Source organism: Schistocerca piceifrons, chromosome 11 (assembly GCF_021461385.2).
Source record: "Schistocerca piceifrons isolate TAMUIC-IGC-003096 chromosome 11, iqSchPice1.1, whole genome shotgun sequence".
Lineage (NCBI taxonomy): Eukaryota > Metazoa > Arthropoda > Insecta > Orthoptera > Acrididae > Schistocerca > Schistocerca piceifrons.
The window spans coordinates 172,833,284-172,905,372 of NC_060148.1; positions in this window are offsets into that span (position 1 = coordinate 172,833,284).

Sequence of the window (72,089 nt, forward strand, 5' to 3'; positions counted from 1 at the left end):
CTTTTGTTACAAGTTGAGATGCCATGATGGCAGGATGATGTCTTCATGTCTCTATACTGGTAGCCATTGTTAATGCACTCCTCTGTGCATTTCTACACTGTTAAACATTGGTCAGGAGCATGCCAATTTACCATCAGTTCAGTCAGACATTCCTGAAATTCAACTATTTACATAACTGAGACAGTTTTTCCTATGATCCAACCCAGCTATCTTCAGTCTTGACACCACTAACATTTAAATAAGTGCTATAGAGACCATTACACAGAATGGCTCTCTCTTGTGTTCACACATGTGCATCTACCACAACAACTCTCCAATGTCTGACCACTGACCAATCCCTACCTTTGTTTGTGCATTTTGCACCACTCAACCATAATGCTTGTACCTGTTTGCATCCACACTGGATGCAACAGCAACACAAATGCAAACTCCTCTCCCTCCCCCTCCCATTTTTCTCCTGTGTTGGGATTTAAGTGCTCCCCCCCCCCCCTCCACACCACCACCACCACCACCACCACCACCACCACCACCTCTCCCCTCATAGTGAAGTACCATGTTGTCTGGTAGGGACCTTCTAATTGAATAGCTCTAGTCCAGACTTCTCCCCCAATCTCATGGGTTCACTGCAGTGGTCACTACACAATGATTTTTATGGTAGTGACCACTTTCCAATGTTCCTGATACTTCTTTGTCAGTGTAACAGATCATGTACCATTTTGAGCTCTTCGAACGGTCAACTGGCACTTGTATACTTCTGCTACCACTTCATGCCCTCTCTGTCAGATAACATCAATGATGTTCTGTGTGACGTGTCCTAACCAATCGTCTGCTTTCCAAGAACTGTTATTCCCATTTCCACAGGCCATTACTGCCAACGGGCAGTGCAGTGGTTGACCAAAGACACTGCAGCAACAATTCAGGATCATTTAAGGGCACTGCGTGTCTGAAGTGACATCATTCAGAGACCACACTCATCATAATTTTAAAATGCGCCAACGTTTCGGCCAGCGTTGCAGCTAGCCTTCCTCAGGGCCTTACGTTAACTGCTAAATGAACACACTTGGATTCCTTAAATAGCTGCACGAGAAAACCGTGTCGTTACTTGATTGGCTGTACTAGGAGGAGGAGGAGGGGTGAAAGGTATGCTTTATTGGTGTTTCCTTTATTATCTGTTATTGGCTGAAATAGATGTTTTCTATTGGTCTTTATATTAATCCACCCCATTGGAGGAGACGGACGAATAGCGAACAGGTGATGGCTGTGACGTCACACTGTTTCCATGCTGTCCAGAAGCCGGCTGCAGCGTGCCATTGCTTTGTGTGCTCGCGACCACTACTGTGGCTCTCCGCGTGTCCGCATGGGCCGCCTCGGCTCTGCCGCCGCTCTGTAGCCCTGCTATTGCAGGCAGCCAAGACCTCGGAAGCTTGTACCTGTCCTCTCTATTCATGTTGGCGGGTCTTTTGGCTATTTCTATCGCCTCTCTAATCTTTCTTTTGAAAGTGAGAGGCTGTTTCGCCAGGACGCGGGCTTCTTGAAAAAATATTGGTTTCCCGCACTCGTCTCGGTGTTCCGCCACTGCTGACTTAGTGTGTTGTTTCAGGCGGATATATCTTTCATGTTCCGAGAGCCTAGTGCTGATCGGACGTCCCGTCTCACCTATGTAAACTAATCCACACGCACAACCAATTTCATACACGCCAGCTGTGTGTAGTTTGTCAACTGCATCCTTGGTAGAACCGAGCATGTCTGATATTTTGTTTCTGCTTCGGAAAATTGGTCTGATGTCGGCTTTTCGTAGTATTTTGCCAATACGTTCGGTGACCCCTTGTACATATGGTAACACAGCAATGCTCTGTGCCTCCTTCTCCTCTTCCCTATTAGTCTTCTCCCTTGTCGACATGGTGCTGTCTATCATCTGCTTCCCATAGCCATTAGTTCCGAAGATGGACCTGAGGTGTTCAAGTTCTGTCTTCAGATGTTCTTCGTCGCTTATCCTGTACGCTCTCTTCGTTAGCGTGTGCAGGGCGGACTTCTTCTGCGTGGGGTGATGGTGGGAGGAGGCGTGAAGGTACCTGTCCGTATTGGTTGGTTTCCTGTACACTTTGTGGCCAAGTTTACCATCAGGTTTTCGATAAACTTCCACGTCGAGAAAAGGCAGCACCCCATTCTTCTCTGTTTCCATTGTAAACTGGATTTTTCTATGCTGTTGGTTAAGGTGCTTGTGGAAGTTCTGTAACTCCTCTTCTCCGTGGGGCCAGATGACGAAAGTATCATCAACATAGCGAAGCCAACAATTTGGACGTAATGGTGCGGACTGGAGAGCTGTTTCCTCAAATGCCTCCATGAAAATTTCTGCTGCGATAGGCGATAGTGGTGAGCCCATAGCTACACCATCAGTTTGTTCATAAAATTGACCTCTCCACCTGAAATAGGTGGTCGTCAGACAGTGGCGCACAAGCTCACATACATCAGGTGCCACGCGTTCTTCTAGGATGTTCACAGTATCTGACACTGGGACATTCATGAACAGGGATTTGACGTCGAAGCTAACCATCAGATCTTGGTCCGTAACACGCATTTCCTTTAGGAGAGACACGAAGTGAGTGGAATCCTTAACGTAGGACTCTGTTTGATGCACTAGGTGTCGGAGCCTAGGTGCCAGTTCTTTCGCTAGGTAGTTGGCGCATTTTAAAATTATGACGATGCGGTCTGATACCCTGAAGAATTTTATTGAAGAAGACAACGGCCGCGGAAGCCTACGCTTACACACTCATCAGTTTGAAGTGACTGCACACAAGCCTCACAGTCTAATTAAGGACAGTAAGGAGGAATGCTGGGAGCACCATGTCTGCACCTTGGGAATGTATATCTAAATTGTGTGTACAGACCAAGCGCCATAGTCTTCTGGGCCTCCAATGATTAACAACTGGTGTCAGTTCTTGCTGAACACCTTGCAACCCATTCTGTATCAGCATCTGTGATCTCTTCTTACCCAACTACCTTAACTACATAATGGGAAAGTTGAAGATATATCCCTATTGTTCACCCTCACCACTCTGAATTATATAACAACCTTTCACTGACTGAGAACTTCCCAATTCTAACCAAATAAAACCCCACATCCATCAACATCTACTGGCCAGTTAGCCTCACCAACATGCTCTGCAAATAGGTTGAAAAGATTGTAGCATGATGGTTAAGTTGGGTTTTCCGTTGTGGGGCTGTCAGTTTAGTTTCTGGAAAGGACAATCCACAAATGACCATTTGATTAGATGGGAAACATCAGTCTGAAAGGCTTTTCTTTTTTTTAAAGCCAACACCTCATTGCAATCTTCTTTTTACATACATAATTTGTATGACACCACTTGAAACCATCACATTTTACTTACTGTCCATAACTGGGGGTTTTGGTGCTCCATATTGACTTTTTGTGGGTTTGTTCCTGTCAGGGTCCGTATATCACTCAGCAGCCCACAGGTTTAAGAGAACAGTGTCCTTCAGGGCTCCATGCTGAGTGTGACACTCTTCCTCATTTCTGTCATTAGGCTAGTTACATCTGTCAGTCCAGTGGTGTGCACTGTATGTTGACAGTTTTTGCATTTGGTATAATTTCCAATGTGTAGCCTTGGCTGATCACCAGCTCCAAGTGGCTCTGCTTTGAACTTTTCCTGTACCTTCCAGTTCTCTCCCGAGGAAACACTGTTCGTACACTCAGGTGGAATTACCAGTTGGAATATGCCTGGAGTGAGGCTCTCTGATGGGAATTCCTAACCCTGTAAGAATGTGTATTCCATATTTTCCTGCATCCCTGTTGATGTTGAACCTCAGATGCACACATTTTTCCCTCCCTATCAAAAAAACAGTAGTAAGAATTTTGTCTGGACGAAAATGCTTTAACATCTTTGGCTAAATGACTACTTTAACTATAACCCATATTGTCAGACTGTTGTAGCTGAATATTCTGTTGATAATTATGTTCTCACTTATGTTTATCTATGTTATCATGTTCAAAAAGAACGTTTCAAGAATGCTACAAACATAAATTCTATTCTGATCCAAATTAATTAATCACATATTATGTTAACTGTAAGGTTACTGTTTTACTAAACAGAAAGTATCTGCAACATGCGTCAGCCCAAAACTTCACAAATTGTTAACGTATTATCTACTTTTGATCTAGAAAGAGAGAGTGTGGACATGAAGTCTTGTATTGTAAATATACAGCATTTCGGAGCTACCGTAAAGAACACCCAGTTAAAATATTATTCAGTCCCACCCAGTAAACACTCAAATTATGTAGTCACAAAGAAACTTAAAATTATGTCAGGTGAAGCAGGAAACTATAGGTAAACTAATGAAGCGACAACAATGTAGCAGTCGGGGGAAACATGAACACTCACAGATTGTTTTTATATATTATGAATAAAATAAAGCTTTGAATCAAGAAAATGATCCCTGGAAGGAGAAGCATGTCGTTGGCTGACAATCATAACAAAATGTGGACATGCACAAAATTTTTTACTCTTGTAATGGAATACATGTTGCATAGTACATTAATTAGCAAAATAACATGGAGTTTGATGACAAGAAGTCCTAAAATAATAAAAGTAGCTTGAAATGAGAATTACACTCTGCACCAACTTGTTAGGATATGAATGCGACAAAATGGATGTATTGGATGTAGTGGAGTAGTGGTTATTAATTCACCATGATACTCTCCCACCTCTTCATTCCTCTTTCATCTCTCAAATAACCGATGACATTTCTACTGGATGAATAGCCTGCCACATCACTGTGCCTTCACATTTTGTTTCATTTATCTAGTGCATCAGTTTATCAAATGACTGAATGATCTTACAGTTTTTTAAAGTGATCTTCCAGGTCTCTGTGAATATTTGTAATCATGCAAAGGGCAGGTAATACATGATCTTATGCATGACTGCTACATGCTTGGTGCAAGAGTGTGGACATGCACAGTGTGGAGAAATGTATTTCCTATTTATACACATGTAAAAGGTCTGAATGTATCTTCCAACTAGAATATCAATGGGATCTGATAGGATAAATGAGCAAAAAGTGAATGGAACAAGAGGGTAGAAGCAGGCAGAGAACCTTACTAACAGAAATTGGGGCTGTGTGTGATGGTCGGTCATCATTTTTGATTGCTCCAGCATTAGTAATGTCTGTAGCTATTATGTATCTGTATGCTGCTGAACACCCCATCTGTGTGATAGTAGATTGTCATCACCCATAGTGATTAAAAATTATTGAACTAAAAGCTTTTCTCATCTGTATTTTTTATTTATTTTAAAATGTTTTATACGTGTCATTATTTGTGGTGATGTAATGTAGGCGACTGATATACGTTTGAATTCAATTCATTTGCATTTTTTAATTATTTAATTATTTTTACAGGCTATGAAAAGCAACAGATTACAAAGTGCAGGTCACAAGAAAAAATGTGAGATGTTGAACAATCCAGAGGTAGTACCACCAAAAAGGATAAGAAATGCAGTCAACTCAAAACAAAAGAAAGAATTAGTTGACAGAAATGTAAAGAAAACTAAAAAAGAATGACAGCCATCTGTACCTGGCTCAGACAAAGATGTGAATAGTGATTTTTCAGATGGCAATAACTGTCTTCTAATGACATAATGTATGAGAACAAGAATGATGTTGTTGATAAGAATGAAGTTTCTCGTAGTATCCAATCAAGTAATAAAATAAGTTATGGAAAATTAAAGCCAAATACTGCAGTCCCAGTACTAGGCAAAATTAGTAAAGAATCCACCAATGATGAAAATAGTAATTGCACCACCAAGAAAACTGAAAATATGAAAACAAGTGATATGAGCAATGAGTTTACAGGTAAGATGATTGTTTCAGTATCCCAACTTAAAGAATGTAAGACATACACTGGTGTCAAAAGTTAAAGCAACAAACTGTTATTTCCCCAACCTGTGTCCAGTTCTCAATATAATCATACAAACTGCCAAACAAATGTCCGTACGATCGTGTTCTGCATATAAGATGGCATTCCGATCAACTGACAAACATGCCAACGGTGATGTCAGGGCACCTATGAAAAAAGGTAGTTTCTGCCAGGTAGCCCAACAGCCACAATCGCTTTGTACACAGTCACAGATGGTGCAGAGAAGATGTTTACCAGACACTCTGCAGTGATGGGCCATAGAAAGAACAGAAACAGGACAGCAGCTAACTGATTTGGACCAATGGTGTAATGTGAATCGTTCTGTCATTTCTCGGATTTGCTGACAGTTTATAGAAACCAAAACTGTATCCCAAAGACCAGGGCAGAGCCGACCATGTGTGACTTCAGGAGAGAGGACTGTGATTTGGCTGTAAGAGCACAATAGTAGCGCCTTAGTATGTTTATGTTGTTGTTGTTGTTGTTGTTGTTGTTGTTGTTGTTGTCTTCAGTCCTGAGACTGGTTTGATGCAGCTCTCCATGCTACTGTGTCCCGTGCAAGCTTCTTCATCTCCCAGTACTTACTGCAACCTACATCCTTCTGAATCTGCTTAGTGTATTACTCTCTTGGTCTCCCACTACGATTTTTACCCTCCACGCTGCCCTCCAACGCTAAATTTGTGGTCCCTCGATGCCTCAGAACAAGTCCTACTAAGCGATCCCTTCTTCTAGTCAAGTTGTGCCACAAACTCCTCTTCTCCCCAATTCTATTCAATACCTCCTCATTAGTTATGTGATCTACCCATCTAATCTTCAGCATTCTTCTGTAGCACCACATTTCAAAAGCTTCTATTCTCTTCTTGTCCAAACTATTTATCGTCCATGTTTCACTACCATACATGGCTACACTCCATATAAATACTTTCAGAAACGACCACCTGACACTTAAATCTATACTCGATATTAACAAATTTCTCTTCTTCAGAAACGCTTTCCTTGCCATTGCCAGTCTACATTTTATATTCTCTCTACTTTGACCATCATCAGTTACTTTGCTCCCCAAATAGCAAAACTCCTTTACTGCTTTAAGTGTCTCATCTCCTAGTCTAATTCCCTCAGCATCACCCGACTTAATTCGACTACATTGCATTATCCTCCTTTTGCTTTTGTTGATGTTCATCTTACATCCTCCTTTCAAGACACTGTCAATTCCATTCAACTGCTCTTCCAAGTCCTTTGCTGTCTCTGACAGAATTACAATGTCATCGGCAAACCTCAACATTTTTATTTTTTCTCCTTGGACTTTAATACCTACTCCAAATTTTTCTTTTGTTTCCTTTACTGCTTGCTCAATATACAGCTATGACTTATTAAACTGATAGTTTGGTAATTTTCACATCTGTCAACACCTGCTTTCTTTGGGATTGGAATTATTATATTCTTCTTGAAGTCTGAGGATATTTCACGTGCCTCATACATCTTGCTCACCAGATGGTAGAGTTTTGTCAGGACTTGCTCTCCCAAGGCCTTCAGTAGGTCTAATGAAATGTTGTCTACTCCCAGGGCCTTGTTTCGACTCAGGTCTTTCAGGGCTCTGTCAAACTCTTCACACAGTATCATATCTCCCATTTCATCTTCATCTACATTGTCTTCCATTTCCATAATATTGTCCTCAAGTACATCACCCTTGTATAGACCCTCTATATACTCCTTCCACCGTTCTGCTTTCCCTTCTTTGCTTAGAACTGGGTTTCCATCTGAGCTCTTGATATTCATACAAGTGGTTCTCTTTTCTCCAAAGGTCTCTTTAATTTTCCTTTTTGCCTGCTTCATTTACTGCATTCTTATATTTTCTCCTTTCATCAATTAAATTCAATATTTCTTCTGTTACCCAAGGATTTCTACTAGCCCTCGTCTTTTTACCTACTTGATCCTCTGCTGCCTTCACTACTTCATCCCAACGCTCCAATCCGTAGAACGCCAGTTTCCTTTCTCCTGATAACCACGTCCTCCTGTGTGGTCCTCACCCAGAGATCCAAATGGGGGACTATTTTACCTCCGGAATGTTTTACCCAAGAGGACGCCATCATACGGTAAAGCTGCATGCCCTCGGGAAAACATACGGCTGTAGAATGAGATTTTCACTCTGCAGCGGAGTGTGCGCTGATATGAAACTTCCTGGCAGATTAAAACTGTGTGCCCGACCGAGACTCGAACTCGGGACCTTTGCCTTTCGCGGGCAAGTGCTCTACCATCTGAGCTACCGAAGCAACACTCACGCCCGGTACTCACAGCTTTACTTCTGCCAGTATCTCGTCTCCTACCTTCCAAACTTTACAGAAGCTCTTCTGCGAACCTTGCAGAACTAGCACTCCTGAAAGAAAGGATATAGCGGAGACATGGCTTAGCCACAGCCTGGGGGATGTTTCCAGAATGAGATTTTCACTCTGCAGCGGAGTGTGCGCTGATATGAAACTTCGTGGCAGATTAAAACTGTGTGCCCGACCGAGACTCGAACTCGGGACTGGACCAGACTCTGAATGTGGCTCTCCAGCAGGGATACGACTTCCTCAAATCCTGCCCTGAAATGAGATCCATCCTTCATGAAATCCTCCCCACTCCGCCAAGAGTGTCTTTCCGCCGTCCACCTAACCTTCGTAACCTGTTAGTTCATCCCTATGAAATCCCCAAACCACCTTCCCTACCCTCTGGCTCCTATCCTTGTAACCGCCCCCGATGCAAAACCTGTCCCATGCACCCTCCCACCACCACCTACTCCAGTCCTGTAACCCGGAAGGTGTACATGATCAGAGGCAGAGCCACGTGTGAAAGCACCCATGTGATTTACCAACTGACCTGCCTACACTGTGATGCATTCTATGTGGGAATGACCAGCAACAAACTGTCCATTCGCATGAATGGACACAGGCAGACAGTGTTTGTTGGTAATGAGGATCACCCTGTGGCTAAACATGCCTTGGTGCACAGCCAGCACATCTTGGCACAGTGTTACACCGTCCGGGTTATCTGGATACTTCCCACCAACACCAACCTATCCGAACTCCGGAGATGGGAACTTGCCCTTCAGTATATCCTCTCTTCTCGTCATCCGCCAGGCCTCAATCTCCGCTAATTTCAAGTTGCCGCCACTCATACCTCACCTGTCTTTCAACAACTTCTTTGCCTCTACACTTCTGCCTCGACTGACATCTCTGCCCAAACTCTTTGTCTTTAAATATGTCTGCTTGTGTCTGTATGTGTGGATGGATATGTGCGTGTGTGCGAGTGTATACCTGTCCTTTTTTCCCCCTAAGGTAAGTCTTTCCGCTCCCGGGATTGGAATGACTCCTTACCCTCTCCCTTAAAACCCACTTCCTTTCGTCTTCCCCTCTCCTTCCCTCTTTCCTGATGAGGCAACAGTTTGTTGCGAAAGCTTGAATTTTGTGTGTGTGTTTGTGTTTGTTTGTGTGTCTATCGACCTGCCAGCGCTTTTGTTCGGTAAGTCACCTCATCTTTGTTTTTATATATATATATAGATGATGTGACTTACCAAATGAAAGTGCTGGCAGGTCGACAGACACACAAACAAACACAAACATACACACAAAATTCAAGCTTTCGCAACAAACTGTTGCCTCATCAGGAAAGAGGGAAGGAGAGGGAAAGACGAAAGGATGTGGATTTTAAGGGAGAGGGTAAGGAGTCATTCCAATCCCGGGAGCGGAAAGACTTACCTTAGGGGGAAAAGAGGACGGGTATACACTCGCACACACACACATATCCATCCACACATATACAGACTGTATATATATATATAACGAGGTTAGAAAACAGGTTTCAAAATCTATTAGGCAAGCAAAAAGGAAGTACACAAAGGCACAACTGGATGCCATAGAAGAAAATTTCCAAAACTATAATACAAGAGACTTCTACAGAACTTTCGCAGATAAAATACGAGGATATATCCCTCAAAATTTATGTTTCAGAAAACCAGATGGTAAATTAGCCCTAACAAACCAGGAAAACTGTCAAGTATTGGCTCAATATTTTTCTAACCTACTAAATTGCCCAGAACCTAGTTTAAGGTTTCCCAAAGAAATCTGTGCCAACGCTCAACCGGATTCATTACCACCAACACAGGAAGAAATCAAATGTCACATTAAAAACTTAAAAAATAATAGAACATCTGGCGAAGATGGCATTGTTGCAGAGCTATTAAAAAACCTAGGACCAAAGACGTTGCAAGAGCTCACAAAAATAATAACAAAAATATGGGAAACAGAAAAATTACCAGAGGATTGGAAATGTGCCCTTATTCACCCGTTACATAAAAAAGGAGACAGAACAAATGTCAATAACTACAGTGGAATCTCACTTTTACAAGTCACCTACAAAATTCTCTCAACATGCCTGCTGAAAAGAACACAAGAGCAGCTGGAACGCCAAATTGGTGATTATCAAGCAGGCTTCCGCCCCGGTCGCTCATGCATAGAACAAATATTTAATTTAAAGACAATATTAAAACACAAAGCAATTAGAAATGCCCCCATAATTTGTACATTTGTAGATTTTAAGAAAGCCTATGACTCAATTGACCGGCAATCTTTGTTTAACATTTTAGAGGAACTTGGACTTGACTCCAAAACACTAAGGCTTATCAAAGAATCACTGACAGACACTGTATCTAAAGTTAAATTCAGGGGAGAAATCTCTGAACCTTTTCTCATAAAAACTGGAGTACGTCAAGGTGACGGGCTATCTCCACTTCTGTTTAATATAGTCCTGGATAAAGTCATTAAGGAATGGGAAAAAGAATTAAAAAATCAATCCTACTGGAAACCAATCCATCTTGGTAGAACCAAAGACAACGTGGAGATATCTTGTTTAGCATTCACAGACGACTTGGCCATACTTGCAGATGATGAAGAAATCGCCACCAAACAAATAGAGATCCTTAAGGAATGCGCGGATAAAGTAGGTTTACAAATTTCGTTTCAAAAGACAGAATTTTTCTGTACGAAATTCCATATACACAGCTTGAACACAAAATATGGAAAAATAAATAGAGTAAAACATTTTAAATACCTAGGTGAAATTTTGGAGCCAACCGGAGGAGAGAAAGTTGCACAGAAGATCAGACAACAGAAAATGAAGAGAGCATATGGTATGACACATGAAATATACAATAAAAAATGCATCTCCTTGAACACAAAAATCAGACACTACTGCGCAGTAATTAAGCCCGCAGCACTATATGCTAGTGAAACGCTCACACTCCACACAAAATGTGATTTAGAAAAAATACTAAAAGAAGAACGCAAAATTATGAGAAAGATTTTAGGTCCAAAATTAACAGAAGAAGGATACTGGATACAATCAAGAAGAACCACAGGAACTATATCAAACCTGGCAGCAGACATAAGAAGGCGAAGATTAAAATTTTATGGACATGTCACTAGACTTCCCCCCACACGACTCACGAACAGAATTCTCACTTACATAGAAAAAGTCAAATCAACAACACCATGGATTAGCCAAGTAAAATTAGATTGACAAAAAGCAAATATTGAACTTAAAGATGTCAAAGATAGAAAAACTTTTAGAAATAAGGTGGAAAAGTGGATTGTATTGTCGGAGAAGGAAGCACTAAAGAGACCAGGAACAAAATGGACAGAAGAAAGAAAAAGAAAACATGGAGAACGAATGAAAGAAGTATGGAAGAAACGACGTCAGAAAGTTTTGCGTGATCCTTCTGGGTCCATTCGCGATAAGTAAGTAAGTATATATATAGTTATAATAGAAGGAAACATTCCACGTAGGAAAAATATACCTAAAAACAAAGATGATGTGACTTACCAAATGAAAGTGCTGGCAGGTCGACAGACACACAAACGAACACAAACATACACACAAAATTCAAGCTTTCGCAACAAACTGTTGCCTCATCAGGAAAGAGGGAAGGAGAGGGAAAGACGAAAGGATGTGGGTTTTAAGGGAGAGGGTAAGGAGTCATTCCAGTCCCGGGAGCGGAAAGACTTGCCTTAGGGGGAAAAAAGGACGGGTATACACTCGCACACACACACATATCCATCCACACATATACAGGGAAACTATAGAGGGAAACATTCCACATGGGAAAAATATATTTAAAAACAAAGGTGCTGTAACTTACCGAACGGAAGTGTTGGTATATTGATAGAGACAATAACAAACACAAACACACACACACACACACAAATTTCAAGCTTTCGCAACCCACGGTTGCTTCATCAGGAAAGAGGGAAGGAGACGGAAAGATGAAAGGATGTGGATTTTAAGGAAGAGGGTAAGGAGTCATTCCAGTCCCAGGAGCGGAAAGACTTACCTTAGGGGGAAAAAGAGACAGGTATACGCTGGCACACACACACGCACACACACATATCCATCCGCACATATACAGACACAAGCAGACATATGTAAAGGCAAACTCTTTGCTATGTATATTAATGCTTCGCATTTAGCTTTTGTATAATTGCATTGCAACAATTGGATTTGTGAAGATTCTAGCACAGAAGATAAAAGCAGCAGTAATTTATTCACATGTTTTAATGTGTTGGGCAATTTCTAAATCGAAACAGAGTTTATTAAATACATTAGGTATACTCACAGTTCAACAGTCCTTTCACAGTATTCTCATTCAAATTTCTCAGACTTTTCTTCTTCAGTGCATTTTAATGTCATTGCTTACAATATTTGCTTAATTTATTCTCATAAAATTAATTTAAAACAGTGTGTCAGTTTACAAAAATGATTTCCTCTATTCAAAAGATCGACACAATAAAATTTTGTTGAGGTGTTACTGTCTGAGAAATGTAAGTTCATGTCAAAAACCTCTATTTTTCCAATCTGTTGTTTTCAGTCATGTACTTTTTACTGTTAGAGTGAAAGACACATTTTATGAAATAACTAGCTTCCAGTTAGTATAACTATCATTATAATATTATTGTTTTTTTCATTTCCGGGTGTGAGCTGTTTTTATAGATTCGAGTGGTGGTGGAAGTTTTAAGATTGGAGAAGAATCACCACATTCAAAGTTACTTCCTGGGAGTTGTTTCAAGACACCTGAGACTTCCCCATCACACTCCATATTCCAGATAACACCATGTAATAGGTAAGATTTCTTTACTGCAGACTGATAGTTATGCTAGCAGGTATAATGTGATCACAACTTCTGTATGATGTACAGCTGATTATGTGCAAAGGTGGATTAAAAATAAACCTATCTAATTATTCTGTTAAGGGTAGTGGTTTACAGTGAGAGTGGGACTTGTAATTTGGTAGAACAAACTGGGAGGTTCACCTCCATGAGAGCATGAATGCAAGGCTGTATTTGGTCTATAACTTCCAGTAGAAATGAGGAGGGAATGTGAATCACAGTTGTGCAGCATGCAGGTGCAATATTTATTTATAACAGAAGTATTTTGCATAATAAAAAAAATTGTGGTCATTGCTCAGACATCCAGAATCAGTGACATTGAAGTTTCAAGGGTTTTTTGTTTTTTGGAATGAAGAATTTCCTGAAGGATTAGATACTATGAAAAAAGGTCTGAATGGTGGCAGGTAATAGCCCCCACTGTGGAGAAAGTGAAAGAGCCTTGGGGAGTAAACCTAGAATGAAAATCGTGGGAACTCCAAGGCACTGAGGTGGCAGTGGTATCACTAAACTGTCCCTGCACAGCACTTTAAACAAAGCCAGGGGAAAAATGCATAACTGGTAGGAACCAGCCATGGATGTAGGTGCCCAAGGACAGGATAATTTCTGGAACAGGTTGTAAAGCCAACTCCGTGACGTAAAGATGGTGATCATAAAAAAAATGTCAGCCTCTGTACCATCCCAGAATTTCCATAAGTCCAGACAGCATTAAAGCATTGCATAATTTTACTAAAACAATCATCACCTAATGATACTGGAAATTCAGCAGGAAACATGTATTCCCATATTAGCAAATACCTAAAAATATGTAAAACCTTGCTCCCATCCACTGAAAACCATTTCATTGACAAAGACCATTATCAGTAATTAAAATGGGCACAGTCTGGATTTTTTAGTTTTTTGGTGTATGACCTTGCCATGATGGTACTGCTAATGGCTGGAACAATGTAAAAATATAACTGTTATACTTCCTAAGGAGAGGCAGCTCTAATGATGATTGCATCTTCAAGTGTAAAGTACTCCACAGATAAAGCAGTTCCCATTTGGATCTCTGAGGGGTAAATACTGTACTTAGGAGGATGTTTTCACCAGAAAAAACCAATTTGGTATTCTATGTGTCAGTGTGTATGTCATAGTAATTACAGTGGTTGCCCAGAAAGTAATGCACATTTTTTTTTCTTTTTTCACAGCCAAAAACAATGCTACAAATGCAAAACATTATGTATGTATTATTTGGAGTCTCCCAAGTGAGTGTGCCAAGTTTCCGTCACTTTTTACAGATAGTGTAGCTGCAGGACAGTTTCAAAATAGAGTCTGTAGGTAATGTACACTACAGGCAGCATACCGTCATTGAATTTCTCACTGCAGAGAAAGAAACTGTGGGAAATTTTCCCAAATGCTTGTGCAAAGTCTACAGAGCATCTGCTGTTGACGAAAGTACAATTAGTTGCTGGGCATTGATGGTGAGGTCATCAGTAGGTGATTCAGTGGAGCTCCACAATTTTCAGCAGTAGGGGAGACCATCCACAGCTGTTACACCTGACACATCTGACCTAGCCCCCTCACACTTTGTAGCGGTTCCACCTGTTTTTTATTTATTTCTTTGCTGTCCTCGGTGTCAACATACTACATTGCTACACTGGCTGAAAACTAGGGTTTGTAAGCTGGACACTGACTACTGTAAATAATGTAGCCAACAGGTGCACAGTTTCATTTCACAATACTTTAATTTCACTTTTCACAATCCCCTAATACCACACAGTTATATTTCCAGTGCACTATAGTTATAACTTTTGGTAAGCCTCATTAACAGTTAGCAGGAAAACCTCCACGTACTGCTACAATAGTTTACTGTTGAACATCTACGAGCAGTAAAAACCTAACCAAAAAGTTCATAGTTTTTGAAGAGGAGAAAGGTACATACAGAGCAGAAACTGTCATTGGTTTAACACACGCCCTATTGGTGTAAAACTTATTTCACTCTTTAGTTGAGCCATTGTTGTTGTTCTAACCAACACAGATTCCTCATCTGAAACTCAGCCGTGGACTGACTGTCTCGTGACCAAAAATTGGGCCCTTATATATCATCACAATAATAAGTGCTGAAACTACACATTGTTTTAAGTTACATTTACAGAAATTATAATTAAAACTTAACTCATTAAATTAACTGAATACATTGAAAAATTCCATCTTTTTAACAGTTTCTTCTACTGCAAGAGTTAGGCCAAATTATTTGTTTAAATCATGAAATTAACATACTATATAGTTATGTGAACAATACTTTGGACAAAACTGTTAATTACTTTGGAATTAATTAAGGGCTGGCTTTGCTAACATGTTTTCAAACATAGCCAAACAGATACTTCAAGATTACTAGTATTTCATCTTCCAAATGTTTATAACTAGTATAGAATTCATATTTGTTTATATGTCAACAATAGAATTTAAGTTACGAAACAAATACTCATCTTGCCTTATATTGAAAGATACTAACTGGGAATAGTTGAAATAAATTAGAAAGTCAATTACATACATAAAACTAAGCATAAAATTAGATCTGGTGTTATATACTGTAAAACTGATGGCCAACCTTTCTCTTCTATGGAAATGCAGATAATATGTTAATGGTAATGGTTCAAAAATGAAAAAAAAAGGAATTTAAGTGGCAGATGGCAAAACAAGAGCGGAATTTAAAATATCCCAGCTTGCTTCTTCACAGCTCCACAAGGGGAGATGAGAGAGAGCACCTCCATTTGTGTATAGTGCCATGCTGGAGCTGTTGTGCTGTCCTTTCCAGGAGCCAACAGCAGGGCCGAAAGAGTTTTTTTATCCATGATAAGGGCAAACTTGGTTCTGAATTGGTAAACATGGCATTTCTCAATAGCAAAGATGATTGCCAAAGCTTCATTTTAGATTTGGAGTAGTTCTCTTGAGTGGGTGTCAGCATATTGGTTGCATAGGCAAGTGGTTGCTCAGTACTGTCATTCCTATGCACCAGCAACCTGTTAATAACATAGGGAGAAGCATCAACAGCAAAAACAAGTGGACTTGAGGGAGAATAGGACATAAGGGAAGGCACAGAATGCAGCATATGCTTTAGCTGTGTGAAAGTGTGCGATAAACAGCTGTTCACCTGAACTGGACATCCCTCCTTTGCATTAGGAGGGAGGGATGCATAATGTGGGCCACTTGTGGAAGGAACTTAATAATAATAATAATAATAATAATTGTAATACACCTTCCAAAAAAGGCCTGTAGCTCCTGTAAGCTTTGGGGACAGGGTAGAAAGTCAGTAGAATCATACATTTGGAGGTTAATCAAAGTGATTGTAACTCCTTTGTCAACCTGGAAACAGACATCCTGGTTTGCAGCTGTGAGATTGAGAAACAACTTAGTGGCAGGAGGATTGCCCTGAGAAACAACTGTCCAAAGTTCAGGCACCATCCCTTGATGCATGTGGGGGCAAACAGTTCGAAGATGCCCATCTTTCCTACAATGACCCAGAGACCCAGACAGTCCACTCATGGGTTTTCTATGAAGCAAACATGATGGGAAATCCTGCTGCTTACACCAGTGAGACATGACAGTCTGTTCAGAGGTCCTTGATGAGTCTGATATCAACGAATCATGACACCACCTTCAGGAGAAAGACTTAAGAGAATTCCACCCCTGAGGCAGTGACTAGACCACTGCTACCTGAGGTTGAGCCATGAAGCATTCATTTTCTTCATGTGTGCTCTCGAAATAGTGTGTGATTTTCAAAATACTCTCCAGGAAAGATTTGTCTAGTTACAGGGCTGCAGTGCATACTTCAGGATTTAGAGCAAATAGGACCACTATAGCTTGAATAAAAGCCTCTTCATATGAAGTTTTGCAAGCCAGGTTTGTACAATTGAAATCACATTGTCAACTCGGTCCTTGCATATCCGTCACTCATGATCGGTGCAACTGAGCTGCTCGTTTGTGGTATTGATGGAACTCAGGACATTATGCAAGCATGTTGAATCACTATGAATAATACTTTAATGGCAACAACCACATCTCCTCAAACATGAGTGTGACAGGTTTCAAGAGTGAAGCCAAATTCTTTAATAAGATAAAAGTCTCTGGAGAATCCCAAGACATGAAGAGCATCATGCAAAACCCAAAAAGTGGAAAAGGTTTTCTCTCAGCTGCTGCAAGTATATGTCACAGTCCTCTTTGGCTTTGTTGAATGGTGGAAATGCAGGTGGGTGGCTCTCTGTCTGACAAGTGACAGCAGCCTGGATGGGGTGGGAACCCTGAATCTGTAGGTAATCCTAAATTCCCTGATGGAGTAAATTAGTTTGCTTTTGTTGCTAAAACTGCTGTTGTAACTGCTGCAGTGGGAAGAGCTATTGCTGTTCTACGAGCTGCATAAGCTTTGCATTCATGGGACGCCACTAACCTTTGACCTCATTGCCTATTATAGTGACTGGAATGAGACAAGACCTGGAATGACTCGAGAACCTGTGGAGACTGTGAGCCACCAGAGAGTAAGGTGGTGGACAACAACATCAAAAAGACAAACAATGGAGGAGGCACAGTGGAATATTAGTGCAGCGAGTAAACTAAGATCGAAAGCCTAAGATGTAGTGAATCCAGAACACCACAGTGATGTGTAGTGAGATCAGCCCAGTAGTGTAGTGAAATCACAAGTGGCAGCCACGGGTGCTGATAGGCTGGCAGAAAGGGTGTGTCTCTGCAGCCAGTGCTGTGGTGGTGTCAGCAGCAATTATAGATTAAGGCACTTCCATCTAGCAGCCAGGGTACCAGAGAAAGAAAGGAAGAGAATGTGGACTGGGGGAAAAGAATGAAATAGAAAGCCACCTGGCAGAATTTTTCACAGACTACAGTTTAATCATTGCTAGCACTTCGTTTAAGATTGATGAAAGAGGTTTCACTTGATGGAGATACCTAAAGACAATGGAAGATTTCAGGTTGATTATATAATATATATATATTTTATTTTGCAAAACATTTCCGGGGACAGATGTACAATCTGATCATACTGTATTGGCTATGAACTGTATACTAAAACTGAAAAAACTACAGAAAGACAGGAAATCAAGGAGATAGGACTAAGATAAATTGAAATAACTAATAGTTGTTGAGAGTTTCAAATGTGATGGAGAGGTGGTATGCTGAAGGCACCAGAGTATCAAATATCCAAAAAGATAAGGCCCTTAGAAAACACATGGGGCATGGAATTTAATGTGCAAGATGTGGCAATATGGAAATACACCCAGTGAATCAGGCAACCTGGAATATGGACATGAAATTGACAGAGACTTCAAAATGGCAAACCCATACCATGACAAAACTATTTTGCCTGATATGCAAGACATAAAGAGGCAGGTGAAATAACCATCAGTATGCAAGAAGAATATACCATTTCCAACGAGGTGGGTGCTGACAGAAGTGAATATTTAGTTTAATATGTCATGATTTATTGACAGAAACATGGAAAGAGTAATAGAAATCATATTCGGGAAAGATTAGTTCGAGTTTTGAAATGCAGGAACAATGGTGAACCCAAAACTTATCATTGAAGACACACTAAAGAAAAGCAAACCTACATTTACAGCATTTGTAGATTTAAAAGCAGCTTTTGGCAGTCTATACTGGAATAAAACCTTTGAAATTCTGCAAGTAGCAGGGACAAAATACAGGGATGAGAAATCTTATTTATAGCCTTTACAGAAACCAGAGTTCACTTACAAACAGTAGTTGAGAATGAGTGAGACAGAGTTGTAACCTATCCTTAACTTTATTCATTTGGTACTGTGACAAGCAGTAAAGAATCTCGAGAAGAAAAAAAAAACTTTGAAGTTCGCTTTATGACTTTGTAATTTAGCCAGAGACAACAAAGGGCTCTGAGGAGCTGTGGAAGGGAATGAACAGTGTCCTGGAAAGGACTACCAGGATGAATACCATCAAAAGCAAAACAAGGGTAATGCTACATAGACAAATTAAATCAGATGATGGTGATGGTATTAGTTTAGGAAGTGAGACAGTAATTTGGGAAGCAAAATAACTGACAATAGCTAGAGTAGAGAAAATAAATGCATTTTGGTAGTAACATGAAAGTTGTTTAAAAAAAAGACAAATTTGTTACTATTGAATTACATTTAAGTGTTAAGAAGCCATTTCTGGAGTACTTGTGTCAAGTGCAACTTAGTACAGAAGTGAAACATTAACAATAAACATTTGAGGTAAGAAGGAAATAAGTGCTTTTGATATGAGTTGCTACAGAAGACTGCTGAAGATTAGATAGATGGATCAGATAACTAATGAAAAGCTTCTGAACTGGATGCTGAGAAACATTTTTGCTACAACTTGGCTAACAGAAGGGATGGGTTTATAGGACACACCCTGGTGAATCAAGGAATAATCAATTTTTCAATTTTGGTCTTCTTGGGGGGGGGGGGGGGGGTGGAGTTAACAATAGAACAAGGAAACTAGGGGTTGAAGTTGATTCAGGGTGCTGCAGTTAAGTTAGTGAAGAAAAGGCCTGCACAGGATTGACTAGCATGGAAAGTGGCATCAAACAGGACTTCAGACTAAAGATCACAGAAACATATAGAGCTACTATATCAAATGTTGTGTCTATATGCACAGCTCATGAGAGAATTCTGCTTGCTGAACCTGGCAGTGGTAAATGTAAAGTTCCTCCTCCTGGCCTTGATGAGACAACTGGGCCCAACCAACTGCCATGTCATCCTCTGCCAATGGCATTGGATGCGGTACAGAGAAACATGTGGTCAGCACACTACTAACTTGGTCATTGATGGGTGTCTTGAGCTTGGGACCACTACTAATAAGTTGAGTAGCTCCTCAGTTGGTCTCAAGTGGCTGAGTGCACCCCCATACCAGTCCTCCCACCAAGGAAAATCCCTGGCAGTACAAGGAATTGAACAGAGGTTCTGCTGAATCACAGTCAGCCATACAAAATTGTTAAGCCTTTTGTGGCCACTTGTTGACAAACTGTCTATTGGCTTCTGTCCCAGGCTCTTCGGCCAATGTTCATCTAATGATTTTACTGACATCTCACCATCATGAGTGGCTGGCATTGTCAAAGCTTCACCCTCCATTGCCAGTGGTGAATTCCACCAGCAATGGAGGGTGAAGCTTTGACAATGCCAGCCACTCATGCTGACAAAACATCTGTAAAATCATTAGGTTGAACATTGGCCGAAGAACCCAAGACAGAAGCCAATAGGCAGTTTGTCAACAGTCAACCATGCTGACCACCCTGCTATCGAGGCAGGCGACCTAGTAGTGGAACACTTACTAAATTTCCTAACTGAAGCAGTGGTTTTTCACCTCTCATATGGCAATCACTGCTGTGAAAGTGACTCCTGAGCATAACAGTCATCTAGAAAAATAGTTTGAATGAAAACAGTATGATAGCAACTGTATAAACTGTACCTTCACGATAGCTCTACCAAAATAGATGAATCCAAAGAAGAAGCTTCAGCAGTGCTGGGCTCCCAGGAAATGAAAACATGTGCTGCATAAGTATACATTTTCATTGTTCTCTGCAGTAGATCCTGTTGACATTTCAAGCCGCAGAAGTTTAAAATCCAGACTTCTTTCCATTATTGAAACATTGTAGAACATCTGTAATAATTTGAATGTTCATATGTTTTCCAAAACATTCTGCTGTCACATGGATGGAAAGATGCCTACAAGATATATGAAATCCAATATACTTAGACATTTAACAAACAAGCAGCCATGGCTAATAAGCTGTTGTTGGTCAGTGCCACTTGATGTCACTGGTGTCACAGCAGTACCATAGATTGGAGTTTGCTAAGCAATAACCATAGTGTTTTTTCTGGCCATATACTGTGTTTCTCTCAACCGTTGTTGGAACTGGCCAAGCTAAAAGTGAGGTATAACAATAGAGCTACAGACAGGATGAGACAGGCCAGATTAGCAGAATGTTGCACAGTTGACTTTATTGTCTATAAGTTATGGATTTTTACCATTTAAAATACACTGCAGCTCCAAAGAAACTGGTATAGACATGCATATTCAAATATAGAGAGATGTAAACAGGCAGAATACAGCACTGCAGTTGGCAATGTCTATACAAGACATATAAGTGTCTGGGGCAGTTGTTAGATAATTTATTGCAGCTACAATGGCAGGTTATTAAGGTTCAAGTGAATTTGAGCATGGTGTTGTAGTTGGCACACAAACGATGGGACACAGCATCTTCAAAGTAGTGATGAAATGGGGATTTTCCCCACATGACCATTTCATGAGTGTACCGTGAATGTCAGGAATCTGGTAAAACATCAAATCTCCAACATCACTGTGACTGGAAAAAGATCCTGCAAGAACAGGACCAATGATGACTGAAGAGAATTGTTCAGCATGACAGAAGTGAAACCATTCTGCAAATTGCTGCAGATTTCAATGCTGGGCCATCAGTAAGTGTCAGCGTGTGAACATTTCAATGAATCATCATCAATATGGGTGTTCGGAGCCAAATGCCCACTCATGTACTCCTTGATGATTGCACGACACAAAGCTTTATGCTTCACCTGGGCCAGTCAACACAGGCATTGGACCGTTGATGACTGGAAACATGTTATCTGGTCCCACGAGTCTCTTTTCAAATAGTATCAAATGGAAGGATGTTTACAGATATGGAGATAACCTCATGAATCAATCCATGGACCCTGCATGTCAACAGGGGACTCTTCAAGCTGGTGGCTCTGTAATGGTGTGTGGCATGTGCAGTGAAGAGTGATGTGGGACAACTTATATGTCTAAATACAACTCTGACAGGTGACACATATGTAAGAATCCTGTCTGATCATCTCCATCCATTCATGTTCATTGTGCAGTCCAACAGACTTGGGCAATTTCAGCAGGAAAGTACGACACCCCACATGTCCAGAATTGCTACAGAGTGGATTCAGGAACACTCTTCTGAGTTTAAACACTTCCGCTAGCCATCAAACTCCCCAGATATGAATATAATTGAGCATATCTCGGATGCCTTGAAACATGATGTTCAGAAGAGATCTCCACCTGCTCGTACTCTTACAGATTTATGGACAGCCCTGCAGGATTCATGGTGTCAGCACCCTCCAGCACTACTTCAGATAATAGTTGAGTTCATGCCATGTCATTTTGTGTCACTTCTGCATGCTCACAGGGGCCCTAAACGATATTAGGCAGGTGTACCAATTTCTTTGGATCTGCAGGGTAATTGCCAGTCAACACAAATACCACTTTTACCATATTAATGTTTCATATAAGGTATATGATGCAGGTTAACAAATAACATTGATCTTACATTAAACTACATTAAGGCAGAATGTTTAATCTGTAGATACTGACTGAAACACAGGCATTTTTTCTTGACTGTCTCCCATTTAGCCTTCCATTTCAGATGCCTGAGCCAGACGAAAATCCTTATTCTTGTGTAAAAGAAAATTACATTTTATTAATTTTGTTGAACTGCAAAAGTACAATGAATTTTTCCATCACTGTTTTGTCCAACAAAATACTTTCTTCTGGAAAGCTGTGCACAAATTCTAAAGCTTTATCAGCATAGTTGGCACATAGGTATTGGAGATACGAGACCATAAGGAACCACTCTGATCCAATAATGATTTATATCTCTTCTGTGCATGCGTACTGTGGAATTAAAATGTGTATGGCCTTTAGCCATTCTAGCCCACATTAACTGTCCTGCATTTTGTCACATGGCCCACTGCTCTATTCAAATTAACATCCATATATTTTACCATCATTCATTTAGAAACAGTTTTCACACTATGCAAATACTTAAATGAAATACATTACAAAGTTCTGTTCACACTTATTCTATCACATACTGTTATATTTTCTCATTGCAGTTATTTTCATTTCAATATATTTCATTAACCAGAACGGCAGTCATTTGTCAAAATGACTACTTCTTTCTTTCTTGCCCATTTTGCATCATGTTATTCAAATCCTTCTACAATTATTAATACATAAATATAGTATTAAATAAACATAGAAAATGAAATGTCAGTACAAATTACCTATGCAAAGCCTAATAACTTTGTGTGTTTGAGGATGACTGCTTTAGGTGCACAGTTTCACCTGTTACGTTACATACCCCCACTTCACAAATTCATTACCTCAGTGATGGCTACATGAAGTAGCACCAAGACTTTCACCCTGTACTGCTACTGTGTATATAAATAAGAAACAAATGTGAGTACAAATAAAACTGATCCAAAACCTGACTAGGAACTTCATGTGGTGAAAAATTTGGCATTGAAATAAGAGATGTGTAAGCAATATACATCTAAACTGTAAGTGATCTTTATTTTTGAAACACATTCAATTAGTCTCTATGGATATCAATCAAATCAGTTTAAATGGAATTGCCTATCTTCAGTTCTTCATGTCATTACACACTACTTCACTGGTTATGCCCTCATTGCAGTCTCCAGTTGCTGCCACAGCAAGGACCTCCTCCTTGAGTCCCAGCTCCATCTTGCATCAGCAGACCACTTCTCTCACATCAAAGTGCAGCCACCAATGCAATGTACTCCTCTTCAGTGAAGCCATTGTGCTGACAAGCATCAAACAAATGACCAAAATCAAAAGTTGCCTGTAACTTAACCCTATGGCTTCCCAGTGATCATGTTATTGAAACCCTCCCTGGTTTACCATGTTTTACTGTATCAGATCACAAGTGAAAGAACTTGATGCACATACAAATATCAAATGAATGCAGATTCCTTATGGATCAATCTCAGAACCTGATCACAATCATAGACTTTATAATTCATAAACATTTTTCTTAAACAGGTAAGTTATGTACTATTCCACCCAGCAGACACAAAGTAACAGTTCATTGCATATGAATATAATTACAATTATATCACTAGTATTTTTTCAAATTACAGATATTTTCCCTTGCCGAGACCTTTTTTTGCCAGCTCACAACTGGTATCACCCCCATGCACCTGCTGCAAGCTCCAGATGCAACTTTTCTTGCCATATTCAGACACAACCTATTGTCCCCATGAGCTTTCATCCTACATCCCAATACTATTGCTCACTAACTAACCCCCAAAACAACTGTTACACTTACTCAACATAGACCTTAAATCCTACAAAATCACTTACAAGTATACACACAACAATAGGTTAGTATACACAATTTTCAATATACTTAACCAGTTTCACATATACAACTAATATACTGGAACACTAGTGTCTCCATTTATCAGTACTATATCACCTGTCAGCATACAGCCTCAACTCATTCACATTCCAGAGAACAAATAGGTTCTTTCTTCTCCCTCCTGCCTGTTTCTCCATTACTTGTCATTGTCACTATGCTCATTCCTAGTAGTTGACCATCTGTTCACATTGCCATTGAAATTATTTCCATAATTGTTACCCTTATTCTGATTTCTACCTTCCTTGTGTTCTGCCAGTTTTGGTTTAGAACATAGTGGCGTGACCATGTTCTCCACAAAATTCAAAAACTATTGCACTGAATCAGTAGGGCTGTGTGTTAGATCTCATTGCAAGTTTTCTGGCAGCCTTCTTTTTAGTGTTGATGTTTCTGTTAGTACCCCTAACACTCTATCTAAATCTACTAGTTTGCAGAGTTCCCTCCAGTGATGGATACATACACGGAGGGAGTAGGGTGGGGTGAGGGGGGGGGGGGGGAGCATGAGAGCTAATGCTAATAACCACTTTGCTTGAATTGTTGAAGAGGTGAAGGCAGTTACGGAAGAGTTAGGTGTAGAGATGAGTGTTCCTCGTCTTACAGGCAGACAACGACACTGGGAAAACTGTGATCATAATGATGCTATGAGAGCTGTTTTTATGCCAACATTGAACCATGTTATGTCTGATATGAGGGAACGTTTTGCTGAAGAAAATAATTATCATTTAAAATTCAGTATACCTTCGCCCTCACTACTACTGAAACATAATGGTAATGATCTGGCACGTAAACTGAATCAGTGCTTAACTGAACTACCATTCTTTGAAGAAGAGTCACTCTTTGTGATTAAAAAGAGAATAATGAGAGAGGTTCTTCAATACAAGCAAACGTGCATAAATTCCCTTAATGGTCATGCCTCTGTTATACAAGCATTGTCTGTCTGTCCTAACTCTGACTATCCTACTTTGCACATGCTGTGCAAAATATTTGCTTGGCTACCTGCATCTGTTGCTACAGTAGAAAGAAGGTTTTCAACATTGCGGTGTACAAAGACATGGCTGAAGTTAACAGTGAAGGACAATCAGCTTAATAGCTTAGCTCTGTTGAACATTCACCCTGACTTTGATTGTCCTATTGGCAATGGAATTAACCAGTTTGCCAGGAAGAGTAGGCGCATAGATTTCATCATCATTTAAGGAAGAGAACCACAATTGTAACTTTTTTATAGCATAAGATGGCACCATCTTGTATATGTGTATAATTAGTTTAAATAAAACTTTCTTAAACTTTGCATGTGACTTGATTATTTTTTTACTACGGTAAAGGCAGATCAAGATACCTTAAGCACCCCCTCCTTAGGTTTTTCTGTATCCACCATTGGTTCCTTCACATAGAATTCTCTCAAAGTATCTCTACCATTTCTGTGATTTGGGCCATTTAAGAAGTAATTGTTCAGCCTTAATTGCTTGGCCTACCCCCAACATTTATGCAAGAACATTGCTTCAAATTCCTTAAAGTCTACAAATTCCTCAGCATGTTGGTTAGCTCAAGTCTGAGCTGGTCCCTCCAGCTGTCCCTTTACAAACTTCACTTTTACCTCCTCACTCATCACTGTTATAAAGCTATCTTTGCACGTAGGCAAGAAATCTATTACGTGGTACTGTTTTCACCCCTGAGTAGTTCTATAATACTACCAACCTCCATGGGACACCCTATCATCATAACTGCCTGCCCAGCTGGTATATTACTTACGGTATCTCCAAGTTCAGTTTTTAAACCTCCAATTACAGGTTTTATACTTGCATCTTGTTCGGATTTTATATTTTCCAACTCTGAATCTAAACTTTCATCTAATTTCTCACTCACTGCATTCAGTAACTGAGTGAGTTCTTTTCCTCGAACCCAACCACTCTCCTTTGGGAAACTAAGGCTACTACTATCACTCCTAATATCCTCTGATCCACAATCACTTGAAAGTTTCTGCATCTCATCAGTCACAGCTGACGACTAGCAACACAAGATGTATAATGCTACTGATGCTTATACTTAAATTGTGGCTGCTACAACATTGACTATTACTGTGACATGTGAAAGCAAGCGTCGTAGGGATGGCAGGGCAATGGTGTGGAGACAGTCAAGCACATCTGTGTGTGGCACAGCAAGTGAGAACAGAAACACTTATCAGTGCTGGTATGGTCAGTGGTGTCTTGATACAACTGCCATGTGGACTGGTGGTAGCACGAACACAGCAGCTCTGCGAAATTCACATGGATCAGCAGTACCTCAAAAGGGTGAAACAGACTGTCCCATAAAAAGTTGTGGCACAAAGTAGGCACACAGTGCAGAGTCTCGTATGGTGCTGCATGCTGGTGTATTAATGTTCACATATGCTCAATGATTGCAGTGCCAAACTGTTACTGATGTGCACTGCGTGTAGGTCTGGGCCCCCACACTATCTGTTCTCAGGCCTATACACTTCCTGGGACACTCAATCCCAAAATATTTGTCAAGTGGAAAGGAAACAGTCCATTCCCTGATGAGCCTACCTAATTGCAATGATTCCTTTGGTTAGCAGTAACTACTGGTACTAGGAGTCCAGTAGAGGGTGAATGTACAACCTGTTAAATGACTCTTCTGCACAGGGGTTTCATTGCACATGGTTGCTTTATGTCCTTACATAAGTGATTAATCATTATTAATGTGACCTATGAGGTTTGACAGTGAAATACCAATATATAAGAGCAAAATGAGCAATGAAATCAGAAATTGGGGATATGCATATTTAGCACATGTTAGAATTATATTGTTGCTTTATTCAAAGAAAATTTCTTTTCTATGAATGATGGTCCTACACACAATGGTCCAGTCAAGTCTAAAATAGTTTTAGCATAGTAGTTGTGGGCAGTGAACAGTTCACTACATCACAGTCACCATAAATTGCACTATGTTGACAGCTCACAAACTTATAAACTGAAGATTAGCTTCTGAACAATCATATAGGCATGATCCTACTACGGAATTAAAATGTGTGTGGCCCCTGGCCATTGTAGCCCACATTACCTGTGCAGCTCCTAATGCACCAAATATCTCAATCTCTGGCTTGTGTCCCTGTCCTACATTTTCTCACATGGTACACTGCTCTAGTCAAAATATCATCCACATACTTGACAATATCATCCACATACTTGACCATAATTTGTTTATAAACACTTCTCACACTATACAAATATTTAACCAAAATACATTACACAGTTCTGTACACACCTATTCTATCACATATTATTTTTTCTCATTACAGTTCAGTTATTTTTATTTTAATATATTCCATGAACTGGAACAGCAATCACTTGTCAAAACATCTACTTTATTCTTTCTTGCCCATTTTGCATTATGTTATTCAGATACTTCTGCAATTATTAATACATAAATGTATTATTAAATAAACATAGAAAAAGAAATATCAGTACAAATTTCCCAAGCAGAGGCTAATAGCATCATGTATTTGTGGATGACTGTTTCAGGTGCACAATTTCACCTGTTACATTACAGCATCTAGTCAGCCACTGGATCTTCCCCACTGACATCACAGTATTCGTCTTTTGGATCTGGAGCTCTCATCCTTATATCACAGTAATTAGCCATGTTTGACACAGTTTCGCATGGTGACTGGGATTCACCCCCTATGAAACCAGTTTAGATGACCATGTTCCTTGCCATTGTTCCCAGCAGAGGACTGCAACTTCCAGTTTGATAATGTCCTGACTCACTCATACAGCTGGAAAAGTCACTGTGATCTGTATTTGCAAAACAGTAGATGGTGTTCCAATACTTCAGCATCTCTCAGTGATCTGGAAAAGTTTCTTTGCGGGAATGAAAAGAAACTCAATGACAAGTTTTACACAAATTGCAGTTTAGGGTGACAGGCTGCACTGTATTCTAAAGGTAGTCCTTCACAATATCAAACAGTTGTTACTATTTTTTGTCCAACTTGTGTATATCATTCATGGATGCAAAGAAAAACAGTGTGGTGTTACAAATTCCTACATACACAACTGTTCACTGAATTATGTTATGCATAAAAAGATCTACAGTAAAAAACAAAGATGCTGTGACTTACCAAATGAGAAGGCACTGGTAGATAGACACAATAAAAAACACACAAACACACACACAAATTTTAAGCTTTCGCAACCCACAGTTGCTTCATCAGTAAAGAGGGAAAGACGAAAGGATGTGGGTTTTAAGGGAGAGGGTACGGAGTCATTCCAGTCCCAGAAGTGGAAAGACTTACCTTAGGGGAAAAAAGGGACACACACACACACACACACACACACACACACACATCCATCCACACATATACAGGCACAAGCGGACATATGTAAAGGCAAAGAGTTTCAAGGGTGAAGACAATGTTGGTGATGTTTTCCAATTCTGCCGGTATTATGCATCATGAATTCACCCCTGGAGGACAGACAATTAACCAGGAATACTACAAATGTGTCCTTGATCATTTGCACGAGAAGGTGCAGAAGAAAAGGCCTGCATTGTGAAAAGCCAGGAGTTGGGTGCTACACCAATGACAATGCTCCAGCTCATCGTGCCTTCTCCATCATTGAATTTTTGACCAAATTCAAAATTCCTGTGCTTCCACAACTGCCAAATTACCATGATTTGGCTACTGTGGACTTCTACCTGTTTCCTAAACTGAAATTTTCACTAAAAGGGAAGGGATTTGACTCAATTGAAGACATCCAGGAAAATATGGAGGGCATCCTTAACAGACTTCAGGAAAGAAATTTCCAGGAATGTTTCCAAAAGTGGAAACACCATTGGAGTCGGTTTGTGCAGTCAAAAGGGGGCTTTGAGGGAGATGCATCACAGTAGCATGTAAGTACCACCATTGTACAATTATAAGCCCATTGTTAAAACTTTCCATTCACACCTGACATATTCATCATATTTTACTATGCTGCAGAGTAACAATGTTCCAGTAGAGATTCAGCCTTACATCAACAGCTGTATATATTTCTAACACTGTAGGAAAGACTGCACTTAGCAGAACAGGACTGGTGATGTATTGAAAAATGAATCGAGCTAATGTGGAGTTTCTTAAACTATAGTTATTTTAGAATAGTCCATTGAGAAAAAGTACAAACCTGTCAAGTACTTACTGTTAATAAAATAGCTTTCCAGGTTCCTTTACATTTACAATGTGTTTTGTGATTTTTGTGTGCTACTGAATCTTTTCTCTGTTATTTGGGAGGTATGGTCAATAAGGATCACAAAAAAATTGTTCACATAAAGTATTGTATTTTAGGAACTTTAATTTAATTTTATTTAATTTTTTTAAGCTTTATCTTTGAAATACTGCTTAAAACAAACATGAAGCGATATACATTATTATGTAACAAAAGTTTTTGTGTGGCACATAGCTATTGTTATATTCATTTTCTTACTTTTCAGTGGGGAAGTTCTGCAATATGTTCATCAACAGAAGACAAAAGATGACAAAGCTGTCAAAAAGAAAGATGCAAAGTTTATTCATACCTCGACAGAAAATCAGGCTGTAAATGATGTACATGCAGCACTTCTAAAGGGAGAACCAGTCCCAAAACATATAATATCGAAAGCAATGAATGTTGGCAGTGATGATAGTTCATCTGAATATCTTGAATGATTTAATGAGCATAGAGACATGGGCCATAGTATTTTATGTGCTATGCAGTAATGGCTTGTATGATTAGTTTCTTCTCTCTGTGCCCCAAGGTATAAAATAATAATTATTAATAATTTTACTAATGCTTTTTTCCATTTGTGGGGAATATAATGGTATTTTACATATAATAAATATAACTTTTTAAATAAAAATTAACTATGAAATGCTCTCTTCTTACTGAACTGTAGGTGTCTTATTGATCCATGATTCCCATCCCAGAATGTTGACAGATTTAAAGTCCTAATTACTCCTTTGTTTTATTTATCCACTGTAGTGTCTATTAACTTTATATCACATATTATTTATTATTTATTTATTTATTTTTACAGTGGCATTGAATAATGTGAATGAGAAAGGCAACCATTCAATGGCAGGCTGCAGTTTTATAAGATATAATGGGTCTCATTTGTTTTTTCAAATTTTTATTTGTCATTTCAATATGAACAGTAGTTTTCCTGTGTAGCCAAGTCACAGAAACTATGCCCCTCCCTCATTACTTATCCCACACAGCATTTCCTTCTTTTTTTCTGTTTTAATCTTCTCCTTCCATAGACTCTTAATTACAGACAACTCCATGACTCAAAGAAACACCAAACTACCAAACTCCTCTCTGAGCAAGCATGTTGTGGTGAAGGTGCATATGCATACATGCAAGTATGAAAACTGAGTGTAACTCCACAACCAGGTAAACAAAACCAGTTAATATCTTTTCTGTTTCATTCATACAATATGAAATATGACTAACAAAGCAAGTTATTCAGATAGAGACAGAGACAGAGACAGAGAGAGAGAGAGAGAGAGAGAGAGAGAGAGAGAGAGGAGGTGCAACCTCTCAGTAAAAATAAAAAGAAATTTCTGAGCTCTTGGAATTAATCATGCATCTAGAAAACTTGAATCATTAATTAAATTCTTTGATGACAAACTGCAGGTTACCACAAGGATTACCAGGACAGGAACATTAGACTTAAAATGCATATATATCCACTGGGTAATACTGCTTGGAAGAGTTAGGGAGGATAACAGAAAGGAGATGGCACACCTATTCACCAGTAATGTAACCACTTAAATTAAAAGTTGAAAGTGCACATGTAACTCTCGATAGTGAGGTATTAATTAAGGATATGATGGATGCAAAGGCTAATAGACTCATGTCACAGAGCTAAACCATAGAAAGAAATAAAAGGATGAACTAAGGAAATGAAGATTCCCAACAATGTGTTCTTAATTGAAACAGAATTAAGAGAGGAAAGTAACAAGCTGTCACAACATATGGGAGGGGAAAAAAAAAACAATGAGAACCCAAGAAAATAGAGGCCTGTGGGGATAATAGAAGACTTTACACTAATTCTGTCAGAAATTGCAATGAATTAGTCAATATATTATAAATGGTTGGATGAAAGAAAAACTAGATTTAAAACAGGTCCAAGAGGAAAACAGACAGTGCATCACCTGCTGGTGTAAATGATAAATTCAGAGAACAGTTAGTTACAAAAAAGAGGGTGCATGTTAGTTTTCAATCAATCACTGTGATTTGCAGTTACAGAATGTCAGAACTGTGTGTGCAATGCAAAATTTTATGAGAGAGACATTCTAGTTTGCTGTTTGCCCCTCTGTGGAGAAACAGGCCTTTTGGAGGAGGACTGCAAAAACAGCAAGTGAGTGACACTACAGACTGTGTGTAAACAGAAAGAATCTGTGCAGCTGACAGTGTAAAGACTGAAAGGTACATCAGATATTCTTGGAGGTGGAAATTCGAAGAACAAAACATGAATTCTAAACCACTGAGTAATCAGTTACCAAATTTCATATAGAACCAGAGAATAATGATAACTGGAATGAATACTGGATCAACAGTTGAAGATGAAACACCACTTGGGAATGAAATTGTAAATCATAATCTCCTTGATCAGACAGATAATACAAATACCCATTATCTTTGTAAGAAATGAAAACATCCATAAAAAGGAAAATTAGTTGCGGAAAGGCCAAAAGATCATCCAATGTGAAGGGTAGAACAATAACCACTACAGCCACACAAACAGAAAATAAGGCTGAATGTACAGATAAGGTTGATAATGAGGAGGACAGTAATATGGAGGATGGTAGAAAATAGATAGGAGCAGAATTTTGGGTAGTGGCAAAGAGGAAAGGAAGCCCAGGAACTTACAGCACATCTGCCTCTAGACGAGGAAGCATTAAACTCTCAAACTCCTAATAGCTCAAAAGTGAATTGAATACAGCTTGTGACAGCACATGGTAAATAACAGTAGATAATATTATTATAAGGTCACTAGTGAACAGGAATTCCTAAGAAATTGTAAGAAGAGGCAAACACGGCACAAAAAATGGAAGACGTTTCTGAATGGATCTGAAGCGTGGTTGCAAATTTAATGTTATTAGCCAAGTTGGAGGAAATGCATTTGTTGAACATAACAGTAAGACAGCTGGCACAACATAATTGTTCACATTAAGGCCAATATTATATTAGCAAATATCTTTGACAAAGAAAGTTGATCAAATATTTGTCATATATCTGTGACAAAAGTCTTTGATGTGGCACAAAAAGGGGTATTACACTGTCATCAAATATCATGGGCATTAGCTGCTAGTGATTCTTGCAAAAGACCTTTCAGTCTTGTCTTTGCTTCTGTGCCTTGTGTGTGCCTATTAAGATTCTTTTTCCTGGATGCAACATTTAGTCATCTAGCATGCCCCCTATGATATGCATATCTTCACCTACAGTTAACACATGTTCCACTACTTTTAGTACAAAACTCTGTTCCAATACAATTTCAGCTACAGATATCAATTTTGCATCATGAATGAATTGTATTGTGCTAAGTCCTTTCTTTGAAAAACAACATTTCTCTAATTCCCTTTTCAGTGAAAAAAACTAACATCAGTGGTGACAGTGAAATTGACATTTTCTTTCCTGGTTTTCCCTTCTTATATAAATCTGTCAGTGCAAACTATTCTAATTAACTTTGAAGAGAGTAGATTTCCATATCCCCCTCTAAAAAAGAAAAAAAAAATTTATTTCATCCAAGATTATAAAACACCTTTCTATATTTGTAGTGCCACAAAAAGCCTCCAAAACGCAACCTCTGTTGCATCTTAAATGTGCTGCTCCATTCCATGTACATAATACACAATTGTTTCATGTGGCACATTTTTACATGCCAAGCACCTGTAGTACAGAGGGGACGATGACATTGACCAATGGTCAATAAGTGAGTTATCGAATACCAAAATATCTAATAGAAATCGCTGTAATTACCAATTGCAGTGGTTTAGTAGCTTCTATTTTGTACATAATGAAGGGACCACACACCTTAGTACGTGACACAAATTTCCAGTTGATAGCTCTACCCAGATCTCAGAGAATTCACCCTATGTAATAGACGAACATTACAATAGTCAATTTACAAATGGCAAAGAAGTAACTGTATCATAACATTTTACTACAAATTAACACTTTCTTGCAAATATTTCTGGTAATCCTCATCTCTTACCAAAATTACACTCCTAGGTCAAGTGAGAAGCGCCTATAATGGCCAGTAAATGAGTTAAGTGAGTTAGCGGTTGCCAAAAGGTCTAATAGAAATCGCTGGAATTGTAAATTGCAATGACTTAGAAGCTTGTATTTTGAACACATCAAAGGGACCAGACACCTTAGTATGTGACAAATTTCCACTCAATAGCTCCACCCAGTCCTCAGAGAATATGTGCTATGTACTGGTCGAACATTACGATAGTCCATATATAAATGACAAAGGAGTAACTTTATCATATCATTCTCTTGCAAACTAACACTTTTTGCATTTTGTCATAAATATTGCGGTTAATCCTCGTCTCCTGCCAAATATTACACTCCAAGGTCAAGTGGGAAATGCCTACAACGGCCGATATGTGAGTTAAGCGAGTTATCGATTGCCAAAATGTCTAATAGAAATCACTGTAATTGTCGTGAAGCAAAATTCCAATCTATGAACAGTTTTCATATTTAAATGCAGGTAGGTATCACCACTCTTTGACATGGTCAATTACCAACATCAGAAAACAATGAAAACAACTGGAAGACACCAAAGACTGTCATCAGACAGTTTATAAGATTCTGTATTGCAGAATGTATGCTAAAGCATATTAATAGAAGAACCAAATACAAACTGCGTTGGAGATACTTTCTGACATAACTGCCCATGAAATGCATGCGAGGGCATATTATCAGGAAAGGGTTAGTCCACATGACATCAACCAGTGGTCTGGTTCTTGATACCTCAGACTTTTATAATTTTTGTATACTTATAGTAATAGTCATTTGCATGAAAAATCCCAGATTAAATTTTTTTTGGACTTTTATTTTTAGTTATTAATTTTTAAAACTTCCAAAATTATGTGATTTTTATTAAAACTTTGAAACCTTAAAATTAACATACCTCAAAAACTGTTTGATTTACACACCCAAAATTTCTACCATTTTATTCAGTTTCCATGAACCATGGACCTTGCCGTTGGTGGCGAGGCTTGCATGCCTCAGCGATACAGATAGCTGTACCGTAGGTGCAACCACAACGGAGGGGTGTCTGTTGAGAGGCCAGACAAACGTGTGGTTCCTGAAGAGGGGCAGCAGCCTTTTCAATAGTTGCAGGGGCAACAGTCTGGATGATTGACTGATCTGGCCTTGTAACAATAACCAAAACAGCCTTGCTGTGCTGGTACTGCGAACGGCTGAAAGCAAGGGGAAATTACGGCCGTAATTTTTCCCGAGGGCATGCAGCTTTACTGTATGATTGAATGATGGTGGCGTCCTCTTGGGTAAAATACTCCAGAGGTAAAATAGTCCCCCATTTGGATCTCCGGGTGGGGACTACTCAAGAGGACGTCGTTATCAGGAGAAAGAAAACTGGCATTCTACGGATCGGAGCATGGAATGTCAGATCACTTAATTGGGCAGGTAGGTTAGAAAATTTAAAAAGGGAAATGGATAGGTTAAAGTTAGATATAGTGGGAATTAGTGAAGTTCAGTGGCAGGAGGAACAAGACTTCTGGTCAGGTGACTACAGGGTTATAAACACAAAATCAATTAGGGGTAATGCAGGAGTAGGTTTAATAATGAATAGGAAAATAGGAATGCGGGTAAGCTACTACAAACAGCATAGTGAATGCATTATTGTGGCCAAGATAGATACAAAGCCCACACCTACTACAGTAGTACAAGTTTATATGCCAACTAACTCTGCAGATGACAAAGAAATTGAAGAAATGTATGATGAAATAAAAGAAATTATTCAGATAGTGAAGGGAGACGAAAATTTAATAGTCATGGGTGACTGGAATTCGGTAGTAGGAAAAGGGAGAGAAGGAAACGTAGTAGGTGAATATGGATAGGGGCTAAGAAATGAAAGAGGAAGCCGCCTGGTAGAATTTTGCACAGAGCACAACATCATCATAGCTAACACTTGGTTTAAGAATCATGAAAGAAGGTTGTATACATGGAAGAACCCTGGAGATACTAAAAGGTATCAGATAGATTATATAATGGTAAGACAGAGATTTAGGAACCAGGTTTTAAATTGTAAGACATTTCCAGGGGCAGATGTGGACTCGGACCACAATCTATTGGCTATGAACTGTAGATTAAAATTGAAGAAACTGCAAAAAGGTGGGAATTTAAGGAGATGGGACCTGGATAAACTGAAAGAACCAGAGGTTGGACAGAGTTTCAGGAAGAGCCTAAGGGAACAATTGACAGGAATGGGGGAAAGAAATACAGTGGAAGAAGAATGGTTAGCTTTGAGGGATGAAGTAGTGAAGGCAGCAGAGGATCAAGTAGGTAAAAAGACGAGGGCTAGTAGAAATCCTTGGGTAACAGAAGAAATATTGAATGTAATTGATGAAAGGAGAAAATATAAAAATGCAGTAAATGAAGCAGGCAAAAAGGAATACAAACGTCTCAAAAATGAGATCGACAGGAAGTGCAAAATGGCTAAGCAGGGATGGCTAGAGGACAAATGTAAGGATGTAGAGGCTTATCTCACTAGGGGTAAGATAGATACTGCCTACAGGAAAATTAAAGAGACCTTTGGAGATAAGAGAACCACTTGTATGAACATCAAGAGCTCAGATGGAAACCCAGTTCTAAGCAAAGAAGGGAAAGCAGAAAGGTGGAAGGAGTATATAGAGGGTCTATACGAGGGCGATGTACTTGAGGACAATATTATGGAAATGGAAGAGGATGTAGATGAAGATGAAATGGGAGATACGATACTGCGTGAAGAATTTGACAGAGCACTGAAAGACCTGAGTCGAAACAAGGCCCCCGGAGTAGACAACATTCCATTGGAACTACTGACGGCCTTGGGAGAGCCAGTCCTGACAAAACTCTACCATCTGGTGAGCAAGATGTATGAAACAGGCGAAATACCCTCAGACTTCAAGAAGAATATAATAATTCCAATCCCAAAGAAAGCAGGTGTTGACAGATGTGAAAATTACCAAACAATCAGTTTAATAAGCCACAGCTGCAAAATACTAACACGAATTCTTTACAGACGAATGGAAAAACTAGTAGAAGCCGACCTCGGGGAAGATCAGTTTGGATTCCGTAGAAATACTGGAACACGTGAGGCAATACTGATGTTACGACTAATGTTAGAAGAAAGATTAAGGAAAGGCAAACCTACGTTTCTAGCATTTGTAGACTTAGAGAAAGCTTTTGACAATGTTGAATGGAATATTCTCTTTCAAATTCTGAAGGTGGCAGGGGTAAAATACAGGGAGCGAAAGGCTATTTACAATTTGTACAGAAACCAGATGGCAGTTATAAGAAAGAGGGACATGAAAGGGAAGCAGTTGTTGGGAAGGGAGTAGCCTCTCCCCGATGTTATTCAATCTGTATATTGAGCAAGCAGTAAAGGAAACAAAAGAAAAATTCGGAGTAGGTATTAAAATCCATGGAGAAGAAATAAAAACTTTGAGGTTCACCGATGACATTGTAATACTGTCAGAGACAACAAAGGACTTGGAAGAGCAGTTGAATGGAATGGATAGCGTCTTGAAAGGAGGATACAAGATGAACATCAACAAAAGCAAAATGAGGATAATGGAATGTAGTCGAATTAAGTCGGGTGATGCTGAGGGAATTAGATTAGGAAATGAAACACTTAAAGTAGTAAAGGAGTTTTGCTATTTGGTGAGCAAAGTAACTGATGATGGTCGAAGTAGAGACGATATAAAATGTAGACTGGCAATGGGAAGGAAAGCGTTTCTGAAGAAGAGAAATTTGTTAACATCGAGTATAGATTTAAGTGTCAGGAAGTCATTTCTGAAAGTATTTGTATGGAGTGTAGCCATGTATGGAAGTGAAACATGGACGATAAATAGTTTGGACAAGAAGAGAATAGAAGCTTTCGAAATGTGGTGCTACAGAAGAATGCTGAAGATTGGATGGGTAGATCACATAACTTATGAGGAAGTATTGAGTAGGATTGGGGAGAAGAGAAGTTTGTGGCACAACTTGACCAGAAGAAGGGATCGGTTGGTAGGACATGTTCTGAGGCATCAAGGGATCACCAATTTAGTATTGGAGGGCAGCGTGGAGGGTAAAAATCGTAGAGGGAGACCAAGAGATGAATACATTAAGCAGATTCTGAAGGATATAGGTTGCAGTAGGTACTGGGAGATGAAGAAGCTTGCACAGGATAGAGTAGCATGGAGAGCTGCATCAAACTAGTCTCAGGACTGAAGACCACAACAACAACAACAACAACATTTGGCAATTAAGCTACACCCATCTTCTACATGCTCCCCTAAATCCACAAGCCCAACATTCCTGGAAACCCCATTGAGCAGGCTATCTTGCTCCCATTGAAAGAATTTTCTCTCTTGTTGAGTAACATCTCCAACCGGCTGCATAAAAACTAGCCTCCAACATCAAAGATAATAACCTTCCTTCACCAACTCCCCACCATCCCCACTCCTTTTCCTCTGGAATCCATACTCCTCACTGTTGATGCTACCTCCAGATACACCAATATATCTCATGCCCATGGCCTTGCCACTATTGAACACCGCCCGTTTATCCCACTGTCCTTTAGACTCCCAACCCACCACCTCATTTCTTACACACCTTACCAATTATATCCTGACTCACAACTACTACTAGTCCCTTGATGGGAAAACCTATGGCACAACCATGGGCACCTGCATGGTACCCTCCTGTGCCAATCTGTTATGGGCCATATAGTGGAAACCTTCCTAGCCTGCCAAAAGCCCCAATGCCTAATCTCCCCCAGATTCATGCTCTAGACTCCAGCCTATGACACCCTATCCTCATCTTTCACAACCTCAACACCTTCTCTCTCATCTGCTTCACCTGGTCCACCTCAACCCAGTGTGGTACCTTCCTTGATGGTGACCTCCTCCCCTCTGAAGGTTTCATCCACACCTCTATCCACAATAAAATCACCAGCCACCAACAGTACCTGCATTTTTATAGTTACCATCCCTTCCACATCAAAAAACTCCCCCTGTACAGCCTAACCACCCATGGATGACATGTCTGCAGTGACACAAACTCCCTTGCACAATTTGCTGAAGGCCTCATGAAGCCTTCACATTCACAGACAGGCACCACTCCCCAAACATAGTCCACATACTAATTTCCTGTGCTGTATCCCCACAATGAACCCCCCCCCCCCAAAAAAAAAGAAATCCTCCCACCACCCCCAACAATCAGCTACAAAGGATTGCTTCTCACCCAGTATCACCCCGTACTGGAATGACAGAACCATATTATTCATCAGGGCTTTGATTGTTTCCCAGCATGCCTGAAACGAGGGATTTCCTACTCAAGATTCTTGCCACCCCTCTGAAAGTAATGTTCGTTTCCCACCCAACGTACACTACACCCTAGTCCATCCCTATGCCCTCCCACTCTCAATCACTTGTGACAGGGATCATATCCTTGTGGGAGACCAAACTGCAAGACATGCCCAATCCATCCATCCATCACTTCCTACTCGTCCTGTGAGAGGCTTATCCTACCATATCAGAGGCCAGGCCACTGGAGACAGCAGCCATGTCATATATAGACTCTGTCATAACGCTACATATCTTTTTATGTAGGTATGATTGCCAAACAGTTGTCCACCAAACTTTGACCAATTGCAAAGTAGACCAGCTAGTGGCGCAACATGCGTCTGAGCACAACACACTCAATTTCAATGGTGACTTCAGAATCCAGACATTTGCATCCTTCCCTCCACAACCAGCATCTCTTAACTACGAAGGTGGGAGTTATCCCTGTAACACATCCTTTGCTCCCATCATCGTCCTGACCTCAATCTCCCACACTCTCCAACCAACAGTTTCCCACTCCTCCATCTTGCCACTCCATCCAAATACATGAACTCACATCACCTCCAGTAAGTGCTGCACCCTACAGGCTCCACCAATCACTCATCACATAGCCCACGTACCTGCCACCTCTCTCTACATCTACATCGATATTCTGCAAGCCACCATATGGTGTATGGTGGAAAGTATCATGTACCACTACTGGTCATTCCTCCCATGTTCCACTCGCAAATAGAGTGAGGAAAACCGACTGTCTGTATGACCTCGAATTTCTCGTATCTTATCTATGCAGCCCTTAGGCACAATGTATGTTGGTGGCAGTAGAATCATTCGGCAGTCAGCTTCAAATGCTGGTCCTCGAAATTTTTTCAATAGTGTTCCTCGAAAAGAATGTCACTTTCCCTACAGGGATTCCCATTTGAGTTCCTGAAGCATCTCTGTAACAATTGTGTGTTGTTCGAACCTACCAGTATCAAATCTAGCAGCCCGCCTCTGAACTGCCTTGATGTTCTCCCTCAATCCAACCTGGTACTGATACCAAATACTCAAGCAGTGCTCAAGAACAGGCCACATCAGTGTCCTGTATGTGGTCTCCTTTACATGTAAGCCACACTTTCCTAAGATTCTCCCAATAAACTGAACTCCACCATTCACCTTCCCTTCCACAGTTCTCATGCGTTTGTTCCATTTCATATTGCTTTGCAACATTATGCCCAGGCATTTAAATGACTTCATTGTGTCAAGCAGGACACTATTATTACTTTATCTGAACATTACAGGTTTGTTCTTCCTATCCATCTGCATTAACTTACATTTGCCGGCCGAAGTGGCCGTGCGGTTAAAGGCACTGCAGTCTGGAACCGCAAGACCGCTACAGTCGCAGGTTCGAATCCAGCCTCAGGCATGGATGTTTGTGATGTCCTTAGGTTAGTTAGGTTTAACTAGTTCTAAGTTCTAGGGGACTAATGACCTCAGCAGTTGAGTCCCATAGTGCTCAGAGGCATTTGAACCATTTTTTTTTAACTTACATTTTTGCACATTTAAAGCTATCTGCTATTTGTTACATCAAGTAGAAATTTTGTTTAGGTCGTCTTGTATCTTCCTACAGTCACTCAACTTTGACATCTTCCTGTACACCACAGCTCATCAGCAAAGAACAGCTGTAAATTGCTGCCCACTCTGTCCAAAAAATCATTTATGAGTGGAGAGGAACAGCAGTCCTATCACACTTCCCTGGGGCAGTCCTGACGATAACATTGTCTCCATGAACACTCGCCATCAAGGACAACATACTGGTTTCTATTACTTAAGAAGTCTTCAAACCCCTCACATATTTGTGAACTTACTCCATTTGCTTGTACCTTCATTAACAGCCTGCAACGGGGCACTGTGTCAAATGTTTTCCAGAAATCTAGAAGTATGGAATCATCCATAGTTCACAGTATATCATGTGAGCAAAGGGGAAGATGAGTTTCCCATGAGCTATGCTTTCTAAAACCTTGCCGATATGTTGACATCAGCTTCTCAGTCTCAAGAAAATTTATTATATTCAAACTGAGAATATGTTCAAGGATTCTGCAGCAAACTAAAGTTAGGGATATTGGTCTGTAATTTTGTGTGTCTGTTTGTTTACCCTTTTTATACATGGGAGTCACCTGTGGTTTTTGCCGTCGCCTGGAACTTTGTGCTGGGTTAGAGACTCATGATAAACGCCAGCTTGGTAAGGGACCAATGCTGTAGAGTAGTCTTTGTAAAACCGAACTGGGATTCCATAAGGACCTGGCGATTTATTTGCTTTCAAATCTTTCAGCTGTTTCTCTACACCAGGGATGCTTATTATTATGTTAGCCCATACGGAAGTCAGTTTGTTGGTCAAACGACAGAATGTTTATATGATTCTCCTGTGTGAATGATTTCTTGAATGTGACATTTAAAACTTCGGCTCTTGTTTTGCTACCTTCAATAGCCACACCAGACTGGTCACCAAGGGACTAAATGGAGGCCTTATACCTTCTTAGCGATTTTACATATGACCAGAATTTCCTCAGATTCTCTGACACATCCTTTTCTAGGGTATGATGATGGTAGCTGTTATATTGCCTCATGTCTGGACGTTTTCACCGTCACACGAATCTCTACAAATCTTTGCTTGTCATTATTTGTGCATTCTCTTTTGAACCATGAGTGCAACAGCCTCTGCATGCATCTTTTTGTTACAATGGCATCACATGTGAAATTGCTCGATAAACCTTCAGAGTCAAGGAGAAACTGTACAGCTTGGCCATCAAAATTCACACCTGAAAATAAATCATGAAAAAGTATTTGGTATGTTGAGTAACCACAGGAAAAAATTACATATTTCATTTCATTACACACTTTGAAGAGCTTCATAAATACTAGTCATCACCAAAGCGATGCTCCGGCTTCACAGGAATTTTAACCATTTGCAGCACAAAATTGGAATAGAACAAAACTACACTTCAAACACAAATGACAAACTTACAACGTTTTTGCGGTTGTGTAAAGTTTACATGATTCCATATTTTTATACTGATGTCCATTTATTCTACACTCCATACCACTGCTCTCAACCTGAAATCAAAGTCTCATGTGATATCGGAAAAATATATATTCCAGGCTTCAAGAATTTGTAACAAAAAGGCAAAGAAGCCATCCTTGCCTAGGGTATTGGACAGGTCACAGGTGGTGGAAGTGAATGTTCCATCAGATATGGTGGACAGCAGCGAATACAAAATAAGCAGTCCCAGACCAAGGCAAAACAAAACAAAACTACATCCACTTTGCATCTGTCTTGTAGCAAGCGGTGAAATGTTCTGTGTCTGTTAACCAGTGGTGCAGCTGAAATTCGTATTCTGGAACTAACCCTTCTAGTTCACTCAATGTGTCTAATCAACCCCACCTGATTCCAGGTACTATCATCATGGGGCATATTGATAATCACAGTATTAGCCCAGGTGGTCAATCCACCGCCAGTATTACTGGTGCAAATGATCTTTCGGATTCTGGGGCGGCCAGGTTAAAATGCAGTGTGATTCAGCAGAGGAAGTCTGAGTCTTCTGGCCAACTTAAAACAAAAACAAATACATTTATTGAAACACTTAACATACAAACACTTTTATAACCAGGTAAACTTGATAAGTTGGGAGATACATTAAAAGAACAGATGGTTCAAATTGTGACGCTTCAAGAAATACGATGTACAATAACACCATTGATTTCGGCAGTTATCATCTTTTTAAAAGTAAAACTGATAATAGAATACTTAATAATGCAACACAACTGGGAGTTGCTTTTGCAGTCTCCAAAAATATTTTAAACTCATTAGCGGAGGTAAAACCCATTAATAATACACTAACAACAAGTTCTCTTACATGTGCAAATAAAGCACCACTTTAATTAATGCCCATATGCCAGTCAGTGAGGATAACGGCAAAAAAACTGATCGAGTTAATGAAGCTTGGGAAACATTAGAAAGCATCATCTCGAAAATTCCCTCAAACCATGTTAAACTTAATGGGTGATTTTAATGCTCAGTTGGGTGAAGAGAAAAAATATAACAAGATGGTGGGTGGATTTCCTGTGCATAAATGGACAAACTAAAATGGCCAAAGCCCTGTTGAAAAATACAAAGATTTTATCCTTAAAATCATGTCAACACATATTAAAAAGAACCCTTCTAAACAAAAACCTTGTGGGCACCCAATACATTTATTGGGGAATTTCAAATAGCTCATGTAGCAATTTCATACCCTAACTACAAAGAAATATTAAATGTCCAAGTTAGGGAAGGGGCTAATATTGATTCTGACCATCATTTAACGTGAATAAAAGTAAAACTGCAGCCTCAGAAACTCTCCAAAACGAAAAATGTTATCACAAAATTTGAAGCTGCTAAGATAACCCCAAGTCTAACAAGTGAACTTGACAAAAAACGATCCAACAATTGGTAAAGTCTAAAAGAAAAGTTCATCAAAACAGCACAAAATTGAATTCCACTTCGAAAGAAACAAAAACACGCTTGGTGGAATGCAGATTGTGAAACAGCAGTTAAGTCTAAGCATGAGGCATTCAAAAATTTTAATAGTAACAAAACCGAAAAAAAAACACCACCTTTCTACCTGTGAGAAAAGAAACATGTAAATTAATCCAACAGACTAGAAGAAACTATGAAAATGCACAACTTTTGTAAACCTGAAAAGATTTCCAAAAGAACAATTCAAGAAATTTTCATGAAACATTAAAAAAAAAAAAGTAACCAGTTACCAATTTCAAAGTCTTTGCTTCAAAAATGAAAATGTCAGTTTGGCTGTTATTAACCAGGAAAATTGTAAGGTACTTCTAATTACTTTGAAAAACTGTTGAACCGTCCAGAACAAGCGAATAAATTCCAACCACAGCAAACTAATAACATCAACCCTAACTCTAAAGCACCTGACAAAATCGAAATAACTAAACAAATTAAGAGACTTAAAAACAATACAGCATCTGGAGAAGATGGTATAATCACAGAATTGCAAAAATCAGGTGGCCCTTACACTTTAAAAGAGATCACTCAACTAATACGACATATCTGGCAAACTGAGAAACCACCTGAGAACTGGAAAACTGCCCTAATTCATCCATTGCATAAAAAACTGATGTTAATATGAGTAATTAGTGAGAAATCTCTCTTCTTCCAGTCACATACAAAATTATCTCACAGTGTTTACTTGATCGCGCCCAAGAACAGCTAGAATCTAGAATTGGTGAATACCAAGCAGGTTTTAGACCAAACAGAGCCTGTCTGGAACAAATTCTTGTTTTAAAACTAATCCTCAGACACCAAAGATTTCTAGTAACAATACTGTATGTACATTTGTGGATTTTAAAATGGCTTACAACTCAGTTGAATATGAATCTCTTTTCCAAATTTTAAAAGAACATGGAATAGATAATAAAACTCTAACACTGATTAAGGAAACGATAACTGATACTAGATCTAATGTTAAGCTCATGGGAGAGATTTCTGAACCATTTGAAATAAAAACTGGTGTTAGACAGAGAGATGGACTCTCACAATTACTGTTTAACTGTGTTTTGGAACAGGTGATTACAGAATGGCGAGAGCAAAAGTCGATTCAAAACACAAACCAATCAGTCAAGTTAGGTAGAAGTGATACTAGAGTAAATTGCCTCACCTTTGCAGATGAGCTGGTAATTTTAACTAGGGATTTTACCACAGCTCAAAAACAAATTCAAATTCTTAAAGAAGTCTCAGGAAAGGTAGGACTAAAAATATCATTCGAAAAAAAATGGCGTACATGAGATGCAACAAACAAGCACCAAAGTTTTTGAACATGAAATATGGGAAAATAAAAAGGGTATCTCAGTTTAAATACTTGGGGCAAATCATACAAGAATACGGTGTGGAAAAAGCTGCAAATGAAGTTCACTGTCAAAAGATGGCAACTTCATTCAGATTAACACAAAACGTTTATAATAAAAAATCAGTTTCTAAATTCAGTAAACTTAGTCATTAGAGCACCGTAATGAAAACAATGTATTTATGGAGCAGAAACTTTTATTTTAAATAGGAAGAGGGATATTGAAGAAATTCAAAAGAAAGAAAGAAAGATATTAGGAAAATATTAGGACTCAAAATTACTGATGGAGAAACTTATAGGCTGAGAAGTAATACGGAAATAGAAGAATACACCGACATACATGGTGACATGAGAAAACGAGGACTTAAATTTTATGGGCACATTAAAAGAATGGTACCCACTAGGCTGAAAAAGCAAATAGAAGAATTCTACGGAAACAGAAGTAAGGCCAAAACTGAGCCAATGAAATGGACTGCTGCAATTAAGGAGGATCGTAAAGCAGCCGGTAAAACTCAGGCAGACCTTGCAGATAGGAAAACATTCAGACAAAAGATGTTTGATTGGAAAGTTGGTCAGAGGGAAATTAGGAAACGGACTGGAACACCATTGTCTGATGAAAGAAAGAGACTTCATTCTGAAAGGATGAAACAAATTTGGGAACAAAGAAAGGCCAACCATCAAATGTGACATTGCTGGATTGTACCTCACGTGGTCCTACTGGGCCTATACATGAATAATAATAATTTCCAGTAAGGCTAGACCCCCCCCATGAACCATGGACCTTGCCGTTGGTGGGGAGGCTTGCGTGCCTCAGCGATACAGATAGCCGTACCGTAGGTACAACCACAACGGAGGGGTATCTGTTGAGAGGCCAGACAAATGTGTGGTTCCTGAAGAGGGGCAGCAGCCTTTTCAGTAGTTGCAAGGGCAACAGTCTGGATGATTGACTGATCTGGCCTTGTAACAATAACCAAAACGGCCTTGCTATGCTGGTACTGCGAACAGCTGAAAGCAAGGGGAAATTACGGCCGTAATTTTTCCCGAGGGCATGCAGCTTTACTGTATGATTAAAAGATGATGGCGTCCACTTGGGTAAAATATTCAGGAGGTAAAATAGTCCCCCATTCGGATCTCTGGGCGGGGACTACTCAAGAGGATGTCGTTATCAGGAGAAAGAAAACTGGCGTTCTACAGATCGGAGCATGGAATGTCAGATCACTTAATCGGGCTGGTAGGTTAGAAAATTTAAAAAGGGAAATGGATAGGTTAAAGTTAGATATTGTGGGAATTAGTGAAGTTCGGTGGCAGGAGGAACAAGACTTCTGGTCAGGTGACTACAGGGTTATAAACACAAAGTCAAATAGGGGTAATGCAGGAGTAGGTTTAATAATGAATAGGAAAATAGGAATGCGGGTAAGCTACTACAAACAGCATAGTGAACGCATTATTGTGGCCAAGATAGATACGAAGCCCACACCTACTACAGTAGTACAAGTTTATATGCCAACTAGCTCTGCAGATGACGAAGAAATTGAAGAAATGTATGATGAAATAAAAGAAATTATTCAGGTAGTGAAGGGAGACGAAAATTTAATAGTCATGGGTGACTGGAATTCGAGTGTAGGAAAAGGGAGAGAAGGAAACGTAGTAGGTGAATATGGATTGGGGCTAAGAAATGAAAGAGGAAGCCGCCTTGTAGAATTTTGCACAGAGCACAACTTAATCATAGCTAACACTTGGTTTAAGAATCATGATAGAAGGTTGTATACATGGAAGAATCCTGGAGATACTAAAAGGTATCAGATAGATTATATAATGGTAAGACAGAGATTTAGGAACCAGGTTTTAAATTGTAAGACATTTCCAGGGGCAGATGTGGACTCGGACCACAATCTATTGGTTATGACCTGTAGATTAAAACTGAAGAAACTGCAAAAAGGTGGGAATTTAAGGAGATGGGACCTGGATAAACTGAAAGAACCAGAGGTTGTACAGAGTTTCAGGGAGAGCATAAGGGAACAACTGAAAGGAATGGGGGAAAGAAATACAGTAGAAGAAGAATGGGTAGCTCTGAGGGATGAAGTAGTGAAGGCAGCAGACGATCAAGTACGTAAAAAGAAGAGGGTTAGTAGAAATCCTTGGGTAACAGAAGAAATATTGAATTTAATTGATGACAGGAGAAAATATAAAAATGCAGTAGATGAAGCAGGCAAAAAGGAATACAAACGTCTCAAAAATGAGATCGACAGGAAGTGCAAAACGGCTAAGCAGGGATGGCTAGAGGACAAATGTAAGGATGTAGAGGCTTATCTCACTAGGGGTAAGATAGATACTGCCTACAGGAAAATTAAAGAGACCTTTGGAGATAAGAGAACCACTTGTATGAACATCAAGAGCTCAGATGGAAACCCAGTTCTAAGCAAAGAAGGGAAAGCAGAAAGGTGGAAGGAGTATATAGAGGGTCTATAAAAGGGCGACGCACTTGAGGACAATATTATGGAAATGGAAGAGGATGTAGATGAAGATGAAATGGGAGATACGATACTGCGTGAAGAGTTTGACAGAGCACTGAAGGACCTGAGTCGAAACAAGGCCCCTGGAGTAGACAACATTCCATTGGAACTACTGACGGCCTTGGGAGAACCAGTCCTGACAAAACTCTACCATCTGGTGAGCAAGATGTATGAAACAGGCGAAATAACCTCAGACTTCAAGAAGAATATAATAATTCCAATCCCAAAGAAAGCAGGTGTTGATAGATGTGAAAATTACCGAACAATCAGTTTAATAAGCCACAGCTGCAAAGTACTAACACGAATTCTTTACAGACGAATGGAAAAACTGGTAGAAGCAGACCTCGGGGAAGATCAGTTTGGATTCCGTAGAAACACTGGAACACGTGAGGCAATACTGACCTTACGACTTATCTTAGAAGAAAGATTAAGGAAAGGCAAACCTACGTTTCTAGCATTTGTAGACTTAGAGAAAGCTTTTGATAATGTTGACTGGAATACTCTCTTTCAAATTCTAAAGGTGGCAGGGGTAAAATACAGGGAGCGAAAGGCTATTTACAACTTGCACAGAAACCAGATGGCAGTTATAAGAGTTAAGGGACATGAACGGGAAGCAGTGGTTGGGAAGGGAGTAAGACAGGGTTGTAGCCTCTCCCCGATGTTATTCAATCTGTATATTGAGCAAGCAGTAAAGGAAACAAAAGAAAAATTTGGAGTAGGTATTAAAATCCATGGAGAAGAAATAAAAACTTTGAGGTTCGCCGATGACATTGTAATTCTGTCAGAGACAGCAAAGGACTTGGAAGAGCAGTTGAATGGAATGGATGGTGTCTTGAAGGGAGGATATAAGATGAACATCAACAAAAGCAAAACGAGGATAATGGAATGTAGTCGAGTTAAGTCGGGTGATGCTGAGGGTATTAGATTAGGAAATGAGACACTTAAAGTAGTAAAGGAGTTTTGCTATTTGGGGAGCAAAATAACTGATGATGGACGAAGTAGAGAGGATATAAAATGTAGACTGGCAATGGCAAGGAAAGCGTTTCTGAAGAAGAGAAATTTGTTAACATCGAGTATAGATTTAAGTGTCAGGAAGTTATTTCTGAAAGTATTTGTATGGAGTGTAGCCATGTATGGAAGTGAAACATGGACGGTAAATAGTTTGGACAAGAAGAGAATAGAAGCTTTTGAAATGTGGTGCTACAGAAGAATGCTGAAGATTGGATGGGTAGATCACATAACTTATGAGGAAGTATTGAATAGGACTGGGGAGAAGAGAAATTTGTGGCACAACTTGACCAGAAGAAGGGATCGGTTGGTAGGACATGTTCTGAGGCATCAAGGGATCACCAATTTAGTATTGGAGGGCAGCGTGGAGGGTAAAAATCATAGGGGGAGACCAAGAGATGAATACACTAAGCAGATTCAGAAGGATGTAGGTTGCAGTAGGTACTGGGAGATGAAGAAGCTTGCACAGGATAGAGTAGCATGGAGAGCTGCATCAAACCAGTCTCAGGACTGAAGACCACAACAACAACAACAACAAGGCTAGACCAGTCTTGTGTATGAATAAATGAGTTTTCCGACTGCAAAACATGGGAAGTGATGCATATTGGTGGATTGTAAAGTCTGTTCGTTGCTCTTTTCGTCAAATTCTAGTGTGCTTTCAGCAAAAGGCATCGAGCTATTCTAAGTTCTAAAAGGACTTTTGCACCTTCTGATTTGTCTGTGCAGACTAGATTCTCAATCACTGTCTGCGCCTTTTACAATGCATTTACACATTCCGACTGTCGGTACAGTTGTGCTCAGTGTTGAATTTATTGGGCAACAGTGCAGAGGTTATGGCCAAATTGAGTAAATCTGCTTATAAAGCAATTTTGCTGTCTATAGCTATTATTTTGGAAATTGAAAAAGACAGAGGTCACAGTGTAAAAAGTGGACAAAGCACTGGCTTCTAAACCATGTGTCACACTCTTATGTTAATCTTTTGAAGAAGCTAAATTGGAAAAAGATGACTGGTCCAACTATTTAAGAATGGATGACAAAACATTTTAATGCTTTGTAACATGTCACACCATGCATATAGAGACATTACAGCATAATGAGAAAATCAAGAAGTGCTTAGAAGAGTCTTTTAGCAACACAGATTTCTAGCTACTGCCTGGAGCTATGCTGATCTTAAATTTTCTGCTGCAGTGTCGTCACCATCATTAACTCACATAATTCCATAAACATGTCATGCGATATATGCAGTATTAATGCAGCAATATTTGAAGGCAAAAACAGAAGTTAATCACATATCCTTGTTATTTCTTTAAATTTTTTAGTGTGATTAAGTGTCTTAATGTTTTACACTGAAGGAGCACAGTCAAATTTATTTACAAATTTATACATATGGAATGTAGGCCTATTAAAATGTGAGAAACAAGGATAAAAGTTTTACATATCTCATTCCGATTGAAGGCTTAAAAAAATATGTTACAGAACTCCGATGCAGAGGATTTGTACCTTTCGTGAGTAGTATACAATTTCCATTAATATTTTGCAATTGTGCCTCATAGAAAACTTCACTGATAGGCCCTTTGGTGAAAATTCTTTGCATTGGAATCCAGCATAGTTACTTTTACATGGCACTGTGAAATATTTGCTGAAGAAAACAAAGGTTTTTTAGTGAACTACTAAATGACGTACATTAAACTCAAGATATCCCAGAGATGAGAAGACTAACCTGAAATGTGTGTGCAGAATCATTTTGAAAACCAGGTTAATATTTTAAGAAGATTATATGCTAAAAAATAAAATTTTTCAGATGTAATATCAATATCAATCCTCCTCCCCCTCCTCCTCTTCCTCCTCCTCCTCCTCCTCCTCCTCCACCACCACCACCACCGATTAAACTTACCACCAATGTCAAAGGCGTATTAGTTCTTCTCACGACAACTGATTGCTTCTTATTTCCATACTGATTATCATTGATTTTTGCCTTTTGTCAATTTGTGTCCAAGTCAACAATGCCATTATCTTCATCACTTGAGTCTTCACTATCACTAATAACATCGAAACTTCTTTCAGCTGCCAGAAAATGATTCTTTGTAGTTGTAGCTGTGTTGCTACATTCTGGTTTATTTCTTTTGGGATTACACAATTAGTTCTTTCTTCTTCTAAACATGGCTGATTTCCAGTACTTTTAGTATCACATTTTTCATTTATAGCATTATTAGAACCAAGTCCATGAACTGTATCTGTGAACTTATTGTTGGCAGGTAAGGGTGAAAATGCAGAATTCCTCTTTTGAGTTTTGTTTCTGAATTCCTCACAACTACTTTCTTGTGATGATTGTCCAGGGGCTTTTGGGAGGAGGAACAGCTGTCTAAAATAGCTGCATTGTCATTTCCCTTCCACTGAAAATCTTGTGGTTCTCCTGATTATCAGACAGAAAAAAAAAGATTAAAACTGAAGTGATTATAATGAAGTAGTCAACTTAAGGTATGAATGTAAAACAATCAAAAAGAAATAAAATAATTAATAAGTGGAATTATCATATCATTTACAATGTGATATAAATGTTTATGTACAAGAATTAAATGATAAACAAGCAAATCTGTGAAACTAAAACTCTTAACTGGTAACTAAGTCAGTTAAATGAGTTTAAAATGAACTAACACAAAATCTGGCAGAAAAAGAAAGAAAGCTTTCTCAGAATCTGCATAAAGATAACCACTAACCATATAGGTAAGGTACTGAATAGACAACATGCACATACAATGAGACTGGAAATGTTGTTGTGTTTTTGGACAATGATCTTCTTAGCTTTCAATGTTCTCCTTCTAAGCTGATGAAAAACACAGACCCATTAACTCAAACATGCACAGCTACGTTGACCCAATTGATTACACAGCCCTAAGGCAGCAGCCCAATGGTGTGAGGAGTTCTGTTGGATGGAGAGGGTGGGAGGAGTAGTGAGGGTGAAAGGCAGTAGGAGGAAAAGGCAACAATGGAAAGAGATAGGTATGCAGAAACAGAAGACCCACCCATGAGCAGACGCCACAGGTTGTGCAATAAACAAGAAGTCAAGCCTGTTGCGCTCAGCAACATGTTCTACTACTGGATAGTCAATTTTGCTGTTTGTTATAGTTTTAGATTGGTTATTATTCAAGTGTCATGTTTACATAAAAATCTGTACCAAAGTCACAGCTGAGTTGGTATACAATATGACTACTTTCACAGATGACCCTGTCACTGATAGGGTAGCATATGACTGTTGGGGTGGGATATTCTACAGCTACACTCTGCGGACCACTGTGAAGAACACTGTACTATATAAGCTTTTTCCTATTTCATTCCCACATGGAGCACAGGAAGAATGATTGTTCACAAGACTCTGTGTGTGCTGCAATAAATTTAATCTTGTCATGAAAATACCTATGGGAGCAATCTGTAGGAGTTTGTAGTATATTTGAAAGAGTCAAAATTGATAGCAGTTCTAGAAACTTTGTTAGAAGACTTTCTCAGGACTCTAAGGCTGCCAGTTCAGTTCTTTCAAAATCCATTACTCTCTTCTATGGATCAAACAAACCTGTGACCATTCATAAAACAAGCCTGTGACCGTTCATACTGCCCTTCTCTGTATGCATTCAATATCCCCTACTAGTCCTAATTGGTAAGGGTCCCACACAAGCAATATTCTAAGATGGGTCACACGATTGATTTTTAATCTATCTCCTTTGTAAACTAATTGCATTTTCCTACTATTCTACCAAAAAACTGAAGTTTGCTACCTGCTTTACCTATGACCGACCTTATGTCATTTTCCCTTTCATGTCCTATGAAGTGTTACACTCGGGTATTTGTGTGAGTTTACCAATTTCAACTATGATTCACTGATATTATGTTCATCTTATACTATGTTACTTTTTTATTTTTTATTTTGTGAAGTGCACAATTTTACATTTCTGAACATTTGAAGAAAGTTGTCAATCATTGCACCACTTTGAAATCTTATCATGGCCTCTGTGAATATTTTTGCAGTTTCCTTCAAACTGTATTTCATTGTAGATAACTGCATCATTGAAAAAAGTTGAGTTTCAATTAATATTGTCTGCAAGGTCATAAATATGCAACACGGACAGCAAGGGACCCAACACACTTCTCTGGGGTACATCCAAAGTTACTTCAGTTCTATATTTGTCAATAGTTCTCTATCCAAGATAACATGCTACATCCTTCTTACTAAGAAATCTTCAATCCAGTCACAAATTTTGCCCGGTACACCACACGATAGTACTTTTGTCGAGAAATGTAGGTGTGATATTGAATCAAATGCTTTTTGGAAATCAAGAAATACTGTACCCTTGATGGCTTTTAGAACGTTGCATGAGAAAAGCATGTGCTGATTTTCACATGATTATGTTTTCTAAATTCATTCTAATTAACATGGAGGAGGTTATTCTTTTCAACAGCTCTTATATGTGGGTTCAGAATATGTTGTAAGTTTCTGCTACAAATCAATGTTCACGATGTTGTTGTTGTTGTTGTGGTCTTCAGTCCTGAGACTGGTTTGATGCAGCTCTCCATGCTACTCTATCCTGTGCAAGCTGCTTCATCTCCAAGTAACTACTACAAACTACATCCTTCTGAATCTGTTTAGTGTATTCATCTCTTGGTCTCCCTCTACGATTTTTATCCTCCACGCTGCCCTCCAATACTAAATTGGTGATCCCTTGATGCCTCAGAACATGTCCTACCAACCGATCCCTTCTTCTAGTCAAGTTGTGCCACAAACTCCTCTTCTCCCCAATCCTATTCAATACCTACATGTGATCTACCCATCTAATTTTCAGCATTCTTCTGTAACACCACATTTCAAAAGCTTCTATTCTCTTCTTGTCCAAACTATTTATCGTCCATGTTTCACTTCCATACATGGCTACACTCCATACAAATACTTTCAGAAACGACTTCCTGACATTTAAATCTATACTCGATGTTAACAAATTTCTCTTCTTCAGAAACACTTTCCTTCCCATTGCCAGTCTACATTTTATATCCTCTCTACTTCGACCATCATCAGTTATTTTGCTCCCCAAATAGCAAAACTCCTTTACTACTTTAAGTGTCTCATTTCCTAATCTAATTCCCTCAGCATCACACAACTTAATTCGACTACATTCCATTATTCTCGTTTTACTTTTGTTGATGTTCATCTTATATCCTCCTTAGGGGCGCATTGCCTGTCACTCCAGGTATGATAACAACATGTGGTCATGTTCTATGGCAGGGGATGGCTGCTAACAGAATAAAGTACTGTTGATGGTTTGTAGTCTCAATGACAGAGATTCTCATAGAGCCATCGGAGAGATGGAGATTGTTGTCCAGTACAGTGGCACACCAAGTTAAAGAGGACCGTGTGAACGGAAGAGGAGAGAAAGTCTGGATGCTGTGGAAGAATGAGGATATAGTGTCTTGCCCAGATCAGATCAGATCAGATCAGATCATAATGATATCATCAACAAAGACAGACATGACAAGGGCATAGGATTTTTGGGTGGCTAGTAAGGCTTCCTTTAATGATCCATAAACAGACTGGTATGTTTTAGACTGGTAGCATTTTAACTTTTCTGTGGTTTCCTTAAATTACACTGACTGACCACATTAAGGGTGCTGTCAAAGAGTGGTACATGCTTCAGTAGCAGCTTCTCAACTACCAAAAGTACTGCATGTCAAAGCATGTCAACGATGATCTGAGCATTTTATAAGTAACACAGTATAGAGTGTTACCGAGTGGCAGATGTTGATTTCACAGGTATGTGCTTTTGAACAAAGGGGCTTCACACTGAAGTGACAAAAGTAATGGGATAGCAATATGCACAAATACAGATGGCAGTAGTGTTGTGTACAAAAGGTATAAACAGACAGTGCACTGGTGAAGCTGCCACTTGAACTCAGATGATTTATGTCAAAAGGTGTCCAATGAGATCAGGGCTACAGGAGATGAATTAACAGACTTTAGATGTGGAGTGGTAGTTGGAGCTAGACACACGGGATACTCCATTTTGGAAATAATTACATAATTCAATTTTCTGAAATCCACAGTGTCGAGACTGTGCTGAGAATACAGAATTTCAGGCATTACCTCTCAATGAGCACAATGCACTGGCCAACTGCCTTCACTTAACAATTGAGAGCAGTGATGTTTGAACAGAGCTGTCAGTGCCAACAGACAAGTGACACTGCGAGAAATTACCACAGAAATGAAAGTGGGATGTACGATAAACATACGCATTAGGATGGTATAGCAAAATTTGGCATTAATGGACTCTCACAGCAGATGACCAACATGAGTGCCTTTGCTAATGTCACAAAATGTGGCTTGTGAAGACACTGGTTAGACCCTAAATGACTGGAAAACTGTGGCATAATCAGACGAGGCCCAATTTCAGTTGGTACAAACTGGTGGCAGGATTCGAGTGTGGTGCAGACCCCATGAAGTTGTGGACCTGAGTCATCAATGAGGCACTGTGCAAGCTGGTAGTGGCTCCATAATGGTGTGGGCTGTGCTTACATAGAATGGACTGGGCCCTCTGGCCCAACTGAATTGATCATTGACTGGAAACGGTTATGTTTGGCTACTTGGAGAACATTTGCAGCCATTAATGGACTTCATGTTCTCAAACAAGAATGGAATTTTTATGGATGACAATTCACCATGTCAATGGGCCACAATCATTCTGTACAATTCGAGTAAACAATCTGGCCACACAGATCACCCAAAACGAATCCCATTGAACATTTATGGGACGTAATGGAGAGGTCAGTTCATGCACAAAATCCTGCACCAGCAAAATGTTCACAATTATGGATGGCTATAACAGCAGCATAATTCAATATTTCTGCAGAGGACTTCCAATGACTTCTCGAGTCTGTGCCACATTGAGCTACTGCATTACACCAGGCAAAAGGAGGTCTGACACAAGATAAGAAGGTCTCCTGAGTCTTTTGTCACCTTAGTGTATTTTGGTTATTGTGCTGTTTCTGTTCACCCTAATCTTCCATCCTACAACTCTTTATTTACACAATCCCTTCAACAACAAGTTTCATAAACAAGGCATAAAGTAATATGTACCCAACCATTTTCTCTTTTCTAATTATAAAGTTCTTCACTAGTCATATTTCTTGCTGACTCACTGCTGGACTTAGTTCCTTATTCAGTCAGTCTCCTGATTTTCAATAAACTCCCTTGGAACACCAAAATTTACAGGTTGTAATAATTTTTATCTGATTTTCCATCATACATGCTATGCTCTAAACAGACTTTCATTAATCTTTGTCTGATCTCTGCATATGGGGAGGCATTTAAATGGTGTTCCATTTTTATCTTATGGGACCAAATTGCTTAGGTCATCGGTCCCTATTATGTTCCATAATTCTACATAATTTGATCAGCAATATATATCCACAATTTGGTATGCCTGTCTAACAATCATCCTGAAACATTAAGCAAGAAGAGTTGAAAGAATTACCATCCTTTCTCATAACTGATCTTTGGACAGCTGAGTAAAGGACTCTGAAGTGACTGTGGGACAATGAATGAGACAACAATTTTAGCCATGCTTTGATTATGTCAATCTTTCAATCTGATTCAAACAGAATACTTTCCATCATATATATCACACGAAAACATCTTCAAAGATTTTTTGATATCTGTTGGGCACACTGTGAAAAAAATGGAAAATGTTTTGTCATACCAATATGCAAAAATACTAAGACAATGAAGAGTCAAGGTAAAACCACATCCTTAGGTAACAAACAAAATATCTAAAGATACAGGTCCAATTGCAGTCTGGACACTTGTTAAACATCTTGAAAGAACACTTGCTGAGTAGTTTGTAACTCGAGTCATATGACTGAAAGGTGGAAAGCTTTTCTAGAAATATTCATTTTCCTATAGCTACCCTTACAATATTCATAGACTTAAAAATATTTATACGTGAAATCGTAGTATTAACAGACAACCTGTTTCATTAATATAATCAGTATATAATATAAAAGGAAATGTGAGTTGTAACACAGTTTTATACAAAGAACAGTCAAGGGCAAGGTGCAGAATTTCACTCAATCAACTAATTGTTTAATGTTCAATTAACGAGGGTATTCGAGATACAGGACAAAGTCGATTGGGGGAAAACCAGCCAATCTCCAGAAAACACATAACAGAAAAATCTGGGTGGCTGGACGGTGATTTGCACCATCTCATTCAGCAATTCCAGTGCACAAAATACTGTGAAATGGTGAATAATGCTATCAAACAAGCTAAAACCATGCATCACATGAGAGAACAAGAAACTCACTGCATAAAATTACACCTTTAACGTATGTCAAGAAATAACTATTACAACAGAAATAGGGCATTCAGGGTATTACTATAGGGAAAGTGAAAATTTACGCAATCCAGAAAACACTTCATAACCACTATTTTTCATTACTTTGCAAGTAAAATCAAGCTTTTACTGACAAACATGTAGAACTTTTGAAATATTGTTTTCTGAGTCAGTTGCATCACATGCAGCAACAACAACCAAAGAAACAAACAGAGGAAACGGAATCAATTATTGAAACAAGTAAAGACTCATACATACAACAAAATATCATGTAAAACTATGTTGTTGTTGTGGTCTTCAGTCCTGAGACTGGTTTGATGCAGCTCTCCATGCTACTCTATCCTGTGCAAGCTGCTTCATCTCCAAGTAACTACTACAAACTACATCCTTCTGAATCTGTTTAGTGTATTCATCTCTTGGTCTCCCTCTACGATTTTTATCCTCCACGCTGCCCTCCAATACTAAATTGGTGATCCCTTGATGCCTCAGAACATGTCCTACCAACCGATCCCTTCTTCTAGTCAAGTTGTGCCACAAACTCCTCTTCTCCCCAATCCTATTCAATACCTACATGTGATCTACCCATCTAATTTTCAGCATTCTTCTGTAACACCACATTTCAAAAGCTTCTATTCTCTTCTTGTCCAAACTATTTATCATCCATGTTTCACTTCCATTCATGGCTACACTCCATACAAATACTTTCAGAAACGACTTCCTGACATTTAAATCTATACTCGATGTTAACAAATTTCTCTTCTTCAGAAACGCTTTCCTTGCCATTGCCAGTCTACATTTTATATTTTCTCTACTTCGACCATCATCAGTTATTTTGCTCCCCAAATAGCAAAACTCCTTTACTACTTTAAGTGTCTCATTTCCTAATCTAATTCCCTCAGCATCACACAACTTAATTCGATTACATTCCATTATCCTCGTTTTGCTTTTGTTGATATTAATCTTGTATCCTCCTTTCAAGACACTGTCCATTACGTTCAACTGCTCTTCCAAGTCCTTTGCTGTCTCTGATAGAATTACAATGTCATCGGCGAACCTCAAAGTTTTTATTTCTTCTCCATGGATTTTAATCCCTACTCCAGATTTTTCTTTTGTTTCCTTTACTGCTTGCTCAATATACAGATTGAATAACATTGGGGAGAGGCTACAACCATGTCTCACTCCCTTCCCAACCACTGCTTCCCTTTCATGCCCCTCGACTCATAACTGCCATCTGGTTTCTGTGCAAATTGTAAATAGCCTTTCGCTTCCTGTATTTTACCCCTGCCACCTTTAGAATTTGAAAGAGAGTATTCCAATCAACATTGTCAAAAGCTTTCTCTAAGTCTACAAATGCTAGAAATGTAGGTTTGCCTTTCCTTAATCTTTCCTCCAAGATACGTCGTAAGGTCAGTATTGCCTCACGTGCTCCAATATTTCTACGGAATCCATACTGATCTTCCCCGATGTCAGCTTCTACCAGTTTTTCCATTCGTCTGTAAAGAATTCGTGTTAGTATTTTGCAGCTGTGACTTATTAAACTGATAGTCCGGTAATTTTCACATCTGTCAACACCTGCTTTCTTTGGGATTGGAATTATTATATTCTTCTTGAAGTCTGAGGGTACTTCACCTGTCTCATATATCTTCCTCACCAGATGGTAGAGTTTTGTCAGGACTGGCTCTCCCAAGGCCGTCAGTACTTCTAATGGAATGTTGTCTACTCCCGGGGCCTTGTTTCGGCTCAGGTCTTTCAGTGCTCTGTCAAACTCTTCACGCAGTATCATATCTCCCATTTCATCTTCATCTACATTCTCTTCCATTTCTATAATATTGTCCTCAAGTACATCGCCCTTGTATAGACCCTCTATATACTCCTTCCATCTTTCTGCTTCCCCTTCTTTGGTTAGAACTGAGTTTCCATTTGAGCTCTTGATATTCATACAAGTGGTTCTCTTTTCTCCAAAGGTCTCTTTAAATTTCCTGTAGGCAGTATCTATCTTACCCCTAGTGAGATAAGCCTCTACATCCTTACATTTATCCTCTGGCCATCCCTGCTTAGCCGTTTTGCACTTCCTGTCGATCTCATTTTTGAGACGTTTGTATTCCTTTTTGCCTGCTTCAGGTACAGTGAATGTGTTGTAAGGATGCTCTTCAGAAAAGCTGGTGGAGGAGGGGAGGATCCAGATAGCTTGGGTTGTGAAGCAGCCATGAAACTCAGCTGTGTGTTGCACCACAGAGAGCTCTACTTTTCTCTCGGCCACTATTTGGCATTGGCCATTCATCCTGGCGGACAGCTGGTTGGCAACTACAACAATATAAAAAGCTCTGCAACAATTGCAGCAGAGCTGGTATAAGACGGTGGCTGCTGTCACAGCTAGGCAGCCTCTGAAGCGATATGATAAGCCTGTGACAGGACTACAATAGGAAGTGCTGGGTGAGGGACTGGGCAGCTCTTGCACCTGAGTCTCCCACAGGGATGTGATTGGGATTGAGAGTGGTACAGGAATGGACTATAATGCTGAGGAGGTTGGGTGTGTGATGGAACACTACTTTCAATGAGGTTTGAAGTATCTTGGGTTGGATGTACATCATTAATCACTAATTTTATGTATATAAATGAACTGTTTAAACATATTTACATTTTACAATTAATAGATTAACATTGTGAGGTCCTTTGATATAGCTTATGTTGATATCCCCCTCACCCATCCACCCACCCCAAAAATACAAAATATAGTAGTCCCCTTAGTGTTATTTGACAGGAATAGGCAATGTGCCATTACCAGATTTCACCATCTTCCTTCATTTTCAGACTCATCCATGATAATGAGAGGAATAGGCAATGTGACATTACCAGATTTCACCATCTTCCTTCATTTTCAGACTCATCCATGATAATGCAAGGCATAAACACAAATAATACAGCACAACAAAGAAACAAAAAGAATCCTAGACTAATGCAGGATAAAATTTCAGTTTGAATAAGTGACTATATTACTTACAAGATACAACTAGTTTTCAAAGAAAAAAGAAGATAAAATTACAAAGTCTTCTCCTCCACCCCCCCCCCCCACCCCCCCCCCCCCAATCCTCCTGCCACTATCAGAGCCTTTTAACCGTACATTGTATTTGTAAAATATGGTAGAAACAGATGAAGCATGTTTCTTTGCTATGATAAGTCTGTACATGTTATCTGTCTTTACTGGAGATAGCATCTCTCTTTTCTTCATCAAATAAGTACAAAAAGAGATCATGTTTCTTTCCAGCACAGGTTAGTACTTGATTCACAAAGAGGCTTAACATACCTGCTTTTAAAAACATGATCCACTTTCTTCTTAACAGTTCCCAGTCTTTAGGGAATCCACAAGTAAATCTGTTTTTAATAAAGTGTGGTAAATCTGGAACAGAAGCCAAAATGGAAATGTCAATGAATGTTTTTCAGATATTTTTATATAAAAAACCTCATTAATGTACTAATGGCAAAAATTCTGACAATTTCTTTCACTGAAATCAAACATATCAGATTATTACAAATTAAAAACACTTCTGCATGAAAAGCTTAAAGCAAACAGAAAAAAGGCAAATAAGAATATCACAAAAAGAGCTTACCAGTTAGACTAGTTTAGTTCAGAGCTAGGTACCATAAGTTTGATTAAAAGTTGCTAACAAGGGGCTCTTGAGGCTTGGGGCAGTCAGGGCATGAATACTCACATTAGTTGGTTGGTTGGATTTCATCACAATTTCAAGGGTTACATGGTGCTTTTGTGCCTGGAGAATTCTCTCATAGATTTTACAGATGAGAGGCAGCAGAGGGAGTGGGGCTGAGGGGGGGGGGGGTGAGGGGGAGTCAGGAGCTTCCAGGATTATTAACTGGCTTTCCTTGTTTTAAGATGGCTATTACCCTTGTCTGCTTCCAGGTGTTAATGTGTTGGTTGAAGATGAAGCAATTTACAACAAGTTCTATCACCCATTGTTATATTTTAGCTCCAAAACACTTAATTTGTTGTACTAGAATATCATATAAGTCTTTGAGCCTTCTTCACTTTGCTCCTGTTAAGTGCCCTGTTTGGCTCTTCTGTACTGAAGGAGTTCCAAGTATTAGTATTTCTTCTTCTTCATTGTTCCTATATATTTTGAAGTATAATTTGGAGGATTACAGCCTAGGTATGCTGTTTTCCAGGAGAGCCTGGCTATTTAGCTGGCAGTGGTAGGAACATCCTCCTGTGTCGGCATCGAGACACACCAATGTTGAATTTGTATCTGTCCTGAGACGCCATGACCGGCCTCATTTGGACTCTTCTGTTGGGAGAGTTAATTTGGAGTTGGAACGGCTGCTTGGGTTGGGTGCGGGGGCTCATATTGGTGTGGTTCCTGTTGATTATCTCAGTAGGTGGGACTATACCAGGCATGCCCTACATCTCAACAGGAAAGGGAAGGGGAAACTGGCTGGGGTAATAGCAGGAAATTTAAGGGGGGGAGGCACTGCCATGAATGGTAAAATACCAGTGGTTACAGGTGTTGGAGCAGCACCTTCTTTAGGATAGGTAAGACAGAAAGATGTCAAGTTCTACGAGAGGTCAGGATTGAAACAAATCTTCAGTTTAGGAAAGAAATTAAACAGCACAATTCTAGCACATTTGATCACCAATCACAGCTATCAATTATAAATTCTCACCAATCACCAGAAATTTTATCTCCACCAAGTTGTATCTCAGTCCTAGGTAATTGCATTGATGAATTAAAGTCACCCAACCCAGTTGACATAATCTGCCTCTCTGAACACCATGTGACCACTGGTATAGGAACTAGGCCTAAGCACAATGAGAAACTCAGACAGGAGAGTACTGCAAATGTTAGAATAAGGAAAGGTTCTCATAAAAGTATAATTAAAAATAATGTAAGTATATTTCATCAAAATATTGGGAGTTTAAAGAATAAAGTAGATGAGCTTCTGGTTTGTTTAGAAGATTTAGAAGCTGAGAATGAAATAGATATACTATGCCTGTCTGAGCATCACATTGTTACTGATACGGATAAGGTAAATGTAAGTGGATATAAGCTCTCTGCACATGTAATGAGAGAAAATATGGAGAAAGGAGGAGTTGCCATATATGTCAATAGTTATCATTGTGCAAAAAGTATAGAAACAAAAAAGTTTTGTGTAGAGAAACATATAGAAGCATGTGCCTGTGAGCTTAAATTAAATAAAGGCACATTTATAATTGTAACTGTATATAGGTCCCCATCAGGAAATTTTCATCTATTTCTGAAAAATTTGGACTCCTTGTTGTGCTATCTGTCAGACAGGGGGAAGCAAATTATTATTTGTGGGGACTTCAATGTAGATTCTCTGAAAGAGGGTAATAGGAAAAATGACCTTGAAGTATTACTCGGTTCTTTCAATTTGACACCCGTTATTGATTTTCCTACTCGGGTGGTAAAGGATAGCAGCTCACTGATAGATAACTTCTTTATAGACCAAGATAAGTTTAACCAGATAAATGCTCAACCTGTTGAGAATGGTCTTTCTGATCATGGTGCTCAGCTAGTTACAATATATGACATAGTTCCATTCAGCAATACTAAACAGTCCTCCAAAGTAGTACGTTCAATCAACGATTTAACAATTGCAAATTTCAGGGAAAGCCTACAGCAGTTAGACTGGGATGAGGTGTACCGTGAACCTGATGCCAATTTAAAATATAATTTATTTCATGACATTTTTGTAAATTCATTTGAAAACTGCTTCCCCAAGAAAATAGTTAAATATACTCGTAAGAAACCTTGTAACAAACCATGGCTTACTAAGGGTATAAAAATATCTTGTAACCGGAAAAGGGAAATGTATCTGACAGCAAGAAAGAGTAGTGACCCAGAAACTATCAAAAATTATAAAAACTACTGTGTTATATTAAGAAAAGTTATTCAAAAATCCAGGAGTATGTGTATCATGTCTGAAATCAGCAACTCAGATAATAAAATTAAAACAATTTGGAATATTATTAAAAGAGAAACAGGTCAACCAAGAGCAGAGGAAGACAGTATTACGATCAAATTGAATGAAAACTTTACGAACAAAAAGTCAGAAGTTGAAAATATTTTTAATAATCATTTTCTAAATGTTGCGGATATAGTAGGATCCAGGTGTTCATTAGAAGATGCTAGGCTGTTAATGGAAGAGGCCATACCTATGCAATTTGATACAATTGAAATCTCACCCACTTCTCCCTCTGAAATTAGGAAAATAATAAACTTGCTTAAAAGCAAAAACTCACATGGAATTGATGGCATTTCCAGCAAAATACTAAAAGCTTGTTCTCAACAGATAAGTAAGATTCTCAGCCACCTGTGTAATAGCTCTCTAGAACAGGGCATTTTCCCTGATAGACTGAAATATGCTATTGTTATACCTTTGCATAAAAAGGGGGATAGATCTGATGTCAACAATTACCGTCCCATCTCCCTTCTAACAGCTTTATCCAAAATTTTTGAGAAAGTAATGTATTCAAGAGTAGCTTCACATATCTGTAAAAATGAAGTACTAACAAAATGTCAGTTTGGTTTCCAGAAAGGTTTTTCAACAGAAAATGCCATATATGCTTTCACCAGTAAAATTTTAAATGATCTGAATAACCGAACACCACCCATTGGGATTTTTTTGTGATCTCTCAAAGGCTTTTGATTGTGTAAATCATGAAATTCTGCTAGACAAGCTCAAGTATTGTGGCATGAGTGGGACAGTGCACAAATGGTTTAATTCGTACCTAACTGGAAGAGTGCAGAAAGTTGAAATAAGTAGTTCTCGTAACATGCAAAGATCAGCACATTCCTCAAACTGGGGAACTATCAAGAATGTGGTTCCACAAGGGTCAGTCTTGGGTCCTTTGTTGTTCTTATTATATATTAATGACTTGCCATTCTATATTCATGAAGAGGCAAAGTTAGTTCTCTTTGCTGATGATACAAATATAGTAATCACACCTGACAAACAAGAATTAACTGATGAAATTGTCAATACTGTCTTTCAGAAAATTACTAAGTGGTTCCTTGTAAACGGACTCTCACTGAATTTTGATAAGACACAGTACATACAGTTCCGTACAGGGAATGGTATGACGCCATTAATAAATATAGACCTTAATCAGAAGCATATAGCTAAGGTAGAATATTCCAAATTTTTAGGTGTGTCCATTGTTGAGAGATTAAATTGGAAGAAACACATTGATGATCTGCTGAAACGTTTCCTGAGTTCAGCTACTTATGCAATAAGGGTCATTGCAAATTTTGGTGATAAACATCTTAGTAAATTAGCTTACTACGCCTATTTTCACTCATTGCTTTCATATGGCATCATATTTTGGGGGAATTCATCACTGAGGAATAAAGTATTTATTGCACAAAAGCGTGTAATCAGAATAATAGCTGGAGTCCACCCAAGATCATCCTGCAGACATTTATTTAAGGATCTAGGGATATTCACAGTAGCTTCTCAGTATATATACTCTCTTATGAAATTTGTTATTAACAACCTAACCCAATTCAAAAGTAATAGCAGTGTGCATAACTACAATACTAGGAGAAAGGATGATCTTCACTATTCAAGATTAAATCTAACTTTGGCACAGAAAGGGGTGAATTATACTGGCACTAAAGTCTTTGGTCACTTACCAAATAGTATCAAAAGTCTGACAGATAACCAACAAGTATTTAAGAAGAAATTAAAAGAATTTCTGAATGACAACTCCTTCTACTCCATAGAGGAATTTTTAGATATAAATTAAGAAAAAAAAATTAAAAAATAAAAATAAAAAATAAAGAAAAACAAAAAACACAAAAAATAAAGTTGTTATATTAACTTAAGTATGTTGTTAAATTAACCTAATTATGTCATGTATTGGAAAATTCGACTCGTTCCACATCATTACGAAATATCGTATTCATGATCCATGAAACTAGTATTAATCTAATCTAATCTAATCTATGAAGTGTTGCAGTTGAGACATCTCAAAGATTCAATTGCTCTTCCCATTTACAGTTCTTCCATTGCCTTTCTAATACAACTTGCTGTTTTGGCAATCTGTACTGAGTTGATTAACAGTTAGCTAGTACTACCTGTATGCACAAAGGGATTAGCTTTAAATAGTTATACATATCTTTATAGTTTGTGTTCCATTTCTCATGATAAACCCTTGAGCGAATTGCACCTACAGCCTCTTGGAATGGACTGTCGTAGAACTTTGTTGCTGGTGTTATTTCAGTATTATTTTATCTATTATGCTCTGGAACATCTTCTGGTTTGCTTTTTGGATTTCATACCTGCGTGAAAATCTGACATTTGCAGATGAACATGTACATTACTTGAAAAATATTTTTCCAGTTTTGGTTGTTTGATATAGATGTGCAACATATTTTATGCTCCAAGTTGTAATCTCTTCAACATCTCGGATTTTTAAATGACACAGGGAGTTTGACACTGTCAATCAGTTGGAAGTGGTTTGTTTCAATCCATTGAATAATGACCTCCCCATTGTTATAATCTTCGGAGTGCCCCCTTAAGTTTCCGTAACTGCTCAAGCCAGTACTAATGGCAGACAAAATTAACTGAATGTTAAGTCGTTGATGTTGTTACCAGAGAAATACATACCTGCTTCATTTTCAATAATATCTTAAGTAAATCTTCCAGAGATCTGCAAAAGGTATGACCCTACAAGCCATCAAGTTTCTATTCTGATAGGTTCTTGAGGACAGAGCTATCTCTATACATTCCCATTTTATAAGCTCCATACAACACTGTTTAATGTATACATGATTATTTCTAACTGCTATGAAAAGAATGTTGGGTGGGGGACTATGCTTAGTGCCTACATTTGAGGCTCTGGCATAAATGTTCAGCTCGAATTTTCAATGGTCATTGTATGAGAAATTCCACTTTTGTGCAGGATTAGAAAATACAAGACAAAAGTACTTTTCTGAAACTCTTCAGCTGATACTGCACTGATAGTGGTGACTTACTACTGTATACTCTATTCTAGAAAAGTATACACAGCAAACTATTTCAGTTTCTTTTCCTTTGCCAACTGCTGAAACAGGAACAATCGGATTGACAAATTCACACAAATAGATGATGTATCTACAGTGTTTACTCAATTATCAAGATAAAATAGGAGAAGGCAAAGAAAACATGGACCACAGCATACATATTTACTTTGTGCTACACTTTGTCCATCATACGAACAAACTTGACGCAAACAAATACAAACGCGATGATTAGTCTGCAGCCATAGAACATGTACACTGGTGTTCTTACTCTCTTGGAAGCTGGTCCTACTTATGTATTACATATCTTATTGCTAGGTTACTGTAAATGAAACTTCAAGATCTTCTATTGTATTAACAGCCATCAACATACAAGGATGGCTTGAAAAGTTCTTGGAACGGAAAAGAAAAAAAGTACTTATATCACCGAAACTATTTTTATTTTGAAAAGTTACTGGACTGGAAAAGAGTAAAAGTACTTATATCACCGAAACTATTTTTATTTTTCAATGTACTCTCCTTGTAGATTAATGCACTTGGTCCAACAATGTTCCAGTGCCTTGATCCCCTCTCAAAAATGAGTTTCCTCAGGCCTGCAAAATAGATGTCAACTGTGGCTATCAGTTCTTCATTTGAAGTGAAACTTCGTGCTCCAAGAAAAATTTTCACTTTTGGGAAGAGATGGAAGTCTGATGAAGCAATATCAGGTGAATAAGGCAGGTGTGGCAACAATTCATACCTCAGTTCATGTGATTTTGCCCTGGCAACAGCACATGTGCGGGCGCGCATTGTCTTGATGGAAGATGACTTTCCCTTACTAAATCTAGCCTTTTTTGCAAAACTTTTATTGCAATTTGCCCAGGAGGTTAGCATAGTATTCTCCAGTAATTGTTTGCCCAATGGGTACATAATCTACAAACAGAATTCCCCTTCCCGGTGAAGCGATAGTCTTTGCTTTCTTTGGTGGTGGAGAATCAACATGTTTTCACTGCTTTGACTGCTGTTTTGTCTCTGTGGTATAGTAGTGCACCAGAGTTTCATCTGTGGTCACAAACTGGTGCAAGAAATCTTTTTCATTTCTGCTAAAACAGGCCAAATATTCTTCCAATATGTCCATTCTCATGCATTTTTGATCCAGCATCAAGAGTCGTGGCACCCATCTTGCAGATAATTTTTTCATTTCTAATTATTCAATTAAAATGTGATACACCCTTTCAGATGACATTTGGCAAGCACGAGCAATTTCACACACTTTCAATTGGCGATCCTCGATGACCATTTTGTGCACTTTTGGAATGATTTCTGGAGTAGTGACACATCTTGGATGACCACTGCGCAGATCGTCATCTAAGCTCTCCTGACAAAATTTAAATTCATTTGTCCACAGTTTAATATGAAGGAGCAGAGGCTGCCCCCCACCCACCTTCTTGCCCCCCACCATGTATTCTGGAAATCAGCATGAATGTTGTTTCCTTTCATACCTTTCTTTATGAAATACTTAATCACTACTTAAATCTTGATTTTTTTCTATCTTCACAAATCACTATGTGGGAACAACAACAAAGCCACATCACTGCCACAGCTCTCTTCTGAAAAAACTGATGTGGCATGTGTTTACATGCAACAGTACAATGAATATCATGTAAACAACTCATTGGGCTAGCGGTGACCTCTCGTAATGATTCTGAGAAATTTGCATGCCACCCTCATATTTCTTAAATACAACTCAGTTGTGTAGTTTTTATTGCAAAAATTGTGTACCACCACAGTCTCTGTACACACTAGTTGTACTCTAATTGTTGTGCTGTTAATACACACATCAAAAAAAGTTTTCCATCACCTTGGTTCTGAAAGTTATGGAACCAGCACAGAAAATTGGAATAGAGATCAACATAAACATCATTTCCGCCCTTTTTATTGCTCATGAAAACAACACGTTGCTTGTTGTATCATCATACAGCGAGACCTTCAGAGGTGGTGGTCCTGACTGCTGTACACATTGGTACCTCTAACACCCAGTAGCATGTCCTCTTGCATTGATGCATACCTGTATTCATCATTGCATACTATCCACAAGTTCATCAAGGCACTGTCAGTCCATATTGTCCCTCTCCTCAACAGCGATTCGGCATAGATCCCTCAGAGTAGTTGGTGGGTCATGTTGTCCATAAATCCCGCATCTTGTTCGGTAGGGTTCATGTCTGAAGAACATGCTGACCACTCTTGTCGAGCAGTGTCATTATCCTGATGGAAGTCATTCACAAGATGTGCACAATAGGGGCGTAAATTGTCATCAATGAAGATGAATTCCTTGCCAATAAGCTGCTAATATGGTTGCACTATGGGTCGGAGGATGGCATTCACGTATCATACAGTCATTATGGCGTCTTCCATGACCACCAGTGGAGTACGTCGGCCACACATAATGCCACCCTAAAACTTCAGGGACCTCCACCTTCCTGAACTTGCTGGACAGTATTTCTAAGGCATTCAACCTGATCTGATTGCCTCAAAACAGGTCTCCAACAGTTGTCTTGGTGAAAGCATATGCAACACTCAATGGTGAAAAGAATGTAACGAAATCCTGAGCGGTCCATTCGGCATGCTTTACCGCGATGCATGGTGTCATGGTTGCAAAAATGGACCTTTCCATGGAGGTTGATACTGAAGTTGCGCATCATGCAGCCTATGGCGCACAGTTTGAGTTGTAACATGACATCCTGTGGGTACAAGAGAAACGCATTATTCGACATGGTGGTGCTGCTGTCAGGGTTCCTCCAAGCCATAAACCGTAGGTAGTGGTCATCCACTACAGGAGTAGCCCTTGGGTGGCCTGAGCGAGGCATGTCATTGACAATTATCTCTGTATCTTCTTGATGTTCAATCAACATCACTGTGGTTCATTCCAAGATGCCTGGACACTTCCCTTGTTGAGAGCCCTTCCTGGCACACAGTAACAATTTGGATGTGATCGAACCGTGTTATTGACTGTCTAGGTATGGCTGAACTGCAAACAACACGAGTCGTGTACCTCATTCCTGGTGGAATGATTGGAACTGATGGGCTGTCGGACCCCCTCCATCTAATAGGCACTGCTCATGCACAGTTGTTTACATCTTTGAGCAGGTTTAGTGACATCTCTGAATAGTGAAGGGACTGTGTCTGTGGTACAATATCCACAGTCAACATCTATCTTCAGGAGTTCTGGCAACCGGGGTGATGCAAAACTTTTTTTGATGTTTGTATATACAGTGAAAATTGCTCATGCAATTTCCTGCTCCATACTAAACTAGACAAACAGAACACCTTTAAATAGTGGCCAAAAACTGGTTGTTCTTAACACTTTTCACAAGTTCAGAGAGAAAATTGGCTTTGAAGTTTTCTGAGGGATTTTATTTACAGAAGTTAAGGCATATTTGTGAATGAACTGCATGGCTGAATCGCTACGCTTAAAGAATTGTGGCTGGATGGTGTATTGATCACTGGTTTGAAGCTTGCTCTAATTTCTCTTTTCACTGACCGCCCCCCAATTCAATATGATTACATAGATTAATTAAATATAGAATTCTCCTAGATCATTTAAATATAAAATTCATCAAATGTATGCTATTTAACACTCATCTAATCGTCATTTCCCTTCTTTTCATGTTGTTTCTAACTACACATATTCCAGTTTTCATTGCAAATATAAAACTGTAATTATCGACATTTTGCATAAAACTTGCTATTAAAGAGTGTTTAAATTAAGAACACACTAAAAATAAATTTTTGGGACAAAAATGAAAAATCAAATTCTCTTTATTGGGACTAAATCCACCATTTTACATTACACATGTGATCTCAACAAGTCAGAGTGATAAGCTTTGTTAGAAATATGGAAAACAATAGTTTCCATGACACTGTGCATATCATACAACTGCTGCATTTTTATAGCTGCCACCATACCACTGCAATCTAAACAGAATTGAGTTAAAGGCTATTTTGTGAGAAATAACATGAAATTTAAGCTCCCAGATGTACTGGAATAAATGTACGAAGCTTTGTCATATGTCAATGCTGAATGCTGGCAGGATGCAGAAAAGCATGCACAAAAAATGGAGGAAAAAAGTGATGCTTGAATGGCTTCATGGTTTCTCTTGTTGAATGCCTTGTTATCAACATAGCTAACAGCAGTTCCTAAACTGTACACTATTTTAATTATATGATTAAATCCCTGCAATACACTTTTACATTACACATAGCTGGTGCAGAAAAATTGCCCTGTGTTTAAGTTGTACATCACTATGTTAGCTACTGTCAACATTATGTTATGGTTTCCATATTGTCTTGTAAGAAGCATACTGTCAGCATTTTGCTGTGTATTATTTCATTCTATTCAAAAATTGAATGACATTCAAAGCCATTTTTTTTGTCTGCTCATCTGTTTTTACATCATAACTGCCAATGTTCACATCACTACTGGTTACTTGGGCCAGATAACTGGCCAGTGCTGTCCCAGTTTAATGTGCTGGTAAAACTGTTGTCCTGTATTATTGTTGAGTCAGTGTGCGAGTGATACAGCATAAAAAACACCTTCAAGATATTAGAATGGCTGGTACTTAACCAAATCAGTGCCACCCTCAAAGTGAAGTCTATCTCACAACAAGCAGGCTTTCATGCTGGCAAATCATGCAGCAGTCAAATCTCGAATCTAACCCAGCACATCAAGGATGGTTTTGAGAGTTGTGAGATTACTGAAGTCGCTTTTGTTGATCTAACAGTTGCATATCACACTGTGAATCATAGGAAACTGTTAAAGAAAGAGTATGACCCTACTAAGGACTACCAACTAACATCCCTTATTAGCACCTTCCTCCAGGACAGAATATTCCAAGTTTCACTACAAGGTAAGAGGAGCAGATGGTGAACACAGAAGAACGGTCTCCCCCAAGGCAGTGTGCATGCTCCAGCACTGTACAATATCTACACAAATGCTCAGCCACTACCAGCGAGTACTAGGCTCTTCATCTATGCCTATAAAACAGCAGTAGCTGTTCAGTGGATAAACTTTAAATAAGTAGAGGGAAAACTGTCTCTAGCAATGGATGAACTCTCCAAGTACTATGATGACAACCACCTGAAGCCCAATCCCAGTAAAACTCAAGTGAGCATCTTACACTTATGAAACAGCAAAGTGCAGCAAAAGGTGAACATCACATGGTGAGGAGCAACTGAAACATTGCCCAACACCAGTCTATCTAGCTGTCACACTGGAAAGGGCTCTAACGTACAGGCAGCAGTGTCTAAATGTGGAACAAGAAGTCTTTGCTCGCAATGGGATACTTAAGAAGCTGATTGGTAGCAGCTGGTGAGCCAACCTGCCTGCACCTCCTAAGGGCTTCTGCACTTGTGCTCTGTGTATCAGCTGTCGAGTATGCTGCTCCTGTGTGGAAGGCTTCAGCTCATGCTGAGCAAGCCGATATTGCGTCAGTGATACTGCAAGGATCATCTCAGGATGCTTGAAGCCAACAACAGTGCTTAAATTTTATCTGATTATTGGAATAGCCCCACCCAACATCTGGAGGGCCGCTGCTGCAAACAATGAGAGAACACAGCAGGAAATGACCACCGACATCCTATGTACAGTCATCAGACAGCAAGATCATGCTTTAAATTTTGCAAGAGTTTCATTCCTAGGACTGTGCCACTGGAGGAAGCACCAGACGCAATTCATCTTGCAACATGGAAGAGCTCACTGCCTGTAGAGGTATCACCAAAAGAAGAACTAGCTCCTGGTGCAAACCTACAATATCCTGTATGGAGGTCCCTCAACCAACTAAGAGTGGGCATCCCCTGATGCAAGACCAACCTGAAGAAATGGGGAACCCTTCCAGTGAGCGCAGACATCTCTTGCATCTGCGGTGCTGAAGAAGATCCAAGCCTCCTCCTGGGCAACCTGTGCACAGTACAAGATATTTAGGAAGGAAATGACAAAGCTATCACAGCTGTGGTTTTTTGGAAATGCTGACCAGACATGGCAATGAATGAATGAGTGCAGTAGCCACCAGAAAGATTGCGGGAGGCACACATCGGCACGGCGCGTCACGGACGGTAGTTGCCGCAAATAGAGTCCCGTCCACCAGAGGGCACGCTAGAATTCAGCCGCGACCTCTGGCAGCGGAGCAACAACAACAACTCAGGTAGCACGGGCCGGCCCGAGTCAGTTCACATCAGGCATGCCTATGAGACAGTTCTCGGTCTACCCTGAAGTGCGATGGAAACGTGAACCGTGTTACTACACAATTGGCGAGGAGTAGGGTCGTTCTTTCGCGTGTTGTGTCATTGTTCCGGTTTCGCGGCTTATCTGCGGCATGGAGGATTTA